The sequence below is a fragment of the Bubalus kerabau genome, chromosome 3, assembly GCF_029407905.1.
Source record: "Bubalus kerabau isolate K-KA32 ecotype Philippines breed swamp buffalo chromosome 3, PCC_UOA_SB_1v2, whole genome shotgun sequence".
NCBI lineage: Eukaryota > Metazoa > Chordata > Mammalia > Artiodactyla > Bovidae > Bubalus > Bubalus kerabau.
In genome coordinates this window covers 45,018,253-45,089,543 of record NC_073626.1, presented here as the reverse complement: position 1 = coordinate 45,089,543, position 71,291 = coordinate 45,018,253, and the positions used below count along the sequence as shown (strand labels likewise).

The window sequence follows — 71,291 nt, the reverse complement described above, 5'->3', positions numbered from 1 at the left end:
TATACAGCAGAAACCAACCCAACACTGCAAAACAACTGTACTCCAATAAAAATAAAGAAAAATTAAAAATGAGCAAAGAAAAGAAAGTTTAAAATAAAAATACATATTTATAGTAATCCAGAACTAAAACCCTAGATAATATCAATCCAGTGGTGGATAGGAGAAGCCAAAGGGAGATGAGTTGACATCCATCAGGTGGAGTCCAGTCAGGACGCAGAAACGCACCGCTGTTCCTAACAGTGAGAGCGGAACATAATCAGGGAATTGGTAGCCAGGTTGTAAAGAACTGGAAAGTCAAAAAGGGAAACACTACCATGACCCCAGGCCTTCTTTTTCCCAGCAGTGGAGTTGTGCCAGTAGCCACAGCTGACCCTGGTTTTCAGGGCTCCCGACATCCCCTGCCCTCCACTCTCCCCACTGCCCCCTAACTCCAACCTCACCTCGACTTCCCAAGAGTAACACCCCCCACTCAGAGCTCTCAGTTCCGCTCTGCAGGGCTCTGCCTCCAAATTTCTAGATTTCAATAATTTCCATCTCCTCAAATATTTTCAGAAATATTGGGGAACTATAAACACCACTTGTTTAAGAAATAATTAAGAAATTTTCACTGATTTTTTTAAGCAAGATAATAGCAGTGAAGCTATGTTTCCCCCTCAAAAGTCTTTATCTTTTAAAGATTCATACAGAAATATTTACAGTTGAAATAATATTATGTCTGTTATTTCTCTCAAAATAATATGACAGGAGGGATTGCTAAAGGAGATGCAGCTATAGATAAAGTAAGATAAGTAATCACTAATCACTAATTGATTATTATTACAAATGGATGATGCATAGGCATTTGTTGACATTTGAAATCTTCCACAATGAAGGGTATTTTAAAAAGCTTAAACACAATAGTATTTATATCATGAAAACACATACAAAAAAGTATGACTACCTAGTGCATTAGCATGGTTGCCATTGCTGGGAGTGGGGATAAAAGGAAATAAAAATGAATGAATGAAGCACAAGAGTCTAGCACAGACCAATGACCAAACTTTGCCATAAACTAAGGATTACAATTGGCTCAACTTTAGTACAATATAGAACAAAACAAAGTCTCAAGTCTTTAGACAGGCATTTTAGGTCTTCTAGATTTGGATTTGACCTACATTTAAAACATTTTTTATCATTCACCTTCAAAATCTAACATCCCGTCAAGATGGAATGTTCACTTGGATCACGAGCAGCCAGTTCTCTTACATGATGTAGTTCCTAATGCTCCTACTGCCTCCAACTCCGTGTCTGCGTCCCAGTCTCTACATAACACTTTGTCACTGGCCCTTCAAAGTCTAGCCCATATAACAGCGCCACTGATGCCTCGCCAGTGACCCTTTCTTTCAATGGAGAAAAATCTACATATAAACAAAAGAGAAACAAAAAACATAGCACTTTATCAGAATTTTGCTTAAATAATTATCCTGTTCTAATTTGTACTAGAGGGCTTGGGTTTTTTGTTTCTTTGTGTTTTAATTTACTGTAGCTCTAAAGATCCAGTTCTTCGCAGTGTAGTATCCTAGGAAACGTACCAGGTGTATTCATCTCTGTATCCCATGCTTAGCACTGTGTCTCGAATATTGCCAAGTGTCTCCTGAATGATCAGTGAGGGAAGAAGGCGGAAAGGGTGGTAGGGAAGAAAAGAAAGGTTGAAATGAATGAATGAACTGTGTTATCTCAGGGAAGAAAACTGATTTAAAAAAAAAAAAATCCAAACTCACTTAAAACTGTGGGAATGATTTTTTAGGAAAAAATGTCATCACTTTTGTAACTGTTGCTTCTCAGTTGTCCAGAGCTTCCTTTTTTTAAAAGCATGTGAGCACATGTATCAAATGGGATAAAAGAAAGAAAGATGCAAGGTAAACACTGAAAAACGTGTTCAGACGCCGTTTTGTTAGGACACTGTCCCAGTTTTATGCCTGAAACAAGGGCAGCAACATGGAAGGCAGATTTCAATCCATTGCATTTTGAGGTGAGGTGTGCTTCCCTGGACTTACCCTACCTCTCGAAGCTGATAGACTCAGCAAGAGGCAAAAACAGGCAGGAGGACAAAGAAAACTCAGTCTTCTTATGGGTGGTGGCATAGAGACCTGGGCAAGACTGAAGATGACAGAGGATAAGATGGTTGGACAGCATCACCGACTCGATGGACATGAGTTTGAGCAAGCTCCAGGAGTTGGTGATAGACAGGGAGGCCTGTTGTGCTGCAGTCCATGGGGTCGCAGAGTCGGACACGACTGAACTGAACTGATAGTCTGGAGCTATCATCCCCTACCTTATTTTTGGAGGTTTGTGACTTTGGACAAGTCATTCAACCTCCGATTCTCTGAGTTCTCTGATTTTACAATGGAGCATCAACTATTGTAGTCCCCATTGTTCTTGCTGACTGTCTTTTCTGAATTTTCTGGTAAATGACTTGATGCCTTCTAGGGGGAAAGGAGGCTGCTGCAGCGTTTCCTTGTTAAGAAGGAACCACCTGGACATTCTAAGGAGACTAGTCTCCGGAAGGAGGGTGGGCGAAAAGGAGGGATGCAGGCCCCAGGTGGCAATGAGGTAAGGAGGCACGGGCAGGAGCGCCCCTAAACGGCTTGGAGACCACCTGGCTTCCAGCAGAGCTGGGCGCAGGGGACGTCTCAGCCTCTGCACTGGGATGTCACCGAGATTCCGACGACTGCACGCTGCCAGTGACAGCATCCTGGGACTTTCCTCTCTCTGCAGACCTGGGAAGGCTCTGAAGGGCATCACTGATGCCGGAGGATGCAGAAGCCGGGGCCCAGACAGACCTGGAGAGAGAGCTGAGTCCGTCCGGGAGACAGGAGAGGGGCGGCTTCTAAGCCTGGTGTTTGGCACCTCTTCCAGGGCTCTAGAAACACTAGTGGAAATGTGAGGGGTGGGGCAGGGGCTGAGGTCAACCAGTCACATTCTGGGGCGAAGAATCATAACAAATTGGACATTAAAAATTAATATCACACTACATATAAAATTAATATTACAATTAATATTCACACACTGCTATCTATAAAATAGGTAACTAATAAGGACCTACTGTAAAGCACAGGAGAAACTGCTTAGTACTCTGTAGACCATACATGGGAAAAGAATCTTTAAAAAGAGTGGCTGTATGTATACGTATAACTGATTCATTTTCCTGTATACCTGAAACTAACACAAATTGTAATCAATTATACTCCAATACAATATTTTAATTAATGACATTTCATTTTATACCCCCGGTGGATGAAAGCAAGACTTGCTGCTGAAATCACCAGGTACATCATGCCATATTTTGTCAGTTCTAAGATGCCATTCGGAGAAGGCAATGGCACCCCACTCCAGTACTCTTGCCTGGAAAATCCCATGGACAGAGGAGCCTGGTGGGCTGCAGTCCATGGGGTCATGAAGAGTTGGACACAACTGAGCAACTTTCCTTTCACTTTTCACTTTCCTGCATTAGAGAAGGAAATGGCAACCCACTCCAGTGTTCTTGCCTGGAGAATCCCAGGGATGGGGGAGCCTCGTGGGTGCCGTCTACGGGGCTGCACAGAGTCGGACACAACTGAAGCGACTTAACAGTAGCAGCAAGATGCCATTACATTTGACCCTTGACTAAGGATGGGATTAGAGGCACTGACCCTCTTCACAGTTTCACAGTTGAGAACCCATGTATAACTTATAGTGAACTCTCCATACTATTTAAAAGAAGTAACTTTCAATAATCAGGTGATAATTCTTACTCAAAAGATAGGGCGAGACTACGTATTGTGGTTTTTTTTGGAAAAGCTTTCTAACTGCTTTATTTGACCATTAAAAGTTGCTAAAATTGTATCTATTTAGTCTCCAAGTAAATGTAGATGTACCCTAAACCAATTATTTAACTAACATTTTATTGGAAGCAAAACACTATAGGGTTATATAAATAAGAACTAAAAATGAGATGTAGCCCAGATACTGTAGACTATTAATATTAAAACAGATGTATTAGGACTTCCCTGGAGGTGCAGTAGATAGGAATCTGCTTGCCAATGCAGGGGACACAGGTTCAATCCCCTTTCCAGGAAGATCCCACAGGCCTCAGAGCAACTAAAGCCATACACCACAGCTGCAGAGCCCAAGCGCTGGATCTAATGCAGCCTGAGTGCCTAGAGCCTATGCTCAGACAGAAGAGGAGCCACATCAATAACAAACTCACACACGGCAACAGAGAGTAGCCCCTGCTTGCTGAACCTAGAGAAAGCCTGCACAAAGCAACGAAGACCCGGCACAGCCAAAAATAAATAAATAGAATAATTTTTTTTAATCATAAAAAAGATATATGAAATGGTGAGAAGATAATTGCTATTATATGTATAGAAGGAGTCAAACTTTGGTTAATTGGAGGATAGGAGGAAAACAGAACTCTTTTCACAAAACAATTGATATTTTATTATGGCTTATTCCAGGTAATATGAAAATAATAAAATAAGAGTTCCTTAAAATTTATGGTTATAGCAGATATAGAAATATTTCCTTATAGCTGCTATTTACTCTTAAAAGCTATACTATGCATATGTAATAAAAATAAATGCATTTCCTACTATTACTCATCACTTCCATCAAAGGTTAATAGTTATAGTATTCTAGAATCATCAGTATACAAGTTTTTCAGAATCAGTTTATAAATATCTTGTTTTAAATATCACTATCTCATAGGGGTTTTTCTGAGACCATCTCCCATCTTAACTATATCCTCCTCTCCTTATTCCTTGCCATAGCACTCTTTTACTGTCATGAAGGTGTTAGCTGCTCATTTGCGTCTAACTCTTAGTGACCCCAGGGACAACGGCTCCTCTGTTTGTGGAATACTCCAGGCATGAATACTGGAGTGGGTTGTCATTCCCTTCTCCAGGGGATCTTCCCAACCCACTGATCAAACTCGAGTCCCCCGCATTGCAGGCAGATTCTTTACTGTCTGAGCCACCAGGGAAGCCCATAATTTAAAGGTATGCATTAACTCATACATCTCTTAACACCACTTTCCTTCTACCCAACCTGGCTCTAAATGGAGAGAGAACTACCCTGCCTTTTGTTTACTTCTTTGTCCCAGCACCTAGCACAGTACAGGGCACCCAGTAGGCAATTAATAACTACTCATTCGATCTCTTTCTATTTCCCCACTACCCTAACCTTACTCCTTTTCCTGCCTCTTTCCCTTAAAAAAAAAAAAAAATTATTGAAATACAGTTGATTTACAACATTTTGTTTCAAATGTAGAGCAAAATAATTCAGAATATATTCTTTTTCAGATTCTTTGCACTGGAGTGGGTTGCCATTTCCTTCTCCATTTTCCCATATAGATTATTACAAATTATTGAGTAGAGTTCCATGTGCTATATAGTAGGTCCTTGTTGGTTATCTATCTTACATACAGTGGTGTCACTCCCAAATTCCTACTGTATCCCTCTTTCTCGTTTTAGCACTCAACACTTCTGAGCTCCTCCGTTAACCCCTGCAAAGTGTTCACAAACCTCTGGAACTAGGAGACCATCTCTGAGAAGCAGCAGTTAAAGAGAGCTGCCCTTAAGGATGGTGCCACCATCCCAAGACAGGAGAAGGAACACAGACACTCTCTAGAAATGCTACAGAACATGGGGATGGGATGGGGAAAAAAAGACCGCTGACTCCAACACCCACAGGGCCAACAGCTGACTCTGAAGGAGACCCCTGGGCCCCTTGCCTTTGATCCCCTTTGCCCTGGGAAAAAGCAGGGGTGTCCAGAGAGCTGAAGGGAGAAGCAAGGCGGTAAATACCTGGATTTGAATTTGAATTCTGCCGTTTACTTGATTAGTTCAGTTCAGTTCAGTCGCTCAGTCGTGTCCGACTCTTCGCAACCCCATGAATCACAGCACGCCAGGCCTCCCTGTCCATCACCAACCCCCGGAGTTCACTCAGACTCACGTCTGTCAAGTCAGTGATGCCATCCAGCCATCTCATCCTCTGTCGTCCCCTTCTCCTCCTGCCCCCAATCCCTCCTAGCATCAGAGTCTTTTCCAATGGGTCAACTCTTCGCATGAGGTGGCCATAGTACGGGAGTTTCAACTTTAGCATCATTCCTTCCAAAGAAATCCCAGGGCTGATCTCTTTCAGAATGGACCGGTTGGATCTCCTTGCAGTCCAAGGGACTCTCAAGAGTCTTTTCCAACACCACAGTTCAAAAGCATCAATTCTGTGGCGCTCAGCCTTCTTCACAGTCCAACTCTCACATCAATACATGACCACTGGAAAAACCATAGCCTTGACTAGATGGACCTTTGTTGGCAAAGTAATGTCTCTGCTTTTGAATATGCTATCTGGGTTGGTCATAACTTTCCTTACTTGATAGGTAACTTTTAAATATGCTTCAATCCTTAAAGATTGCTTTTTCCAACTGCCACGTGGAGTTCTTATTGCTGGGCCCCACATGACGGTCATGAGAATTAAATGAAAGGATGCTTAAGAGTTTGAACACAGTCACGCACACAAACTTTGGCCTCAGTGAATGCAGTACAGCCTCCATAATTATTGGATCCTGACCTTGAATTAGATGAATCGGCTTCTTTCATCTTTTCCAGTCTTATAGAATGAATCACCTACCTGGTATCTTCCCAATGAGATACCATATCTTAAATGTGCACAACTATAGCTTTGGTTTGTTTTTTTGTTAACAATAGACACTAATCAAAGAGATCATGTTCTGCTCCTCCTCTACCCTATTTGCAGCCAGAGTGAATACTGAGACACTGCAAGCTTTCTCACAAGGTAAAGGATGTCCATCTTACTCTCTGTGCTTGACATTGGCTTGGGAGGCCCCTCGAAAAACCTCAAATATAGTTTTAGAAATAAGATGGTAAATAGGCCCTTATCTTTTATTCATGCAGGCACTCCTCTTTTTATTACAGTTTGAAGATGTTGCATTTTTCACAAATTGAAGGTCTGTGGCAACCCCACATCAAGCAAGCCTATTCACGCCGTTTCTTCAATACCATTTGCTCACTTCACATCTCTGCATCTCATTTTTTTAAATTCTTTGAATAGCTTACACTACTTTATTACTATTCTGTTTATTATAATGATTCATGATCAGTGATCTTTGATGTTACTACTAAAACCTGCTTAAGGCTCAGATGGTGGTTACGTTTTTTTAGAAATAGAGTATTTTTTAACTTAAAACTTTACATTTTTTAAGACATAGCGCTGTTGCTCTTAATAGACTACAGCATAATGTAAATGTAACTTTTACATGCAGTGGGAAACCAAAATATTCATGTGACTCACTGTGTTGATATTTGCTTTATTGCGGTACTCTGAACCAGACACACTCCTAACCTCTCAGAGGTCTGCCTATAGTACCTGCAGAGAACCTTCTTCTGTAGAGAATTTTTTTGAGGCCCTTTCATGTATGTTATGCTGGCACCCCACTCCAGTACTCTTGCCTGGAAAATCCCATGGATGGAGGAGCCTGGTGGGCTGCAGTCCATGGGGTCGCTAAGAGTCGGGCACGACTGAGCGACTTCACTTTCACTTTTCACTTTCATGCATTGGAAAAGGAAATGGCAACCCACTCCAGTGCTCTTGCCTGGAGAATCCCAGGGATGGGGGAGCCTGGTGGGCTGCCGTCTATGGGGTCGCAGAGTCAGACACGACTGAAGCGACTTAGCAGCAGCAGCAGCAGCAGCATGCTGTTTAAACCTCACAATAGCTCAGTGGAACTGTTATCCACAATAGCTGGAACTGTTATCATCTGCAGTTTCTTTCCTTACTTTTTTTTTTTTTTAAGAAAAATTTTATTGGAGGATAATTGATTGACAGTATCGTGCTGGTTCCCGCCATCCATCAGCACGAATGGGCCACAGGTACACACGTGTCCCTTCCTCGGGACCCTCCCTCCCTGCCACCCCACCCCTCCAGGCTGCCACAGAGCACTGGGCGGAGCTGCTGCATCACACAGCACACTCCCATGGCTCCCTATTTTCCACGTGGTGAGGGATATGTCTCCACACTCCCCTCTCAGCTGATCCCACCCTCCCCTTCTCCCACTGTGTCCACAAGTCTGCTCACTGTGTCTGCATCTCCATCTGTATTTTCCCAGAGTTTGTCACTACTCGTTTCTGAGAGAATGAGCTTGTCGGTAAGGAACCTAAGACGCTGCTCCAGGCTCTCCCTGGTTTGTTTTTCTTTCTTTCTTTCGTCCCTTGTTCTTTCTTTCTAATTTTCACTGGAGTATAGTTGCTTTACAATGTTGTGTTAGTTTCCACTGTACAGCCAAGTGAATCTCTTCCCTTTCTCCTTTCTTTCATTTTTCCCTCAATTTTTTCCTTCTCTGCCTTTTCCTGATAACTCCTCATATTATCAATGGCACCCCACTGCAGTACTGTTGCCTGGAGAATCCCATGGACGGAGGAGACTGGTAGGCTGCAGTCCATGGGGTCGCTAAGAGTCGGACATGACTGAGCGACTTCACTTTCACTTTTCACTTTCATGCATTGGAGAAGGCAATGACAGCCCACTCCAGTGTTCTTGCCTGGAGAATCCCAGGGACGGGGGAGCCTGGTGGGCTGCCATCTATGGGGTCGCACAGAGTTGGACACAACTGAAGCGACTTAGCAGCAGCAGCGGCAGCCTCATATTATACACCAATTTTTATTCCCTTCCTCTGTGACTCTGGATTGCAATACTAAGGCGATTACTAAACTACAAGCCTCAGAGGAAACAAAACATAATAGTCTTTTTTTTTTTTTTTCCAACAGTCTTCTTTCTAAATACGGCTAAAAGAAACTCAGCTTTCATTAATCATGCAATAACATGTTACCTGAATTAACGTTAACAGACTTTAAAAAATTGAAGTAAATATTTGAAGGCTTACGTTGGCATTTCTTTTTACCTTTTAAATAAACTACCATATAATCATCTGAATATAAAACAGCCCCACAATGATATAAACTAGCCATAACTTGAAAACAAAAACTCAGAGACCTCAGAACATATTACCCTAGTTAAAATGGGGTGAACTGAATCTCCTTTTTACAACTATAAAATACAAATATGGATAAAAGAGAAAACTCTTGCTGGGGGGGTTCCATCTTGAAGAAGCACAATGTATGTTTGTTTCTTATGAGGGGAAAAAAAAAACCCAGGATTTATAAACAAACTTGGGCATAATATAATATGGATTGAATTATTTGTTTCTTACAAATGCGACATCTTCAAATGTACCAAATATCTGAAAAATGGAACTATTTGTACTTTTTCCCTCTGGTTTTACAGTTTAGGTGCCTCCAGCACCCAGGGAAAGGAACTTTCTTTCTTGTGCTCTCGGTGCAGCCAATGCCATTAATTCAAGGCAATGCCATTAATGATCATTTTCAACCCACGTAAATTAAAAAAAAAAACCTTGACCCATGTAATGTGTTGAGTCAATTTAATGAACTTCAAATCAAATATTCTGTAACGTTTTGACACTATTTTGACATACTTAAATCTCACCATAAATACTTTAGGTTTTAGAAACTGTTTAAATACTATGCTTCTAAGATCTAGAGATTCATAACAAACTATCAAAGGTAACTAAAGCATCTGTCTTTCAATAGCAATTACAATGATTATCTCATTTTGAAGAAATTTAAGAAGGAAACTATATGCTCTACCTGAAGGAAAAGGGAGGAAACAAACTCTACTTCAACTAAGAGAGTTCAGCCCTAGCAGGTATGTGCATGCTAAATTGCTTCAATCGTGTCCAACTCTTTGACCCCATGGACGGTAGCCCCTCAGGCTCTTCTGTCCATGGGATTCTCCATGCAAGAATACTGGAGTGGGTTGCCATGGCCTCCTCCAGGGGAGCTTCCCGACCCAGGGATCGAACCCACATCTGTAACATCTCCTAATACTGGCAGGCAGGTCTTTACCACTAGCACCACCCGGGAAGCCCAGGCAGGAGCAAAGGAACACTCTCTAGAGCTGGCAGCTTCTTTGGCCTGCAAAAGCACAGGACTGGTAGTTAAATCATTTGTAAAACTAACCACAAGAAGGTCTAGCATACACAAATCATCACAGTAACAATTACTGCTCTCTATTGCTTTCTTCAAAACGGCACCTAAAAATCATCACATCTATTCTCCTGTTTATTGTCTGTCTTCTCCATCTAGAAGGAAAGTTCATGAGAACAGAAATGTGGTCCTTCCCATTCATCCAAAGTCCCCAGTACCATGAACAGGACCTGCATAGAGTGAGTACCTAGTAAATATTTGTTAAATAACCAAGCACACATTTAATCCGACTGGCAGAACATTGCCTCCATGGTATAACTATGTATCATCTAAACATCCAAAAGTTCTTTGCAGCCCAGATCGACATTGGTACTCATTTCAGAGCTACTTTGTGGACATATTTAATTCATGTTCTTAAATATTAAAGGATATCTGTAAAAGATTTCTTAGGTATTTGTTTTGCACAGTGAAAAGAAGACAGCACCTAAATTTAACTTCAGTTGGAATCTTACCTTCAAGGACAAATTCTCACACCCGAGGTTTTAGCTCTTGCTATCACCCCTGCAACTTTTTTTTAAACCTTTTATTTTGTTTTGAAGTATAGCCAATTAACAATGCTGCGATAGTTTCAGATGAACAGCAAAGGTGACTCAGTCATACATAAACATACATCCATTCTCCCCCAAACGCCCCTCCCATCCAGGCTGCCGCAAAGCACTGAGCAGAGTTCCATGTGCCTTACTGTAGTTCCTTGTTGCTTATCCATTTAAATCTAGCCGTGGGGACACAGGTTTGACCCCTGGTCTTGGAGGATCCCACGTGCTACAAATACTGAGCCTGTTGCCTAGAGCAGGTGCCCCACAACAAGGGAGCACACCCCATTGAAAAGACACCGCAACGAGGGAGTAGCCCCCAACCACCGCGACCGCAGAAAGCCCACGTGCAGCAGTGAAGAGCCAGCGCAGCCAGAAATAGTTAATTCTCACCCTTGCATTTTACTTACGACTCAGAAAACCTACTGAATTTCCCCCAACACACACATCTGCAACTACAGGACCATGACCTGCCTGACCCTTCCCTGTACATGAAAATGGCTCGTGAGCTCTCACACAAGTTACATTTGGTTTTCCTCGGCAGGATAAAGGGCCTGGTCTATGTGCTTGAGAGACATCTCTGGACAGAGAAATTTATTTTCTATACCATGAGTTTTAGTGAATAGTACTGAAAAGGAGTGGCCTGTTTTATACTCATGGGTTTACTTTAAGGAGCATACTTATTGAATATTTTCCTTTAAAAAGAAATCATTTCTTGAGGGTCTTCTAGCAGTTTCCACAGTACGGTTATCTCTCATCCAGTCTTTCTCCCTATCTTCCTCCAGCAGCACATGACTTAAGCAATTCCTCAAATACCCAAAAGTCCTGGACAAAGAAATTAAAATACACAGAGAGAGAAAACAGAAATGTACAAAAACTAAAGACGTCAAGTTTAAGAGTTTCTTTTGTCTACTCTTGAGCCAGTAAAGATGATTATCTGGTTCTGAAAGTCTCTACCATATGAAATGAAGGCATCACTCTTGGGGCAAGAAAGGTCAAGAATGTTCTGTCAAAAGACCCAGGTTTAAGTGCAAGTCCTATCATTGAACGTTTCTCCAGCTCAGTCTCCCCATCTCTAAAAGGAAGTCATATTACAATTCTATAGGATTATATAATCTGGTGAAAAGGGGGGCTTACATATTAAGACAGCCTATGTTTGACGTCAGCCTGCAGGCGGGAGGTCAGGTGAGGGTACAGTTAGGACAGTCTTTGGGGAAAGATGGGCTGAATCTGGGCGGTCAAGCCATCACCTGATGGAGCGAGATGATGATGTCACCAGCTGCCCCTGGCCGGCGGCTTCTCTACGCAGAGAAGAAAGCTGTTTCCTGGACCAGCCTTCCTTTTGTATTTGTTCTTGAAAGACAATTGCTTGAGAACATTTTGGTTGTTTTTCTTCCCCTTCTTCTATTTACTTACTTTTATTTTTTTCCCTGTTGATTGGGGATATTTTGAAAAGGGAGGATAGGAGGAAGCTATCTGAAACTTCAAAGCTATCTTCCTTGAAATTAATTTTTATTGAGTATAGTTGATTTACAATGTTGCATCCATTTCTGCTGCACCAAATATACACAGTAGATTTTTATTAGTTATCTGTTTTGTATCTGGCAGTGCGTATGTATCAATCCCAATCTCCTACTCTATCCCTCCCCCTGCTGAACTTCAAGTCTTGAAGCACGGGGTTAGCGCAGAAACATTCGAGAGTCAACGTCCACTGGCGGGTGCTGGCAGAGCTGGAGCAGCGATGAGGTGTTCCCAGCCTGGCCTTAGGCTAGTGGTGCCACTTTGGGGCAACATAGGCAACCTCTCAGCCTCAGGATCCCCCTTGTAAAAGTGCCCAACTCCACAGGGGGTGATTGAAGAACCAAATGAGATATCAAACATATGTGAAAGCTACCCTGTCATACACAAATATGAGTAATTAGTAGTGCTTGTTCTTAGAACTAGTGGGGCATACAGAGAAAATGATGACTGAGCAGCTTAAATTTGTAAAACAAAGCAAGGCCATCTACTATAAGTTCTGTGAATCAGGAATCCACACAGTTAAGAACATTCAATAAAATGGTTGATGGGAAGCCCTGGTTGCAGGTTAGGTATATGAGACATGCTCATTCCCTCACCCCCTTAACGCCCCCCTTTCTTCTGTCAAAGCACTTGATAGGCCATAAAAGCCGATTCAAATGTGGGTATTACTGTTTACTCAGTTTTGTTTTTAGCAGTGTGAGGAATGAACTTGGACTTTGAAGGCAAACAGGCCTGGTATCAAACCCTGGTTTTGCTGTTTCCTTGCTGTTTCTAGGTGTGGCCTTTGAGGATGGAATAATCTGTGAGCCTCAGCCTCCTCTTCTGTGAAATGGGCTCTTACCTACAGAAGTTGTTCCCAAACTTTTTTATGACATTGAAAATTGAAACTGTTAGTCACTCGGTTGCTTCCAGCTCTTTGCAACCCCATGGACTGTAGCCCACCAGGCTCCTCTGTCCAAGGAATTCTCCAGGCAAGAACACTGGAGTGGGTCGCCATTCCCTTCTCCCGGGTGGGGGATGGGGAGAATCTTCCCGAACCAAGGATCAAACCTGGGTCTTCTGCATTGCAGACAGATTCTTTACCATCTGAGCCACCAGGCCACCTTGAAAAGGAGAATATTCTTACTGCAAAGGATGCTGCCACCCACAGTGAGATGTGAACAGACCAGAAGACTCTGGTCACCCAGATCAGGTCCTGCTTTATTTGGCTTTTGGGGGAGGAATAAATGTGAAGCAGGGAGGGGCTGCCCATCCCAAGTGATGCTTCATGACAACTCATTTTGTGAACTCACTGGCCCACGCTGCCACGAGCTGTGACCTGCCCTCCTTGACATCCTTACAACACCTCCACCCGCCACCACGCAGGCAGCTGCTGGGTAGCAAACCAATCTCCACTTTGTCCAGGCTTCTTCTTGGGGAGAAATATGGTAGAAGAAGCCCATGGAGGTTTGACGCAATCACCCTTCCCAAAAACACACTAGAAGAAATCATAAAACCTTAAAAATGAAACTGTCAGAGAGGCAACTTTCAGTGGCCACTGGAGGGCTTTGAATCCCAGTGTTTACAGGCTGTTGTTACTCAAAAGCCCAATATCTGTCGGCCTTTCCAGAAAAGAAGCATCCAGGGCTTTGGAAGATGCTTTGTGAACTCACTGGTCCTTGAATACAATAGTCCTGGTCCTCTGGAAATTCCTCCCCTGCCTTGGCTGATACAAAAGAAATAACCATTTCAAGAGCCTCTACCTAACATGTGTCAGACATTTTGCATGTTATTTTCAATCTTTACAATCAATCAGCAAACTATTGCCCAGGGTTAAAGGTGGGCAGAGCTGGGATTCCAATTCTCAAACTGAGATTTCTTCCAGAATGCTGTCAGGCTGCAACCAGCAGGCCTCAAAGTCCTGAAGGCCAACTTCGAAACCGAAGAAAGAGCCTAGAGTCAGCAACGGAGACATCAATGGTTTAATGAAGGGGGGAGCTCGTACATGGGAAGCAAGGTCCTGGAACAACACCCCGCCACGTGGCAGTCTTTGATGGGGGTGGGGGGTGGGAGTAGGAGGGGTATGTGTGCTGCAGCGGGCTACCAGTTATAGAGGAATTGGTGTCAGCTTGACTCATAGATTACCAGGGAAACAAGCAGAGAGGCACACCCCTCCACTGCCCTTCTGATAAACTATCATGATGGAGATGTCCTAATCTAAAGTTAGGACAATCACTAGCTGGGGAGGCAAGTATGTAGGAAGTCAGTCCTGTGAGTATGGTGTAGGTGGAGTAGGGGCTGGTGGAGCAGGGGTGGACAGGAAGCAAGAGAACAGCCATCCTGGGGACATCCTGGTGCTAGAAGAGGGGTTGAGACTCCACACTTCTGCTGCAAGGGGCAAGGGTTCGATTCCTGGTCACTAAGATCCCACATGCTGCACGGTGTGGCCAAAGGCTTTATTTAAAAAAAGAGAAAAATACCTTTGTATCTTGGGTGGCCAGATCACACATGTGCCATACTTCCTGTCTAGTAGGAACAGAGCTTTTAAGGGAGCTAATGAGTTTCCATTCTTTAAAATGGAATTTTCAAGAAATCTAGACAGGGGATTAAGAAGACTGCAGTTTAATGTTAATATTGGTACAGGTATATAACTCATCTCACACGAACAGAAAATAAGATGCTATGGGGAGTAGACCAGAGTTAGAGCAGTTAGAAGCCACAAGGAAACCAGAAACAGGATAAAAGTAAGGGCCCTACCCTCTCCCTCCTACTGTAAGTTCCATAAGGGCATTACAGACCAAGAATGTATTAGGCAGTTGTGCCTATTTGTGTTCATGGTAACTGCAAATAAAGATACTAACCTTTGTATATACTCAGTTTGTCTCAACTAACCATTCTGATGAACTTAGAAACCCTCGCAAAGATTTAAGGAAAAGCACCCATGCAATGCTCAGGATTAATCCTTATCCACGTAGACCACGGTTTCTCGCTGCTGACATTTTGAGCTGGATGATTGTGTGGGGCTGACCTGTGCACTTATAGGATAAGTTGCATTTTATTTTTTAAAAAACATTTATTTGGCTATTCCAGGTCTTCATTGTGGCATGCGAGAACTTTAGTTAGAGCATGTGGGATCTAAACCCCTGACCAGGGGTTGAAATTGGTCCCCCTGCATTGGGAGCATGAAGTCCTAGCCACTGGACCATCAAGAAGTCTCGGATAAGGTACATCTTAGATGAGTTGATTCTCCCCCACCAAAGGTACCTATTACATTTTAGCCTAAGTACCTCAATGAATGGCAGGGGTATTGTGTATGGAAAAATACCTTCAGGAAGAACAATTACATTATTCCTTTTTTTTTCCTGTTAGGAATTGATCTTATCAAAGCAAAATTGCTCAATATTTAGTACAATTGCCTTTTTCTGTATGTGTAATTATGGTTAGCACTTTTTCACATCACGTCATCCACAAATGATGGCTTGCTGTGTGACAAAGGTGAATTATCTGATGTCATTTAACCTAGAATGAAGTTTGCATTTATCTGTGTGAACCAGTGTAAGTGAAATGGGAAGAAAAGGGTGTAGACTAACATTACAGATATTTAAAAGGGTAAATACATGCTTAAAAGGCCTTACACTCCTTTTGACAATGGGCCTACTTTGACCACAACAATTATTCATTCCAGCTATTGTGAAATAGTTTATACTCCATGTGACAAGCACTGCTTTTTGGCTTTGTTTTTGGTTTTGATTTAAACTCAAGGTCCCATAATTTATAACAATAGTTAGAACATTTGGAATAAAAACCACTGGTTAACGTCAACCATCTCCAATTTCTGAAGGAAGGAAACCGATTTCCAGTAAGAGATCAGCTGACTGCTCACTCCTTCCCAGCTTCCTGGCTCTCTCATCCCCATGTTCCTCTTTCTTTCTTAGAGGCAAGGGCTCGTTTAGAGCTCACCACTGGAGATCATTCTCAGTAAGATCCGCTCTAATGAGGGGATACCCCAAACAAGAGTAGCCGTGCAGCAACCCTGAAGATGGGTAATAGGTAGATGACACTATGTTCTCCCTACTTTTGTGCTTATTTGGAAGTGTCCATCATAAAAAGCCGTGTTTCTTTAACTGCACTCCAGTCAAAGTGAGTCTACTGAACTGAGCTACCATGTTGCCCATCCCATACCTCTTCCCCAGCATCTCACAAGAAGATGATACTACTTTAAAAAAAAAAGAAAAAAATTAACTTCTTTACATGTGTTCTGGATTTCATCAAGTCATGTCTCCTGAGAGATAATTTTTTTCCTTTTTTAAAATGTATCTACCGCACAAGGGACCTTCGTTGTCACGTGCAGGATGCACAGGTGGGATCCAGTTCCCTGACTAGGGATCCAACTTGGACCCCCTGCATTAGGGGCACAGAGTGTTAACCACTTGGACCACCAGGGAAGTCCCTCTCCTGAGACGTCCTGCTTCTAAAGACATCCTTTTGTAACAGGAGGGAAAGGGGCAGGGCACAACTTTTGAAAGAATGACGTAGCCCAAGGACACAACATAAACTGATCAGAATCAAATGGGATCAAGCTGGCAGAGAAGACTAGACCTTAATCCTCAATCAGCAAGTGAAATGACTCACCCAGAGGCGCCATGACAGTTCCAAGGCACTGTCTAAAGACCAAGGAGAGGGCAGTGGCCCAAATCCTGAAAATCTCTGCCCCCTCCCAAAAATAGTTGGAATAGTTCTCCCACTCATTAGCATATGAAATTACCTGGCCTGTAAAAATTAACCATGACCCATTTCACAGCCGCATTCACCCTCTGAAATGGCCCACACTCTGTATGTGGTGTGTGCTTCTCACTGAATCTGAATAAACCCACTTCTTACCTATCACTTTGTCTCTCACTGAATTCTTTCTGCAATGAGACATCAAGAACCTGAGCTTCATTTGGTCCTAAAACCAGGTACCACAGGTTTTGGCTGGGTTTGAGTCCCAGCACATGGGTTCAAGTCCCAATCTGTGGTAAAAGGTTTCAGTTTCTCACGCCCACATCTTTAACCTCACCCCTGCTAACTCCTATCCACCTTCTTTACGCATCCATGCTTTCCCAGCTTAATAGAGGCCTTCCCTTTACTGAGCAGATCTTTTGTAACTCTACATGAAAAAGAACATGTTTATATATATATATATTTTTTTTAATTCATATAAACTAGGGGTTGGCTTTTAAAAACCAAGTTAAAAGGTTTTTTTCTTAAAATAACAATTGTGTATCTCAGCATCCTGTGTTAGAAATACTACACAATACGAAAAGATCTGCACTTTTTTCAACTACTTTAGTACTACTGACACCTGAGCTGTTTAGGTTGGAAAGGAAACCACATTTCCTCCAGATTCTCACTGAAACAGGTGAAGAGGGAGGAGATGGGTGGTCTCTGATGATAACACTGCTTTGCTTAGATCCACGCAGAAGGTTACCCCCTGAGCTAGGGTGAAGCCCGGTAGCTTCTTTTGGCTACTGTTCTTCTACCTTAAGGCTTAGGGGCCTTCTTCAACATAATCAATTCAAATGCTGAACACCACGCAGCTGTGGGGAAAAATCCTTTCCACATCATTTGCATCATGTACGCTGAAGTTAACAGCACTGTGTGTTTATTTTCTACCAATAATTAAAAAGGAAGAAAATCTCAAGTTCCTCAGTGGCAGACCTGAGGTCATTGGGGGAGAGGTGTGTCAAAACAGGAAGGCTGTGGTGGTATCAAGACCCAAGAAGAGTCCCACGGAAGGAAGCCCTCAGCTTCAGGCAGGATTCGAGGTGCAGCAGGAAGTGCACAGGCTTTGAAATTCACACTGCAGTTCAGCTCTGCATAGCAACGACCTGTTCACTGGATCTCTGCAGCCTCATCCAAGAACACGGAAACAACCAGGGCTGTTCCATAGACTTCCAGATCAAAGAGCTTGGTATAAAGCAGGCATAAAGAGTAAGATGTTGACGACAGAGGATGAGATGGTTAGATAGCATCACCGACTCGATGGACATGACTTGAGCAAGCTCCGGGAGTTGGTGATGGAAAGGGAGGCCTGGCATGCTGCAGTCCATAGGGTCACAAACAGTCCAACACGACTGAGCGACTGGACTGAGCTGAAGTGACACCACCCGAGAGACCATCTAGCGGATGCTCAGGCCAAACGGAGCAGTAAGGCCTGGACAGGTCACCTGCAAACGACTTGAGGCTTAGAGACCCCTAAGTACGGCCCTCTGCTTCCCGCATTGCCTCGCGCAAGGCCAGCTGCGGGTTCTCCGCGGAGCTGCTGACTCAAGGGAAACCCAGAGCGATCCGGCTCCAGGGAAACACTATATATTTTTTCTCTTTGCCCGGAGGCCGGAAAACCGAAGAGACTGCAAGGGTAGCGGCTACACCCGCAGCCCCCACCGCCTCCGGGGCGGGAGCGGCGGAGCGCACTCCGACCCCACGCAGGCTCTCCCAGGTTGACCCCGGGGACCGAGCCGGCACGAAGTGCTGAGTCACCGGGAGGCGGTGCCGCGCGCGGGGGCGGGCCGCGGTCACGTGCCGGGGGCCGGACCACAACAACGGCGCGGCGTGCAGCGCCCGCGCCGCCTCCCCGCGCGACCCGCCGGCCCTCGGAGCCTGCGCAGAGCGCCACCCCGCCGCGCCAGGCTCCGGCGCCCGGGTTTTCCCCGCGGCCCTGGGGGCGCGGCTTGCCGCTGGCCCTGGCGCCTGCAGGGCCGGATGCGGTGCTCGTAGAGTCACCGGGTTCTGGCCCAGTGGGTCTTTCTCTCTTCTGTAGAACTGACCCTGAATCCGCCTTTGGTGAAGGCTGATTGTGCAGGCTACAAGCGCCTTCTTTTCGTCCTAGCCATCGTTAAAGTCCTGAACGTTCTGTGTGGGGCTGTCCGCTGAGAACCCACTCCCAGAAGTCGAAACCCAACCGTGGTGCAATCTACGGAACAAACTCAAGGAAACCAAAAAATGCAAAACACTAATAGAGGGGAATGAGTGTTGTTAAATATGGCTTCCCTTGGCCTTTACAAGGCATCCTGGAGGTCAATTAATTTAAGTAATACAAGATAGTGAAAATATTACTGTTGCAACATGTAATCAAAATAAAACTACTAATGAGATATTTATGTCCTTCGTGTGTGTCCTTAAATCTGGTATGTGTCTTACCCTCACAACGCATCTCCAGTCCACTAGATTTTCTTTGGAAATGCTTGCTCTGTATTTAGAGTTTACAAAATTAACAGATGAAAAAGTGGATTTCACACTCCCAATCTGTTCCAAATTTACTTAGAAGTTTTCCAGTAGCCACATGGAACATCAATTTAAAAATTTCTATTTTAGTGAATTAAAATAAAAGTAAAATTCAGTTTCTCCAATTAGCCACATTTCAAGTGCTCAGCCACATGTGGCTAATGGCTATTGTACTGAACAATGCCAGGGTATGCATATGTGAGATTAGATTATTAGAATTACAAAATAATCCTTTGGATGCCTGGCTTGGATGAGAAACAGTGACCAATACTATCCCTTCCTCCCTATCCCCACACCACCTTCCTTCCATTTACACCAAGCACTTTTTTTAGAGCTAAAGATACAAGAGGCCTGAAATCAACTCTATCCCAGAGGAAGTCACTATCTAGCATGGAAATATTTTTTAAGCGATTCTAGCATGATGTGGAGAAGGCAATGGCACCCCACTCCAGTACTCTTGCCTGGAAAATCCCATGGACAGAGGAGCCTGATGGGCTGCAGTCCATGGGGTCGCTAAGAGTCGGACAGGACTGAGCGACTTCACTTTCACTTTTCACTTTCATGCATTGGAGAAGGAAATAGCAATCCACTCCAGTGTTCTTGCCTGGAGAATCCCAGGGACGGGGGAGCCTGGTGGGCTGCTGTCTATGGGGTCGCACAGAGTCGGACACGACTGAAGTGACTTAGCAGCAGCAGTAGCATCATGATGTAGAAACAGTGATATGTACAAATGCAACCCAAATACAGAGAAGAGTAACTGGGACCCAACGAATGAATAGGATTGTGTCAAATGGAGAATTCCAACCAAAGAAAAACAGCAGAAAGTCAGAACCACACAGGTCTTGTGATTGGTGGCGAGGGTACAAGGAAGATTGGGCTATGGACAAAGTAGAATGAGGCTTGATGTTTATCCCAGCTGTTGAAACAGATGATTGAAACATTATCTTCTGAGCTTCAAATATCCTCACGTCCCCACTCACACTACACACACACACACACACACACAAACACACACCTATGGACATTACAGCCAGACCTTGGGTTTCCATGTCCCCAGACCCTGAGATGGGCAAGTCCAATATGAAGGGTGGGGAGAAGAGACCCCTATGATCATTTATCCATTTGATAATCAGTAAGTGTTCAGTTCAGTTCAGTTCAGTTGCTCAGTCATCTCCCATTCTTTGTGACCCCACGGACTGCAGCATGCCAGGCCTCCCCGCCATCACCAACTCCCGGAGTTTACTCAAACTCATGTCCATTAAGTCGGTGATGCCATCCAACCATCTCATCCTCTGTTGTCCCCTTCTCCTCCCACCTTCAGTCTTTCCCAGCATCAGGGTCTTTTCAAATGAGTGAGTTCTTCGCATCAAGTGACCAAAGTATTGGAGTTTCAGCTTCAACATCAGTCCTTCCAATGAATATTCAGGACTGATTTCCTTTAGGATGGACTGGTTGGATCTCCTTGCAGTCCAAGGGACTCTCAAGAGTCTTCTCCAACACCACAGTTCAAAAGCATCAATTCTTCAGCACTCAGCTTTCTTTATAGTCCACTCTTACACCCATACGTGACTACTGGAAAAACCTTAGCTTTGACTAGGCGGACCTTTGTCAGCAAAGTAATGTCTCTGCTTTTTAATATGCTGTCTAGGTTGGTCATAACTTTTCTTGCAAGGAGCAAGCATCTTTTAATTTCATGGCTGCAGTCACCATCTGCAGTGATTTTGGAGCCCCCCAAAATAAAGTCCCTGTTTCCATTGTTTCCCCATCTATTTGCCATGAAGTGATGGGACCAGATGCCATGATCTTAGTTTTCTGAATATTGAGTTTTAAGTCAACTTTTTCACTCCCCTCTTTCACTTTCATCAAGAGGCTCTTTAGTTCTTCTTCACTTTCTGCCATAAGGGTGGTGTCATCTGCATATCTGAGGTTATTGATATTTCTCCTGGCAATCTTGATTCCAGCTAGTGCTTCATCGAGCCCAACATTTCTCATGATATACTCAACATACAAGTTAAATAAGCAGGGTGACAATATACAGCCTTGATGTACCCCTTTCAGGATTTGGAACCAGTCTGTTGTTCCATGTCCAGTTCTAACTGTTGCTTCTTGACCTGCATACAGGTTTCTCAGGAGGCAGGTCAGGCGGTCTGGTATTCCCATCTCTTGAAGACTTTTCCACAGTTTGTTGTGATCCACACAGTGCTCACTAAATGTTGCCTGTGGTGTAAGGGAAGCTGGCACAGTAAGTACACACTTTCTGGTCTCAATACGTGTATGATCTAGCTGCTGTCACTTTCAGCCTCATCTGTCATCTCATCGCTCTGTTAAAACATTATTTGAACAGTTATTTGGGGGCGAGGTACCTCGTTCCTTCCCTTTCCCAAGATCGCGCCAACTCAAGAAGTTTCTAATATCTTCCACCTCCATGGTAAGCTCACAGGAACAGCATTTTAATCGCTTGATGGGTGAATTACAACCCTTTGGTTGCAATGAATGGTTTCTGTGCCATCCCAAGAACCTATGTCATCAAATAGAGACTACACAAATACTTAATATGTCTTAAAGCCTATAGACAAATTTTATTGCCACACCATAAAGCTCTCACCCTGTTTTTATAAGTGTGAGGCCTTTCTCACCTAAAAAATAATCTGGTGGATTCTTCATTAGCTCGAATAATCAACTTTCTTCCCCAACTCAGTTTCTCTTTTCGGATTACAAAAAAAGGAATTTCACAGAGATTATTTGCCTAAAGCCAGGCGGACTGCGGCCTCCGCGGATGCTCCCCCTGGACTCCGCCCTAACCACGCCTCCGCACGCCTACCCCGGGCCCCTGAGTCTCCGCGGCGCTCGGCCCCGCCCCTCACCGGCCCCGCCTCTTTCCCCGCCCCTTCCGCAGCCTATAAAATCTGGAGCGGCCTCTCGCGCCCAGGAGCGGCCGGCCGGCGGACGGGAGGACTGGGCATGCTCGGCGGCGCAGGTTTTGGTCACAAGTAGGAAGGAGCTAGTGCACGACACCGGCAAAGAGAAGCGCCAGCCGCCGCCGCCTCGGAGCAGGAGCGGTGCGGGAGCCGGAGTGGGCGAGGGGTCGGGCGGAGGGCCAGCCAGCCAGCCCGGCCTCGGGGCCGCCGCTGCCGTCCGCGCGGTGCGCCCGACCCCTGGATAGGTCCCCGGGGCGGCGAGGACCCCGCGCTTGGGAGCCGGAGGGGACCGGACCCTCCCTCCCCGGCTGGGGCCCGAGGGCGCCTCCCCCCCGCCACACCCCACCCCGGGGCTGAGCCGCCGCCGCCTTCGGCGGGCAGCTGAGCGTCCGACCCGCGCCGCGCGCCCCGAGCCCGGAGCGGCCGCCGCCGGCCCCGAGGGCGGAGAGAGGGGGCGGCCATGGGGCTGCTGTCCCAGGGCTCGCCGCTGAGCTGGGAGGAGACCCAGCGCCACGCCGACCACGTGCGGCGGCACGGGATCCTCCAGTTCCTGCACATCTACCACGCCGTCAAGGACCGGCACAAGGACGTGCTCAAGTGGGGCGATGAGGTGAGCGCCCGGCCCCCCGCGCCCCTTTGTTCGGCGAGGCCCCGGCCCCCTCGGTCCGTGTCCTGCGCCGCGCTGCCCCGAGGGTGCCCCCGCGCCCGTGGGCGCCCGGCGCTGTCCAGGGCCCTGCCTGCTCGGAGCCTCTGGCCAGACTTCTCTCTCCCATTCATTCATTTGGAGTTCCTCTTCATTGAGCAAACGCGGAGCAGGCGCTGGGAAGGCGTGAGCGTGCCAGAGTGTGACACCGGGTGCCTGGAGGAGTTTTCAGGCTGGGGTGTCTGCCGCCGCCGCCTATTGACGGCGTCCCCGTCCCGTCTCAAAATGCCACTAATGTGAAAGGGACTAGGTTGGTTTCAGAAGGCCGGTTGCTTTTCGGGATCAGGTCTAAAGGATTTCACTTCCGCCCAGCCTCATCCAGGTACTTTTTAAAAGCCTCAGGCTTCTCATCAACCACCCCTCGACCACAACTTTATAGGTGTAAATTAAAACAAATTATGGGAACTCGGAGAGCTTCAAAATTAGGATTTGTTAGTGCCTTTCCATGGCCCAGATTTAGCCTGTAAACTTTCCGAATCCATGTGTGCGCTTCCAGGTGAAATGCCTCTAGATTCTCAGTGTTGAACCATTATTTATTGGAAGGATCTGGAAAGCACTGCCTGCTGTTAAGAGTCTTTTCTGCCAGAGCTTTCTGTGCCTTCCTTGGCTTCCTGTTTTTAAGAACCACTTGTATATACAATTCGAATCAAGTGACTTCTCCAAAGGTTCATCTGTTTTTCGTGTTTTACGGTCCATGGCTTGCTCAGGTGTAAATTATGTATCTTCTCGGCAGTGTTATCACTCTTGACCTAAGTGTCAGGGTGCTGCTCCGCCAGTGCCAGATCTGTCTCCTTGTAAAAAGTTTTTCTATGATCGGAAAATGCCTCTGCCTCTCAGTAGTTGAAGGAATTGTGCTCTTGTAAGCTAGAAAAGTAGCTTGACTTGTAACTCATATTTCTACTCTATGGTTTGCCATACTTTATTGGACAGAAGAGGGGTACAGTATGTATTTGGTGATAATTCTTCAGTTTTAGTCTAAAGCTCCTTGGTTTTGTTTTCAACAGCATCCGACATTTTATGTACTTGTATATTGTGTGTATTTATGATCTATTCTTGTGTTCCCTCTAGATTTTTTTTTCTCTCCCACATCTTCCTTTCCTTTTTCCCCATTAACAAACCAGTGTCCTTAGCAATGAGGACTGTTTAACAGAAACCACGGATTAGAAAAGTTATCTTAGATTTAAGAAATAACCCACTGACCATTTATTATTACTTTAAATCGTACTTCAGTCATGTCTGGGTAGAGTGTAGGATTTTCACAGAGAAATTCCTGCCTGCCAGTACTGATAGTCCAGCTGGGAAATGGGCAGCCTGACCCAAGGGTAAGACTTGAGATTGTGTAGACTTCTCAGGTGATGAAGAGAAAAGCCGCACTCTTCCTCCTCCTGGAATGGCACTGGACTGACACCTTAGTCTGCCCCAGGTTGGTCCTCTCTTCTCTCCTTGACCTGGGGCATTCAGATGCTGATTGTCCATTGTGGTACCTCTGCATTTCTGGGCAGAGAGGAGATGTGACTTGAGGGTTGCTGGGGTGGTGGCGGGGGGGTAGTGTGGGATCTCATACCTAAGTATTTGCTGGTGTTTGTGTAGCTCTGGCATTATGTAAAGGTCATCACTGTTATGTTACCAAAAATTACTTTTCAAACTGGAGATCATGGTCCATTAGTAGGTTGAGAAATAAATTTAGAAGATTTTAGGAATCTTGATTTTTTTAGTACAGATTTTTTTTGTCCAAAAGGATACATGACCCGATTCGAGGGTGGTTGAATCCACAGATGCTGAATGGAAGGCTAACTATGGGCCTTGAACATCTGTGGATTGTGGTGTTTGGTGGGTCCTGGAACCAGCCCCTCATGGATACTGAGGGATGACTGTGTATTCCTTTATGTATTGTGTGTGTTTTATGGTCTTTCCTCCTCCGCTAGATTTTTGTCTCTCCAAGACTGTAAAAAATGAAGAGTAGGATGAAGAGTACCGGTTTATCATACATAGCAAGGATATTATGTCAAACCTGAATAATTTGATTGTGTGGGGAGCGGTATGTTGGGTGCCTGTATTGCAGTAAATTATTACTCTGGTTGCAGCTAAGGAGTTTGGAAGTCAGGGTCCCACACTGATGATGGCAGACCTCTGTGTGAGGTGGGGTACCGAGAGCAGGACAGAAGTTAGCACTGATCCTTGCACTTGGTGGGAGCTCCCCGTCACAACCACTGAGTAACGTCTGCAGGCAGGGTCAGCCCACAATTGAGCTTGTCTGTATGCAGAAGCCTAGGCAACCACCAAGAATCAGGCCGGGCAGATAAAAGTGGGGAAGGGTGTGGTGGGGGCTGTGGCCCCGGAGATGCAGGTTGGCCCCACCAGACAGAAAGGGGTGTTTGGGACATGATACGTTGGGCTGTGTTGGTGTGATACCAAATTCTGCTCTTTCTGGAGGTTTTGGTGCTGTGCTTACAGGACCATGGACTTGGATTAAAAAAAAGATAAAAGGAGTCTAAACCCATGGTTGGAAGGAGAGCCTGCCATCTTGGAAATGCCTGGCGCTAGGGCAGAGTTTGGTGGTGTTTATCAGGAAGAACTTGCACTTGGAGCTGCCCTTGTGTTGTATTCCAAGGCCTGCCAATGGCCTGTGTGGTTGTGATGTGAGCCTCGGTTTTCTCCTTTGGAACAAGAGAGAGTTGCTGCTCTTTGAAATCCCCTTGGGCATAGCTCATCTTTAGACTGAAGAGAGAGAAGGCTGGCACCAGTCACTGGCCAAAGGGGTTGTATCGTGCAGGTGTATGTGCTGGCTTTTTGGAGCTCAGAAATGTTTTCCCGTGAGAACCTTACAAACAGGCAGACTCCCAGGTCAGCTTACAGCTGCAGGTTTCGCCTTGAATGTGGCAGGTCCCAGCCCCAGCCACCAGTGATCCCGCTGTTTCTGGAGGGAATCGAAGTTTTAACTCCCAGGTATAGAGAAGATGCTTCATGCAGGCCCAGGATGGGGGTCTGGGGAAGTTGAGATGGGTGTTCCTGGGGGCCCTGATGTCCGTTAAGTCTTCTTTTATGCAAAAAAAAAAAATAATAATAAGCACTTCTCTCTCCACAGCCCACACACGTTTAGGTACAGGTTTTGTTTATAACTTGGAGTATGCACGTTAAAAGACAAACCTAGGAAGTTTATAAAAGCTGCACATGTTGCAGTAAACACGACTCCAATATCCCTCTAGTGTCAGCTGCCTACCAGCCTTTTCAGCTACTTAGTGGCACAGGCATTATCAGAATTGAAATTTGTCTGACTCCAGGGACCTTTCTTAAACACATTATACCAGGTTTTGGATTATTTACAGTGTATGAGATTTCATCAAATTTCTTCAAACTCTCCTGGTTAGAGAGGTATCAGAAAAACGTTTTAAAGGGAGCATACGTTTTTCTGAGGTGGTTTGTTTTTTTTTTTGACCCAATATTATAGTGGCTTTCAAAGGAAAGAAGGTCAGTTGTCCTCTAATTAGCAGATATAAGTACATGTGAACTTTTAAGAGGAAAATACATCTTTAATATTTATGAGTGCGTTGGTATCATGCATAAAACCAGGAGAAGGATTTATAAAGGGCTGGCATATCACTCATTGAACTTCAAATTACTGTGTAGGTTGAGGATGCTTACATGACTAATTAGAAAATGCATAGCTTGTTAATAAGCTTATAATTTTATAGCAAAAATAACATCCTGAATTATAAATCTAGAATGGACAAAAGCATAGTCATTTGAGTCTAATTGAAGGTTCTGTGTAGCTTTGGACAAGTTGTTTAACCTCTCTTAACCTCAGTTTTGTCATCTATAAAATGGAGAGAGTAATTCCTTCCTTGTAGAGTTAGTAAGATTAAATGAGATAATGTTGGTGAAGTGGCTTACAAGTCAGTGCCCAGTCTTTTAAGTAAGACTCATAAATGGTAGCTTAAGATACGTGCTTGGAAATGTTTAAATATCCAAGATACCATTCATTTAAAATGTCTCATTTAAATAGCCATGGTCTTTGGGGAATGAGGCATTCCATTTTTGTAGGTTTTTAACTGAAATTTGCTGTTCACATATAATGGTGTTCCATTAGATTAGTTAGTCATGGTTTATTGTATTTCTTAACTGCATTTCAGAATTTAAATTGTATTCTTTCTTTATTTTTTTTTAATCTCAGTTTTTTAAATTAATTAATTAATTTATTTACTTTACAATATTGTATTGGTTTTGCCATACATTGACTTGACTCTGCCACGGGTGTACATGTGTTCCCCATCCTGAACCCACCTCCCTCCCCATCCCATCCCTCTGGGTCATCCCAGTGCACCAGCCCTGAGCACCCTGTCTCATGCATCGAACCTGAACTGGCGATTCATTTCACATATGATAATTTACGTGTTTCAGTGCCATTCTCCCATATCATCCCACCCTTGCCCTCTCCCACAGAGTCCAAAAAACTGTTCTATACATCTGTGTCTCTTTTGCTGTCTCACATACAGGGTTATCATTACCTTCTTTCTAAATTCCACATATATGCGATAGTATACTGTATTGGTGTTTTTCTTTCTGGCTTACACATTTGAATCAGTTCTAATGAGGTGGATGAAACTGGAGCCTATTATACAGAATGAAGTAAATTTTTTTTTTAATGCATTATTTGACACTGACTTCTTAGAATATGGTTTTGAGCATGAATTCCTCTGAGAGTCATGCAGAGTCCATCGGTCATCGTGTGTTCTGTGCACGTGAAGCGCAGTTGCTGCATCTTTCCCTCTCTCACCATCATCATGGACATTGACAGCCTTTACTGACATTCTAAAGCTCTGCAATGAAATCCAGGGAAAAGAGTGAAACATGGTTGGCGCCTTCTGGTGATTTTTATTTTCCCCCTGTAATTACCTTTCTCAACCAAGAGGTTCATTTTTGAAGATTAGAGAACCAGATCACTGACCCTGTGTGTACAGTTGAGGTTTTGAGCTGGATTTCAACTGCACTGGTCCACTTTATACATGGAATTTTTTTTTTTTTTTTTTTCAGTAAATATGTACTACATGATCCGGCCCATAAAGTTAACATGCAGATGTCAGGCTATGGGGAGAGTCGGCATCGCTGACCCCCTCCTGGTTCAAGGGTCAATTTCGTGTATGTTAGGAGCTGAGTTTGGGTGCTTCCTCTGGTGTCCATCTCACTTTGGGATTTTTTTCCCCCTTGTTCATTTTGTGTTGTATAGTTTTATGTGGACTTTCTTTTTAAACCAGTTTCATTGAATTATAATTTACATACAATAATGCACACCCATTTTAAATGTAGAGCTCAGAGACTTTTAAGAAGCCAGATATCTGCTACCGCAGTCAAAATTTTGAAATATGAAACATGTTTATTGTATATAACACTTGCATGCCCTCCAGAAGTTCCCTGTGCCCTTTGCAGACATGTGAGACTCACAACCCCTCAGGTGATTCTGCTGCTTCAGTGTGTCATTGGGAAGCTGCCCTAGAGAATCCCGGCCTTATCTAGATAAAGAAAAGCTGGCTGGTGCACTGGGACGACCCAGAGGGATGGAATGGGGAGGGAGGAGGGAGGAGGGTTCAGGATGGGGAACACATGTATACCTGTGGCGGATTCATTTTGATATTTGGCAAAACTAATACAGTTATGTAAAGTTTAAAAATAAAATAAAATTTAAAAAAAAAAAAAAAAGAAAAGAAAAGGGAAGTCATTCCAGGCGAGTGAGCAGTGTAATAAAGGAGAGAAGGTGAGCAGCTCTGTGCCTGGTGGTGGTGTCAGCGCAGTGAGCGGGCAGGATGAGCATGCAGAGGGCTTTGGATGCATAGAAGCTTTGCTGTACCTTAACGGCACGAGGAAAACACAATGGAAGGAAAGATTTATTCCTTCTGTACACCTGGTTCACCTCGAGGATGTTTCCAGACCTCTGAATGAGTTACTAACACCCCATCGTATCCCTGTTGAATTCCTCTCCAGGAAGAGGAATGTCCAGGATACCATTTCTAGTGGTACCCCTTCCAGAAATGTCTAGAAGTGGTGTTAGCAAATGTACTTAACAAGAACTCTGTGGGTAGCTTCATTTTGAAGGAGAAACCTCAGTAAAGTTCAGTGTAAGACCCCATATCTTAAGAAAAGATGGCAGAATATTATTTGAGCCTCTCGCACAGAATTTGTGTTTCTGAATGTATGTTTCGACCCCTGAGGCATTTGAGTATGCTGTTATATGGGGCATGGCTGCTGTTGCATTAACTGGATAGACCATATCCTAATGAGCTTGCTTATTCATATTCTCTGTTTATACATTTGACCAAATTAGGTGTATTTTAACAGCATTATTTAGATATAGTTGACATAAGCTGCACATATTTAGACTGTTCAGTTTACTAAGTCTTTATATATATATATATATATATAAAACGTGTGTGTATATATACACATACACCTGTGAAACCGTCACCACCATCAGCATAAAGAAGATGCATCGTCTCCAGAAATGTCCTCGTGTCCCTTCATAACTTGCTTTCCGTCCGCTTCTGTAGTCAGCCGCTGAGCTGCTTTCTGTCCCTGTAGCTCAACTTGCATTTCCTAGTTTTATATTTAGGAAATCACACAGCATGTACTTTTTGGTCTGGCTTCTGTTCTGAGACTCATTTGTGTTGTTGGATGTATCAGTGGCTCAGTCCTTTTCATTCCTGAGTAGTGTTCCACTGCGTGTATACACGACAATTTGTTTATCTTTTCACTGTTGGAATTGTATCCAGTTTTTAGCTACTACAAACAAAGCTATGAAAGTAAACATTCAAGTCTTTGTATGGGCTTATGCCTGCATCTATCTTGTTTATTATGTAGGAGGGATGGACGTTAACTCTTGAAGGAAACTACCAAACTCTTCCAGAGTGATTGTACCATTTTGCATTCCCATCATCAGAATGTGCTAGTTCCAGTTCAGCCACATTCTTGTCGCCACTTAATATTAGTCTCTTTAATTTTAGCCATTCTAATTGATGTGTGGTGGTATTGTATTGTATTTTTTATTTGCGTTTCTCTAAGACCACTGATGTTGAGTACCTTTCCATGTGCCTATTTGCCATCCGTATTTTTTTTTGGTGAAGTATGTTGAAATAATTTGTCTATTTGAGTTGTTTTCTTATTACTGCGTTTTGAGAGGTCTCTGTATTCTGGATGTCGGTCTTAGATGCTTTGCACATTTGTGTTCCCAGTCTATTTTCATTCTCTTAATTGTGTCTTTTGAGGAACAGAAGTTGTTGGTTTTGATGAAATCTAATTTGTCCTTTTTTTTTTTTTTTTTTAAGGATCGTGTTTTTGGTCTGGCATCAAGGAAATCTTTCCTTAGTTTTACATTTAGGCCTATGAGCCCTTTGGAGTTAATTTTTGTGTGTGATGCCGGGTATGGACTTTGGGGTTTGGTTGCTTTTGCACAGTGCTCTGGCACCGCCTGTGAAGAACCCTTTCTCTGCTGCTGAAGGCCTTTGCACGTTCTCACATTGTCGGTTGCCTGTGCTTGTGTGGTTTCATTTCTGGACTCTGCGCTGTTCGTTGATCTGTTGTTCTTTATGCCAATACCACACTCTTTTTTATTGCTATAATTTATAATAAGTTTTGATACCAAGTAGTGTTAATTCTCCAACTTTGCTCTTTTTCAACTTTTTTTGATTTTTTTCAGGTTCTTTGAATTTCCACATGAATTTAGCACAGCTTGGCAGTTCCTACCTAAAACGAACCCTGCGGGGATTTTGTCTGTGGTTGCATCAAATTTATTGATCATTTGGGGAGAACTGACATGTTAACAATGATGCTTCCAACCCAGGAACATCTTTCCACTTCTTTGTTTTTCTCTCAGCAGTGTTTTGTAGTTTTCAGTGGACAAGTCTTTCGTGTCTTTTGTCAGATTTATCACTGTTGCGTGTTTTTTATTATAAATTGCTTTGCTCTTTAAGTTACAATTTCTGATTGTTTGTTGCTAATATATTCAAATACAATGGATTTTGTGTATTTATATTGTATCCTGCAACCTTGCTAAAACTGTTTTTTGAACATACGGCGTACAGTTCTAGTAACTGTTTTAATGTTTTTGCTAATTCTATCTTTGTCATTTAAGATTCAATTGATTTTATTTTTTTTTCCTCTTTATTTTCAGTAGGTTCCTCTGCTTCTTTGCATGACTGATAATCTTTGGATGCCAGACGTCATGAATTTTACCTTCTTGGGTGCTTGATATTTGTATTTTCCTAAAAGCTTTGTTCTGAAATATTGTTATTTGGAGATGGTCTGATAGCTTAACCAGTAAAGAATCCACATGCAATGCAGGAGACGCGAGTTTAATCCCTGGGTCAGGAAGATCCCCTGGAGAAAGAAATGGCAACCCACTCCGGTATTCTTGCCTGAAAAATCCAATAGACAGAGGAGCCCGACGGGCCACAGTCCAAAGAGATGCAAAGAGTCGGACACAACTGAGTGACTAAGCACATTTGATCCTTTCAGGTCTTTCTTTTACAATTTGTTGGGTTGAGAAGTCTCAGCTTAGGGCCAATTATTCCCTTCTGCTGAGGCAAGGCCTTCAGGAGGACTTGCTGCAGTGCCTTGAACTAGGAGTCACTCCGTTCTGGCTTGTGGGAAGGCACCCTGTCCCAGCTTTGGGTCCTTGCCTCTCACGTGTGGGTCAGATCAGTGCCAAGTCCATAATATGGACCCTCTGCAGATCTCCGGGGTTGTTTGTGCAGCTCTCTTCTCTTTGGTCCTGTGACCTCTAGTTGACTTGGTTCCCTCAGACCTTCAGCTCTCCGTCTTAAATTCAGGGAGCCCCCTTCCCCGACAGGCTCTGCTTCACCTCCCTGCCCAGGGTCTAGTGCCTCTCTGCAGGCAGGAACCTGGGGCATTTGTAGGTCTCACTCACTCAAACATTTTCTTTGTATCACAGGTATACAATGGGAGGGTAAAATTGATCACTATTACTCCATCTTGATCAGAGGTGGAAGTCTTTGCTGCACCTCTTTTGTTTTTCCTTCAGCTTTGCTCTCCTTTGTCTATAAATTATCCAAAAGCTAGCCCTCGTGCTTACATCTCCAGCAACCTCAGTTCAGTTCAGTCACTCAGTCGTGCCTGACTCTATGTGACCCCATGAATCGCAGCATGCCAGGCCTCCCTGTCCATCACCATCTGCCGGAGTTCACTCACACTCATGTCCATCGAGTCGGTAATGCCATCCAGCCATCTCATCCTCTGTCGTCCCCTTCTCCTCCTGCCCCCAATCCCTCCCAGCATCAGGATCTTTTCCAATGAGTCAACTCTTCGCATGAGGTGGCCAACGTATTGGAGTTTCAGCCTCAGCATCAGTCCTTCCAAAGAACACCCAGGACTAATCTCCTTTAGGATGGACTGGTTGGATCTCCTTGCAGTCCAAGGGACTCGCAAGAGTCTTCTCCAGCATCACAGTTCAAAAGCATCAATTCTTCAGCACTCAGCCTTCTTCACAGTCCAGCTCTCACATCCATACATGACCACTGGAAAAACCATAGCCTTGGCTAGATGGACCTTTGTTGGCAAAGTAATATCTCTGCTTTTCAATTTGCTATCTAGGTTGGTCATAACTTTTCTTCCAAGGAGTAAGCATCTTTTAATTTCATGGCTGCAATCACCATCTGCAGTGATTTTGGAGCTCAAAAAAATAAAGTCTGCCACTGTTTCCACTGTTTCCCCATCTATTTGCCATGAAGTGATGGGACCAGATGACATGATCTTCGTTTTCTGAATGTTGAGCTTTAAGCCAACTTTTTCACTCTCCTCTTTCACTTTCATCAAGAGGCTTTTGAGTTCCTCTTCACTTTCTGCCTTAAGGGTGGTATCATATCTGAGGTTATTGATATTTCTCCCGGCAATCTTGATTCCAGCTTGTGCTTCTTCCAGCCCAGCGTTTCTCATGATGTACTCCGCATATAAGTTAAATAAGCAGGGTGACAATATACAGCCTTGACATACTCCTTTTCCTATTTGGAACCAGTCTGTTGTTCCATGTCCAGTTTTAACTGTTGCTTCCTGACCTGCGTGTATATAGATACAATTCAGAGGAGGAGGGCATGGCAACCCACTTTAGTATCCTTGCCTGGAGAATCCCATGGACAGAGGAGCCTGGTGGGCTGTGGTCCATAAGGTCACAAAGAGTCGGACATGACTAAAGCAACTGACCACAGCACATACAATTTAAAAAAAAAACCTTTTTGATCTCACTGCATGCTTTGTGGCTTCTTAGTTCCCTGACCAGGGATTGAACCTGTGCCCCCACATTGGAAGCAGGGGTCTTAACCACTGGGCCTCCAGGGAAGCCCCTACAATTATTATTTTTTTTTTTTTTATATAATTTATTGGGCTTCCCTGGTGGCTCAGTGGTAAAGAATCCGCCTGCCAGTGCAGGAAACACGAGTTCATTCCCTGATTTGGGAAGACCCCACATGCCTCAGAGCAGCTAAGCCCGTGCGCCACAACTCCTAAGCCTGTGCTCAGAGCACGCGCCACGGTTACTAAAGCCGGCGGGCCCGGGAGCCTGTGCTCCGCAGCAAGAGAAGACCCTGCAGTGGCCTGTGCTCCACAGCCAGCAAGGAGTCCCCACTCTCCAAAACTGGAGAAAGCCCTCAGGCAGCTGGACTCATCTCTAGTTGCGGTGCACGGGCGTCTCATTGCGGAGGCTTCTCTTGTCGCAGAGCATGGACTCCGGGGCAGAAGGGCTTAATAGTTGCCGCACGTGGGTCCGGTAGTGGCGGCTCCTGGGCTCCAGAGCGCAGGCTCAGTAGTTGTGGTGCAGGCTTAGTTGCTCTGTGGCCTGTGGGGTCTCCCCAGCCCAGGGATCTAATGCATGTCCCCTGCATTGGCGGGCAGATTCTTTACCACTGAGCCACCCGGGAAGCCCTACAATTTCTATCTTTTCAGCTATTTAGCTGTTTCAGAAAACAACTCCGCATAACTTACGAAAATCAGGAAATGTGTACAAGAGATGGTAGAATCCATTTCATTTCCTTATCCTGTTACCTTTTGGGGTTTTAGCATTTTTCAAACAGAACATATTTTACTGGCTCCTGGAAAAAGTAATCTAATTACAAACCCATTGATATTAGGTTTCTAGAAAGTTTTTATTTCCTACGTAAACCTCTTTGAGCTTCACAATGGTTCTATTTTAAAAAGCAAGATGATATTGCAGAATGTTTCTTTCAGAAAAGCTAAGACTTCAGCTTCACTTCAGTTCAGTTCATTCGCTCAGTCATGTCTGACTCTTTGCAACCCCATGAATCGCAGCACGCCAGGCCTCCCTGTCCATCACCAACTCCCGGAGTTCACTCAGACTCACGTCCATAGAGTCAGTGATGCCATCCAGCCATCTCATCCTCTGTCGTCCCCTTCTCCTCCTGCCCCTAATCCCTCCCAGCATCAGGGTCTTTTCCAATGAGCTTCACTTAACGTCTGGCAAAACACTAATGACTTTATTTCCGTGATGGATGACCTTTATATATTTGTCAAGTGACTGCTGTTTATTACGGACTTCCCGTGGTCGGTCATGGGCTTGAAGAGAGAAACCGAGGAAAGGGAGGCATTCTCTGCCCTGGAAGAGCTCCAGTGGCGTGCCGGCAGAGGGCGGTGGGGGCGCAGGGAGGAGGGAGAAGTTTGTTCTCTACGTGCAAATCCTGGGAGCCTTAGCGATGGGGGCGGGATGGGGGGCTTCTGGGAGGATCTCAGATGGAGGTGGCAAGGGGGCCAGGGATGGGCGTGTCCAGACGTGCAACTGTGAAATTCCTGAAGCTGAGGGTCTCTGCCATGGTGTGGGACCAGAGCAGGGCACGGGGGCGAGGGTAGAGGCTGAGGCTGTAGAAGGGCCCCTGTGATGGGCCATGCATTGTGCCAGGGTCTGACGATAGGAATGTCAGTCTAGGAATGGTGGTACATGGAGACGAATCCTGGGTCCCTTCAGAAGTGAACTGAAAGTCGCTCAGTCCTGTTCAACTCTTTGTGACCCCACGGACTATATAGTCCATGCAATTCTCCAGGCCAGAACACTGGAGTGGGTAGCCGTTCCGTTCTCCAGGGGATCTTCCCAACCCAGGGATAGAACCCCGGGTCTCCTGCACTGCAGGCAGATTCTTTACCAGCTGAGCCACCAGGGAAGCCCAGGTCCCTTTGGAGGGGGTGGGAAAATTGCCTGGGAAGGTAACTGGAGGCTGGGAGCTCCCACTGCAGAGGGCGCCTCGTTGCTGCGGAAGGGGAAAGAGTGTCGCCTGGGATGGGGGCCGGGGGGCTGGTTCCTGGGGAACTGCTTGGGCCTTCTGGGTTGGGACCCTCCAGGTGAAGGAGCCCCATGCTGGTACAGCAGAGATACTGGGCAGAGGAAGCCGGAGCAACGTCTGGGCGGGCAGTGTGTGTGATGGGGCGGCCGTGGGCCTGCAGATAGGGCTAAAACTGAGGAGGGCGAGGTGCCTGACCCAGAGAGGAAGCCTGGCCAGCGCCCCTGAACCCCGCTGACCCCCACTAGGGACCCGGACGTGTGTGGGACCCCAAGAAGGACCACAGGGGCGGTGGGTCACTGGGGGCAGGGAGGGCGGCAGGCTTTCAAGGGGATCTGGGGACGGGAAAGGAAGTGAGCCCAAATTGGCCGTTAGGCAGGGACTGGAGGCTTTGGCAGAGACCGATCCTGAACATATTAAGAACTTGGGAAAAGAGCAAGAATTGGTTTCCTGCCAAGATAAATGGCACAAAGCCCATGCGTGTTTTCACAGCTTGTAGGGTCCTTGAAATCTCGATTATGAGTCTCAGAGAGAAACAGAATTGAGCTCGGAAAGCATATGCATTTTGGTCACTGAACTTAGTAGCCAAGGGGATTGTATACTGAAACTGATCGTAAAGGATTGAGTAGTTCAGAACAATGACCCTGAATCGCCACCTCTTAAAGGCTGAGTTTCTCAGATATTGTTTGAGAAATTAAGGAATCATAAGCATTAGACGTCCAGCCAAAAGAACACATCTTCTGTAGGCATCCAGAAAGCGTGGTTACCTGTGTCGGTATATTTTTGGAGCGTTCCTAAGGCCACGGCTACACTCTGTTTGGAGAGCTCTCAGTGTTCGTAGATGTTTGTGTCTGCTACAGTCAGGATTTAGTAATTAAACTTATTTCCACAACAAGATTACAAAAGAACCCCCAAACCAGATGTTCGTAATTATGTAGATTTTCACACAAACCCACTGTCTTGTCTCCCATGCCCCAGGCCCGTTTTTCAGTCTTGTGGATTCAGTTAACTTCTTTCTGAACTGTGTGTTGAAGAAGCAGGGTTTTAAAACAAACCCGGAGGCCAGAGCCTCCTCGAACGTTTACATTTTTTTTAATTTGAAAAAGGTTTTTGTTTGAAAGAATATGCTGAGCCCTGGAAGCCTCAGAGCAACCTAGAGAGGTTATTTGGGAGCACTGCCCTCATTTCCCGCTCAAGCGTTCACGTGTTTACACAAGTTGGGCGCTTGGAAGGCGTACGGTCCAGCACAGCCTGCAGCACCGGCCTGCGGAGCTGCCGCGGCCCAGGCCACTCTGGCTGGGTGAGAGGGACCCAGCGGTCAGGAATTGCTGGCCTCAGAATGCAAACAGCCGCAGCTAGGAAGCAAGTATGTAGCACAGAGGGCATGCACTTTACTCCTGGAAGCGTGTCCCAAGCCTTCACCCAGAGATCACCCACTTCATACACTGTCCTGCATGCCGGTCATCTCCTTCCTCCGCTCAGGATAAACTACCAAAAACCAGTTGAAGAAGAAGTGAGAAACCAATGCCAAGAGCAGCTTGGAGAAGCAGATCTAGGCGTAGTAGCTGGTGCCTGCTTCCCAGGTCCTTGCTCTGTTATGACCCTCCTTAAAGAAATGAAATTGCCCGGAGTCTGAAGCCTTCATAAATGGGAGTGTGTTTAGTGTCTTCCTGTTGTAGCACAAGAGGACATAATCAGCTTTAGGAAGATTTCCACTGATGTATGCATTCAGTTTAAGAGATCATGTGCTAGAAGGGGTGAGCCTTGGGTAGCAAGACAATGGATTCGAAAAGAAACTCCCTTCCTGGCAATACAGAGTATGCAATGTCTGGCATTTGAGAGAACGAAAAAGAGATGGTCCTATACTGTGAGAATTTCTGAAAGAGTGTATCTACAGAAACAGTAGTTAAGAGCTGGAAGGGACACGGTTGTTCTTTTCCATATTTTCCAGAGATTAAAACATGTTCCTAATGTCCATGATTATAATATTTGTGAGGAGAGAGGGGAAATTGTGACTGCTCTGGCCAGGCTAACCACCTTCCACAACTTCACCAGGCCCAAGTGTGGGTGGAGCCCTTGGACGTGGGGCCAAGAGGGGTCCTGGTGTTGGGAGCCAGCCAAGGGTCCTCTGAAGAGTGGGCGCTTAACCAGAGCCCCTCCGGAACCAGCTTCCCAAAGGCCTGCGGCCAGAGCTTGCCAAGCAGATAGCAGAGGAGCTGTCCAGGCCCAGAGAAGCATCAAGGCCAGTGGTCACCTTGGTGTGGCCTGGGGGTGCGACTGGAGAGGAGGGGCTGGACTGGAGCAGCCGGGCGGCTGCGTGGCATGGGTGCTGCCTTCCTCTGAGTTTCAGACCTTGGCAGTGGTTGGGAGGGGAGTGACTTGATCTGTGCCTGCTTTCACAGTGCTAATGGGTGTTGTGCCAGAAGGCTTTACTTTTACTGAGACCCTGAGTACCAGATATAAATGCCATGGGAAACAGCGTTAGGGTGAAATTTTCATGATATTCTGCTCTATCTCGAGTCTTTTGGGTAATATTGATTACAGGCCATCATGCCCCCCTAAGAACACTTGCAAGACACCGTTCTGCCTCAATATGTGTGTCCCTGTGCTAAGACCTTAGAAAGTAATCACCAATAATACAGGAGGCTACATGGACTCGCTTCTGCTTTAGGCACTTGACAGGCATGATTCTTTGTAATCCTCACTAGTGACCCCCTGAGGTAGGCGTTATCCTCTTTTTATACAAGAAAAAAATATAGCCCTTCAGTTCAGTTCAGTTGCTCAGTCGTGTCCGACTCTTTGCAACCCCATGAATCACAGCATGCCAGGCCTCCCTGTCCATCACCAACTCCCAGAGTCCACCCAAACTCATGTGCATCGAGTCACTGATGCCATCCAGCCATCTCATCCTCTGTCGTCCCCTTCTCCTCCTGCTCCCAATCCCTCCCAACATCAGAGTCTTTTCCAATGAGTCAACTCTTCCCATGAGGTGGCCAAAGTACTGGAGTTTCAGCTTTAGCATCATTCCTTCCAAAGAAATCCCAGGGCTGATCTCTTTCAGAATGGACTGGTTGGAGCTCCTTGCAGTCCAAGGGACTCTCAAGAGTCTTCTCCAACACCATAGTTCAAAAGCATCAATTCTTCGGCACTCAGCTTTCTTCACAGTCCAACTCTCACATCCATACATGACCACAGGAAAAACCATAGCCTTGACTAGACGAACCTTTGTTGGCTAAGTAACTTAGATTTAAATGAGGCTCCAAGCCGAGAGGAGGCTGGAGGTGGAAGGGAAAGGAGTGGAGTGGGAGGTGAGTGACGGAGGAGTGGGCTCCTGTGATGAAGGCCTCGAGCCCCAGGTGCCGGCGGTGCGAGGTGCTGTTGGTTCCCAGGTGGCCGGTGATTCCCTCCCAGAGAAATGCCAGTGAGCTTTCAGGTCTGAAATATGGAGAAGGTGCAGTCACTTTCTCTGTCTGCAGGGTGGATGTTAACAGGTTTAGTGATGTGACTGCTGCCTTCTCAGCTAATCTTCTGCTGGGAGCCCAGCCCTGGGAAAAGCGCAGACACAGATGAGCCTCTCTGGGGATCAGGCTGACCACACCTGAAAGTTATGCCAAGGTGCGGACCTTGGACCCAGGCAGCAGGCCAGCGTCAGCACCCCAAATCAGGAGCTCTGATGTATCTGAGATTGTAACCTTTCCCCATGAATTCCAGGCTTGGTGGGAAGGGGCTTGGGTTGGCGCATCTCCGTCCCCCAGACCCCGTCTTCAGCGGGTCAGAGCTGCTGGTGGGGCCTGCCGCAGCGTTCAGGCACCGCCTCTGGGAGATGTGGTTATGAGAGACCCTCCCTGAGATGGAAGGACATTCGACTTGGCTCTGGAATCCTGGGGGCTTAGGGGGCCCTTCGAACACAGCAGTGACTTCGGAGCTGGACGTCCTGTTTCAACACCAGCTCTCAGTTTCCTTAGAGAGCATCACCCCTCCCTTTGTTGGGTGGGTTAACCTACCACCAGTTCCTGAGAACGAAACCCCTGAATTTCTCCTATCTCCACGGTGGTCCCTGAACTGGGGCCAAGTTCTGGGGCCAAGTTCTTCGCTAAGCACACTCACAGGGGCCGAGCTTGCTTTGTCCCTCTCTCGCCTGGAGCCCAGAGCCCACCCTCCTGAAGCTCAGAGTTCTCCTGCACCTTGTGGGAGTCCTCCAGGGCCCCTCACTCCTTAAATCCAATAAGTCACATGTGCCTACTGTCTACAATAAGGGAGAGGATGGTGTTTTTTTTCCCCTTGACTGAGAGGTATCGTCCCCTTTATGAGATTCATCAGTTTTCCCTTCCTGCCCTCTCCCCAGCTGTGCACTGCAGAGCAGTTGGTCCATGGCACCCTCTCCTGTCAGCCACTTGGTGACCAGGACCCTGTTCTCAGGAAAAAGCCAAGGAACTTACTTATCCTCAGAATCTGGAAGGTTCTAATCTGCAGGTGTTTTGAGATAAATAAGAACTACTTGTGTGCTTCCCCATGGCTCAGATCATAAACAGTCTGCCTGCAATGCAGGAGACCTGGGTTTGATCTGTGGGTTGGGACAATTCCCTGGAGGAGGGCATGGCAACCCACTCTAGTATTTTTGCCTGGTGAATCCCATAGACAGAGGAGCCTGGCAGGCTGCCGTTCATGGGGAAGTCGGACACAACTGAGCAACAAAGTCCAGCAGACAAGAACTATTTATATTTACAATATTGTTTCTTTAGGAGGAAGTGTCTTCTGGCTTAGGTTTCTAAGTTGCAGAGTGCCCCTGTTGATGGCCACAGCAAACATCCCCTTTGATAACTTCACAAAATCTGCTGTCTTTTCTGAGTTTAATTTGTAAGAGCAGGCCAGTTGGGTTCTGCTAGTTTGATTCAGAAATAAGGTAGGAGTGCCTTAGTCTGGCCTTTATTTCTTGTTCAGTCGCTCAGTCATATCTGACTCTTTGCAGCCCCATGGACTGCAGCATGCCAGGCTTCCCTGTCCTTCACCATCTCCCAGAGTTTGCTCAAACTCATGTCCACTGAGTCAATGATGCCATCCAACCATCAGAAAATTAAAACCATATGCCTGACATGTAGTGGCATGGTTAAAAAAAAAAATCAGCCCATGTCAGTTCAGAGGCCCAGAAGGTAGAGGTCTCACAGCATTTGTAGGACAAGAAAGAGCCAATCTGCATGCAGGATTCCCTTTGAACCAGCAGCAATGCATCAGTAAGTGTGTCCAAATGTAATTCCAGGAGGTGAGTTCTCCCAAGCTTAAGTCCAGAGCTGTGCAGTACCACTTGCTGCAGTAATCGAATTGTTTGCAATATCCAGTTAGGAACTTGGGAACTGAAATTTTTATTTAATTTTAAATCCAGGAAGTCACACCTGCCTAGTGTCTCCAATAAAGGAGAGAATCCCACCCCCCCCCACCCCCGCCATTTACTGAAAGGTCTGGTTGTCCCCTTTCTGAGATCCATCAGTTTTCCCTGCTCTCTCCTGAATCTTAAGTTTTTTCACCAAGGCCTCTTATCTTAATCTTGGCCTGGGAAGAATTTGTTTTGGTAGTGATTCAAGGAAGTAACTTTACTTAATCGTATAGGAAATTCGTCATTTTGCACAGTGTTATATTTGAGATTAACATTTTATAAATAAAGAGCCTCCTGCTTTGTTAGCTGAAGTCCAGGTCTAGGACACGCCGGCGGAAGGCCAGGCCAAGGTCACGTTATTTTGTGTAAACTTCCCTGGTGTGCACCCCGTGTCATCTGTGGTATGAAACGGCATTTCATAGTAGGGAAAAAGTCAAAATGTAACAGATATTCTAAGAGTTTGATGTAACTTTATTTATTTTTGGCCCGTGTGTGTTTTTTTTTTTTTTTTCTATTGAAGTATAGTTGATTTACCATGTTGTGTTTTGGATGTACAGCAGAGTGGTTCAGTTATATGTACATATATATACACGCATATATGTACAGACATACACACACATTCATATATGTATGTTTTCTTCAGATTCTTTTCCCTTAGAGGTTATCACAAAATACTGAGTTTAGTTCCCTGATGTAACTTTAGAGTGAGCTACTGAAACGTTTCCTTTTGGGGAAAATAGGACGGTTTTTAAAAGAACATCTCCACAGTTACAGTCTAAAATATCACCGTTTACAGGTGGTTCCTGGACTTGTGGCGGGTGTGCAGGTCCATCCGCCATTTCAAGCACGGCTGTTCAGATCTTGCCGCACAGGTCTCCGCTGTTTCACTGCAGGTGATTCGGAAACCAAGTAGCATCACCGTGGCAGGCACGTCCTTGGGTGCTCCAGGCTTGGGTGTCAAGCTCGATATGAAAATGGGTGCCATCCAGCTGGATGGTCAAAAGTGCTCAAAAACATCGGTCATTAATATTTGCTGTGTGAGGGAACCGTCTTCTGGGCAGAAGACGTGGTCTCTCGCTTTAAAGCAGTTTATGATCTAGAGGCAGGACTACGTGACATGGTCCCCTAGGGGGGTGCGCTCAGTTTATCTGTATCTCTGGGCAGCCAGCCAGGTGATTACACTGCAGTCAGGGTAGTTGTCAGGTGGGGGGCTGTATTTATGAGGACCTCCTCCTTTGCCTGGCCAGGAAGCCTTCTGATCCCCAAGGCGGAACCAGACCCTCCTGTTAGCACAGGCCCAGCTCTGACGGTCATCCTGAGCTGCTGCCCAGACCGTGTAGCTCCCTTGGGTTGTTGACTGTCATTCCAGGCCCCGCGTGAGCTGAGAGCAGGAGTCATGCGCCTGGCTCTGCACCGGCGTTGCTCCCAGCACTTGCCGAAGATAGGACTTGAGTCAAAGGACTTGCCGTGGGGGCTGTGGGACGCTGCGTTTCGGCACTCGTGGGTCATCGGCCACTTAGAGCCTGACCACAGGATGGCTTCAGGCTTGTTCAGGAGATCAGTGTAAGGAGAAAACCAGGTTTCTTAGAAACAACAGGTGGTTCCAGTAGGAATCAAGAGTACTACCCGCCTGGGCAGGTGAATGGGAGGAGCTGGCCCTAAATCCTGAATTGTGAATGTCAGTAAGGTGGCTGCAGCCCACTCCTCCTGGGCTAAGTCCCCCCACCCGGCCCTCCTCGGCCTGACCTCCTGGGCACAGGTGTATAGCGGTGGAGTCCTCCTCCCAGTGCCGGGGAAGCACTTAGGACCTCATTGTCCCCAAGGAGGTGGTGATGGGTTCCCTCTCTTGAGAGGTCAGGCACATGATCGGTTAGATACTTAGAGAGGTGGCCCAGGGACCTTTGTATAACTTTGTTTCAAAGAGATTTGAACATTCCTTTTTCTAATGTACACAGAAATTGACAGGAACTTTCTCAAAGTACTGTCTCCCTAAATAGGGAATTGCCTATGGCTGATTCTGAGTCTTAATAGATCTAGATTCTGAATCAAGCACTGTTTTCATCTCTGGGAAGCAGAAATTTACAACTTAATATTTTATAAAACGTCTCGTCTTTTCTCAAATCCTGAGCTTCCTGAAACCTTTACCTTCATGGTAGAGTATCAAAATGCCTTAAAAAAAAAAAAAAGAACATTTAAATTTTAAACTAGTTAGTGCTATTGAATGACTTGAATTCTAAAAATGTCAGCATTTTAATATTACGTTAGCAGTACTGTTAACTTGAGCTTTAGTGCCACAAGTATGTCACTGTCTGTGTTCGGCACTGGCTTACATCACCCTCAGTTAAAGTTCTTTATTTTTATTGGCCTAATTTCAGGTGAACACACAGCACCTCCTGCTTGCGCAGACCTGCGTTGAATGGCTGGACGGCTCCCGTGTCCAGGTCCTTCCTAGCAACCCTCTATCGTTAGTAAACCACGTAATAGTCTTTTTGAAGGTGCCTTTGTCTTTGATTCAGCAGCTCAGAAATATTAGTGACTTTTATCCTAGTGGGATAGCATTTAGTCTTTTAGCAATAGAAACTTAAAGGATTTTAACTTTATTTGTAGAAAAAACAGTGCGCATTTTAAGTAGAGCGTCTCAAAAACTACTTGGGCGTTTCTGTTGGGCCTGTTCTCCTTGCATTTAAAGAGACAACTGATGGGCACCAAATAGTAGTGCCTTAAATTATTTGCAGGGAGTTGTAATCTGTTCAGGGAACAGATGGCTATTTTTGCTCCTTGCAAATTATATGCTAATCGTGCAAATTTGAATTAGTCACTCTGTACCCATTTATAATGCTCCTTGGGTGTCTGCCTTTAGAGCCGTGTTGTGTGCCGTGCACGTAGAGAGACACTGCACCACGCCGGCATGGATGCTATTTGAAGTTAGCAGGCGGAGGCCAGTCCTTAGAATCATGTTGTGTGCAGAAGGGCCTCGATATCCTGTTTCGTTTTCCCTTTGATTTTGTCTTTTCCTCTCATCCTTTGTATGTAAATAGGAAGTTTAGGATGGGGACAAAAATCCAGAAATAATCAACTCCTTGTGGCTCTGGGTATTTTATATTGGGAATGCATTCTTCTAATGTGTCACTTTTTGTAACTGAACCAAACTCCCTTACAGTTCTAGATTGGCGCCTAAAGAACGAGTTGTTTATTCGAGGGCTTGTATGAACTAGATAGGAGAAGACAATGGCACCCCACTCCAGTACTCTTGCCTGGAAAATCCCATGGACAGAGGAGCCTGGTGGGCTGCAGTCCATGGGGTTGCAAAGAGTTGGACACGACTGAGCAACTTCACTTTCACTTTTCCCTTTCATGCATTGGAGAAGGGAAATGGCAACCCACTCCAGTGTTCTTGCCTGGAGAATCCCAGGGACCGGGGAGCCTGGTGGGCTGCCGTCTGGGTCACACAGAGTCGGACACGACTGAAGTGACTTAGCAGCAGCAGCAGCATGAACTAGAGTTGGAGATAAACGTAAATATATTGGGATGAAGGAAGGGGTAAATAAGTTAACAAAAAGCTGGGAGGTTAAAGAAGCCTTTTGAACCGTAATACAGAAACATGGAGGAGGTTGTAGGGGATAATTCAGAAAGCCTTAAATTTGAGTTTATAAAATGTTCAGGGAATTCTAGGCCTTCTAACTGAACTTAAATTTTATCCCCCAAATAAGTAAATTTTATCCAAAAGTTTCTCTTCTTCTTGTAAGTATTCTGTTTTTCTGTTTCACTTGCTTAATGAGATCGTGGGTGATTATTTTTTAATTATGCAGGGTTTGGTTTGTTAGCATTTTAAATGTCACCCATTTGGCTGATATTTAAAACTCAAACTGAGTTTGAGCTTTCTATTCTCTTGCCCTACCCGAACTTCTGGGCCAAGCGTGATTCTGAAAACAAGATTTCAATTATTTCAAAACCGGGAAACTAACAAAAGTAATTGCAATACAGGTTGTATAAATTGGTACCAACGTTCTTGCTCATTTTGATAAATAGACAGACAGTGGGAACCCAGTCATCAGGGGAGTATCTCTTCATCTCTGTTTCCGGAAGAAGCATGTTATCTCGTTAAGAAGATAACTTCACCCCAACAGATGGTGCAAGGCAGATGTGTTGGAACCAGTGATCGAAGGAGGAGGATTCCTTCTACGCGGGGCGGGGGGAGGTGGGGGGCTTAGAATGCAGCACAGAGCAACGGCAACCTGAGCTGGGCCTAAAGAGGCAAGCCAATCCATCAGTGTAGATCTCCACCCAGAACTGTGTGAGCTCCGCTTCTATGATGTAACATCAGGCCTACTTCATAAAGTGGAGGTATAATCCAGTCTGAGAGATTTGCAGCCAGTATTAGAACCTTTCCCTGCCTCACAGCTTACAACAGTTCTTTTAGAAAGCTTATCCCTATCCTTATCCAAGATTGAAATCCTCTGTGGTCCTAGCAACAAGTTGTGCTGGGCCTTCAGACCAGGCAGGCCGGGGTTCACATCGCTGCTGACACTGCCCTGGGCGGTCCGCTCAGCCTCTTTGTCCATCTGCAAAGTGGGTGATCGTGCCTCCGGGACGTGGTGGGTCAGACGAGGATCCAGGGGTTCTTAGCAGACCACTGCTCATTATGCTTGTTTAAAGGTGAAGTTGTTTCTCATACTTAGGATATTTTCATATCTCCCCCCTGAGACCTAACAAAGTTTCCTGTTCCACCAGGCTTTAGCTTTTCAGGAGTCCTGAATCTGTAGGTGTTACCTGAAAACTTGTAAATGTTGGGAGCAATTCCAGATTCTGCCTCCTGCAGCTTCCTGGCATTTGAACATTGAGTGATTGTACAGGTGCAGATCTCACGTTTCTGGTTCATGTACGTAAATCAAGCCATCTTACTCATTTTTTTTGAACTAAAAAAATTTGTGATAGAGAACCAAGAGTAGGGACTTGAACTCATCAATAAGACAGCTGTCTTGATCCCCTCAGGCTGCTGTAACAGATACCACAGACTGGGTGGCTTAAGCAACAGACATTTATTTCTCACAGTTCTGGAGGTCAGACAGTCCAGGGTCAAAAATGCTGATAGTTTTGGTTCTGGGTGAGGGCCCTCTTCCTGGCTTACAGTCGGACGCCTTCTCGCTTTGTCCTCGCGTGGGGGAGAGAACTCATCTTCCTCATCTCTTCTTAGAGGGTCACAAGCCCCATCAGAGGGCCCCACTTTCCTGACCTAGGTACACCCCCACCCCCACAAGGCCTCACTTCTAAATGCAGTCACATCGGGGTGAAGGGCCTCAACATATGGTTGGGGGTGCGGGACACCAACATTCGGTCCATAACAGCAACTAATAAAAGTTAAAGTTTATTTTTTGTTGTCATTTAAGCCTGTTGTCAAGCTGTTTCCCTATGGTTACTAACATTTTTCCCTTTTGTATTTTTTAGCTGAAGGGCCAAATAGTCTCTTGAAAGTCTCTGATACGGATGTCTGACTCAGGCACCTTGCAAGGCTGGGGAGGCAGGTCCGTGTGAATTAGGCACAGACCAGAGCCCCCCTCCAGGGGGAGCAGCCCACCCCCGGCCCAGGCCTGCTGCTGGGTTTCCCAGCTTTGGTTTGTTTTTAAGGCTGGGATCAGGATTTACATGCAGAATGTCAGGTGGATAAGGCAGATAATGGGTGCCTTGTTGCTTGCCTCTTTTATGATAAGCCAGACAAAGTAATTCGGGAGAGCCGGCTGCCTCGTGGCACAGGTCTGGGGCCTTGTGCAAAGGGTGCTCTCACATGTTTCCCTGAACGATCCAGCTCCAATCTTTTCACTTACGTATGGACGCCGTGTGTCTTATTTTAACCGTAAATAGTGGTTCACAACCTTCAGGATTAAAACCAGCTCTCATGACTTACAGCACACAATTTCAGGGAAAACAAAAGCAGGTTCTATTTATACTCAGCCCAGAAAAGTCTTAACTTTGGTATTTCTCTCTCGATTTTTATCAGAATTCCACCAGGTATTGTTACAACTGCACCAGCGCACCTTGAATTGTAAATTCCTTGTAGGTTCAGGGTGGGGAAGTGGCCTCGATTTACTCTTGAAAAACCGAAACAAAGTTGCCAAGCGTCTTCCCTGGCGGTCCAATGGCAAAGCCTCCAAGCTCCCAAGCAGGGGGGCCAGGGTTCCATCCCTGGTCAGGGAACTAGATCCCACATGCCCCAACTAAACGTTCGCATGCGGCAACTAAAGATCCCGCCTGCCACAACTAAGACCCCGTGCAGCCAAATAACTTATAAATATTAAAAAGTAAAAGTAATGAAATGTATATTTTTAAAAAAGAAATTGCCAAAACTCTTACACTAACACTTCCATATCGATGTGTTTGATTATGATTTAACAGTCCACTAGCAGGGCTTACAGTGGGATGATTAAGTAACCTCCCAGTGAGGAAGTGTCATCTACCTTGATGAGTACGCCCAGGTAACCCCTTTCATAAATTTATAGTAAGCCCACTGAGGAAATACATTGTAAAACACGACTGCTTCTTGGAGCCACGATTTACAGAATCTTGTTTTCAAAACTTCTCTCTCGAAGTACCGTTTGTCAGAGTGGGCGTGTTGACCTTTCTAGAAGGGACTACGTAAAACAGGAGAAGACAGACTTGAGTGAGAGCTCTGGTCCTCCTGCCAGACTACTGTTGGCCGCTCTCTCCAGGTTTCACGTCATACAAGCGCCATCGTGTAAGCCAGAGTGACTCCTAGCTCCCGTGACCCTTCCCAACCTCCCTGCTTCTCTCTCTCTCGAAGGTTGCATCAAACTCGAGTCTGGATGGAGGAATGTTCATCTTTCTCTCCTTTATTCTCAATAGGTGGAGTACATGTTGGTGTCTTTTGATCATGAAAAGAAAAAAGCCCAACTGGTCCTGTCTGGAGAAGAACTTCTTGAAACTCTGCAAGAAAAGGGGGAAAGGACGAACCCCAAGTAAGCTGATGGACTGGGGGCTTGTTTTTGAGTTTCTGAAACTGTTAGGACCACCGGAGTGACATCTTTCCTCCCACGTACAGGAGACCAGGGATCCCAGCAGTTTAGGGCTCAGGCTGTGGTTCCCAGTTGCCTGGGTTCAAATCCTGCTCCCTCTACTTAATAGCTGGGCACCCTTAGGTGAGGGGCTTAGCTTCTCTGTGCCTCAGTTTCCTCTTCTGTAAATCAGGGGTGCCTCTTAGGGTGCTGACACTCTAAATACATTAGTGAGCACTTGGAAGAGTAAATGCCACATCAAGTCTGTTTACTATTTAAATATTAAAAAAAAAAAAATTGGCAACGTGTTCCCAAGATCGCAAACCATGGTGCCAGAGAAAACTTGCAGATGGATTTTGTTTGGCTGGAAAGATGTTTTTTTAAAAATATTTCTTTATTTCAGTAGACAGAGGTGAAGGGGGCATGTTCATTTTTCTGCCCACTAAATTTGGGAGGCTGGGTTTGCGTTTGGAGCCCAGTGTTAAACTGAAGGAGACTTCAGCCCTCACACCCTTCCCCACAGAGTGGATGGGCTTGTTTGTCTTGAATAGTGCATGCCCTGCGTGCAGCTCAGTTATTTATAAATATTTTGGACCCAGCACTTGTAACCCTTACACAGTTAACACAGCTATGGAAGATTAACAGGCTCTGGGAACCGTAAAGCATTCTTGGCTTCTTGTATACCCAGTGTTTTGTAAATTTTTGGAAGCCGCTTTTTCAAAACTGAAAAGGGAGCAGCCTGCAGCAGAAGAATAAGAGGGACCCGAAACCTTTTCTCCTCTGCAGCCATCCGACCCTTTGGAGACCAGAATATGGGAGCTACATGATTGAGGGGACACCCGGGCAGCCGTATGGTGGGACCATGTCTGAATTCAACACAGTTGAGGACAACATGAGGAAACGGCGCAAAGAAGCCACATCTCTCCTGGGGGAAAACCAGGCCCTCTGCACAATCACTTCCTTTCCCAGGTTAGTCCCTGTGTCAACGCGCGCAGCTGGCGTTTCAGAGCGTCCGGTGTCCAGAGAGCAGCTCACAACCTAGCACTTGACCCCGCCGCTCTCATACTGTGGACGGTTTATCCTCGTCACGCTGCATCTGATAGAATCTGTAACGTCAGAGCTGCAGGCCGAGTCACATGCTGGCCTCTGGTGGTGGTGGTGGTGGTGGTGGGGCTGGGGGACTGCGGAAGGACCCAAGGGCTGCACACTCCCCAGGCCAAGGGGAGGGAGCATTGTATAAGGAACGGCACACGTTGCCCCCTAGATCAGATCAGCGGGTCGGCTTCAATGCTCCTGGGACGGGCGATGCACACAAAGAACACGGGAGCCGTCGGGTCGTGTTTGGATCACGCTGAAACAAGTTAGGATTTCTCGTCAAATCTGCTTATGGCTAAAAGTTCACAAGAGTGAATGTAAAGTCAGTGGAATTCTGTCCTTGGCTTAGAATGAGGTACATAAATATCACACGGTTTTATGTAGGACCTGTACGCAAGAATGCAGTTCTACCAAATCGTAAATCTGGTTATCTCTGCGAGAGATCTCTCAGGTCATGGCAAAGTATGCTTACCTCCCCAAAGTTCAGAAGCGCTTTGAGGATTGGTATCCAAAGCCTGGAACACGCTGAACTATTTTTATACCTTTTTTTCTTTTCCTGATAAATGTCCACTGTGAACACAGGCATTCAGAAGTCACACCACCAGTCTTAGGACACTTAAAGGGAATTTTCTTTTTTAAAATCTCCATGGTCACATCGAAATAATCAAGGCCTTAATTGAAGCACCTCATCAAATATTTTAGAGAAGTATCTTTTTCTCACATTATGAAGGGAGGAAGGTTGAGCGAGGAATACGTTTTATTCTAAAAATCTAATTTTTTTTTTAAAGTTTATCTTTTATGATAGGGTATTTTTGGATTTGTAAGCAAAACAAGAGTAATAATTATTGGTTTGTAAAAGCCTCATCTTAAATGCACAGTTAAGTGATAAGGAAAGTTTTGTTTGGGGATCAAGAGGGAGAAGAAGACAGCTTTTTTCAGAGTGAACAGGGCAACTGCAGGGTGGCCCTGTGACCCCGTGCTCATGTGACTGTTGACACGTCAATTACTCAGGCTGACGCAACTGGAAGTGCAGTTCCTCGGGCCCTGTGGCCTTGTTCCGCCTGCCGGTGCTCGCCAGGCGGGGCAGGTGGAGGGCGTCCCCACCCCTGGAGGCGCGGTCAGATGGTCGTCTAGAGGGAAGGCTCTGCTGGGCGTGCAGGTCTGAGTTCCGGCCGCCCACTTCCCGCCCAGCGCACTGGCGCTCACCTCCCCGCTCCGGCCCGATCCTGGTCAGTGGACAGTCCCCAGGTCTTAGTCTGTCACTCTCTGCAAGGGCTTCTCCTAAGGCTTCAGGCTCATGGTGGATAACGCAGGCTACTGCAGGAACCCCTCCCAAGACCCCATCACATCTGGGACTGTTCCAGATATGATGGGCAAGTTCACTGTTCTTCACAAGGTGGTTGCGAGCAACTGGTTTTATTAAAGCTGAGACTGAAAGTAAAGAAGGCACCAGCTAGTTTTGGCTCCTAGGCCATAAATTCCCCACCCTGGAGCTGCACACCCCCAGCAGCCACTCTTCCTCTCCTGGTGTTGCTCTGTGAGTCCCATGCCCGCCCCCAGCACACTCAGCAGTGACCTTAAACTTGGGAGAGCTGGTGGGGTCACTGCCCGCGATGTGGAATTTGAGCTTTACGTTTAGGGATGAACGCGGAGCTTTGTTTCTGCATTGGAATTAAAGCACTTCTTAAGTCAAGTGAGATAATAGGGTTGGATTTCAGCCTCCGGGGGAAACCTGGGGGCGAACGGGGTCACCTGTGGGGGACCTACCTGATCCGGAGGGATTCGGGAGGTACTGGGCAGAGGCAGGAAACAGGAGGCCCTTCCCAGGGCACCCACACTGCCAGGAGTGAGGGTGTGCAGGGCTGACAGCCAGTGCAGGACCACACCTCAGACAGAAGCTCCTGGGGGAGACAGCTGAGGCGGCTGCCACATGTGCCCTGCAGACCCTGGGTGGACAGAGGATTCTGATAAATCAGCCCAAGGCTGCGATCACAAGAGAAAAGCTTGGTGAGCAAGACAGGTTGCAACGGGCTGGTTGCAAGGGTCCCGGGGTTGGCAGAACACCTGGACCCCCCCCTGAAAACGGCTGTGTTGCACTTGCAAGTTTTTAATCCTTGGAGACACATTCTATCTCTTTAGTTCTTCAATTTGTTGTAGATTAGGCTGCCCTGGGTTCACGCTGCCCGAGTTCAAACCCAACCCGGTGGAAGGAGGAGCTTCCAAGTCCCTTTTCTTTCCCGATGAAGCCATCAACAAGCACCCGCGCTTCAGGTGAGTGCCCGTGACTCAGCGCCCGGCCCCTGCCCTGGGGGTGCATCGTCCCCCCGGGACCCTCTTGTGCGGTTCCTGAACTCCGCAGAAGCCAGCAGGTAGCAGCCGCACCAGCTCACACCCTCCATCCCGGCTGCACCAGCTCACACCCTCCGTCCCCCGCGGCTGCACGGCCCTTGCCGCTTGTTTCCAGGCTGGATCTGCCCGTTTTCCTAGTCATCCTAAAGTTGTTCACTTAGCTGCAAACTCATTTCAACCCCAGGTCATTTCAATTCCTGTTTGGAGAAGCTTTCTTGTCGTTATTTTTATCTTTTACCTCCGGTGTCTGTGATCTCCTCACCCCGCTCGTGTACCTTGACTATAAGGTAACATATGTCCAATGCCTGTGTGTGTAATAGGCACGCGCTACATTCTGCTCTGTAGTTTTGATTCCAGGGTTTCAGGTTGCTTTAGGGCCCACACTGGTCTGATCTCAGCTTTGTACCTTTGGGTCTCCCCTGTCATCGTGAACCCGGGCTCCTGACCTAGAGTTAGGAACCTGTGACAGCTCAGTGTTCGTTCCTGTAACACGTCTGCACACCCGCTACGCATGGAGTCTTTGGGGAAGAGGAAGACGCAGAAGCTTAGTTTCCAACATTAGGGTTAGGGTGTGCCAAGGAGGAGATGGTCAGCTGTAAGAAAAGGTAGATTATGTCCAAAGATGGCAGCACCCGACAGAGGAGGGTGCTTCTGCCCGAGGGGGTCAAAGCAGGCCTCCCGAGAGTGGTAGCGTCATGCCGGGCGGACAGCAGCCCTGCCTGGTGAAACCATAATGCGAGGCACACACGTCATTTTAATAGTGATTTAGTAGCCACGTTAAAAAAGTAAAAAAAAAAGTGAATGACATTTTAGCTATATCCAACTCAAGGGCTTCCCTGGTGGCTCAGACGGTAAGGACTTTGCCTGTAAGGCGGGAGACCTAGGCTTGACTCTGGGTCCAGAAGGTCCCCTGGAGAAGGGCATGGCTACCCATTCCAGCATTCTTGCCTGGAGAATCCCATGGACAGAGGAGCCGGTGGGCTACAGTCCATGGGGTCGCAAAAAGTTGGACACGGTTGAGTGACTAATGACACACACACATCCAACTTGCAATCAGTATTTTTAAATTAAATCTGCTGTGTGTTTGCCCTCAGAGGACGTCTCTTTTAGGACTGGCCGCATGTTCGGCGTTCACAGCGTGCCTGGGGGCTTCTGGATCAGATGGTAGGCCGTGAGATGGTGTTAAGCTGCGGGTTGGATGGGGACAGTGATGAGGTACGGGGTCCCGTGAGGCACAGGGAACGTAAGGACCTCAACTTGGCTCAGGTTTTGGACTTAACATGGAAAACGTTAGAAGCATAGCGTGAGGCCAGACCACGGCAGACCTTGAACACTTGAGCTTGGTTTGGGGAGTCACCCGGAGCCGGGAATGGGGGTTTGCACAGGAGAGAGGGTGACGTCCTCAGGCAGGAGCCCGCGGGCGAGGCTGCAGGACCCCTCAGTCTCGGTGCATGTGATTTTTCTGTAGGGCTGCTTTAGGGGACTTGTCTGAGGGAGAAGCCGTCCCGCGTAGCGCTGTTATCAAATTCTTTTAACGCACAAGGGTTTTTGGGCAGCCCGCTCTGGACGTTTGTTGTCTGTTTCAGCACGCTCACCAGGAACATCCGGCACCGGAGGGGCGAGAAAGTGGTCATCAACGTGCCCAGTGAGTCTGTGGGCGGGAGGGGGCAGCCCCTGCCCCGCTGTTGACGCTGACTCTCTCTCACTCCCTGCTCTCTCCTCTTTCTCTCTCTGTTTTTATTACTGCAGTCTTTAAGGACAAGAACACCCCAGCTCCATTTATAGAGACTTTCCCTGAGGACGAGGAGGCCACGACAGCCTCTAAGCCCGACCACATTTACATGGACGCCATGGGCTTCGGGATGGGCAACTGCTGCCTGCAGGTACCGTGCAAAGACCCAGAGAGGTGCTTCCGCCTCCACTGCTCTCCATTACCTTCTTTTCTTGAGGTGTGCGCGTTTCGCCTTTAAAATGTTCATCAGGTTGAAATATTTCTGTAACTAGTAACATCTTTCTGAAAACCACTGGTTATGTCAGTAAACTCATTGGAAGGTATCTCTGAACAGAATTTGCAAAATCTTGAGTTCACTGCAAAGACACAGTTGCTCGTGAACTTAAAATGTGGAATGTTCCAGGGCCACTGTCTCAGTTCTTTCTGTGCCTACTTTTTGCTGCCATCTAGCGATGGTTTAGCTTTGAGATTGTAAACACTGCTCAGATCTGTTTCTGAAAATGAACCCTGGATGCACCCCAGTGAGTTTGTGGTCCAAGGGAAGGGTTGTTTGGACTTTAAACTTCTATCTTCCTGCAAGGCTGTAGAGTGGTATAAAAAGAATCAATATTTAACAGCCCCGGTTTGCCTTGCCCCTGGCTGTTTCACAGGACATAGAATAGCCTCGCTTTTAATGACATGATTATACTGCCCTCCCCACCCCACCCCCAGTGTAATCTGATTGCTGGTGCCTCCGCCAGCGATGCTTCCCCATCCCATAGACGATCTGTGGGGGGACCCCTGCCAGCCTGCACCCAGGCTTCAGCTGTCATCTCTCGGGTACTTGGCTAACTCCTTTCCCTTCTGGCCTCAGTTTTCTCAACACTTGAAAGAAGAGTTTTTATTAAGGCCCCTTCTAAGTCTGACTCAGCTCATACTCTTGTTGTTTTTATTAACAGCAATACTGGTTTCAATCTTGAGTTTGTTTAAAATCATGTTGGGACCTTCCTGGTGGTCCAGGAAAAGACCACCTTAAGGTTAAAGACCAGGTTAAGAATTCGCCTGCCAGTGCAGGGGGACACAGGTTTGATCCCAGCCCGGGAAGATTCCGCATGCCTCAGGGCAGCTGAGCCTGTGCGCCTCGAGCCCATGCTCCACAACACGAGAAGCCGCTGCAGTGAAAAGCCGACGCACAGCAGCAAAGGCCCAGAGCAGCCAAAAATAAGTAAATACAAATTTAAAAAAATAAAATGTTAGGAGTAGGAGTGGCTCAAAACTAGATATTTCAAACTGAAAATCTCCGATAAAAGGGGGGGCCTTGAGATTTTTTTCCAGTTCCAATCACTTGACTGGCTGGAGCACCGTGAAGCCTGACCCCACGTGGGGCGGCTCTACTGTGCACACACGGCTGGTGACCCTGTGCCCACCGCCTCAGGCAGCTCCGCACAGAGGCACGCCTTCCTGCACTTGGATCTCGGATGTGTTCATTTTTCCAACTATGTATAATCAGAATTGAACGTGAGAGTCAGATGTATCCATGCTAAGTGTGTTTAACCGTGGCCGAGGATCCCATTCCCCCTACTTTCCCCGACTTACTGATGTAAGTGGTATAAAGCGGGGCTGCCAAACCTAGGCCATGAGTTTCCTTCCAGCTGGGCACACTGCATAAAAAAGGAGACCTTTTGACTTTTAACTGCCTATCTGCTTACCTATCTTAATTACAAATATTTCTGAAGAGAGCCATTAAACTCTAGAACTTAATAGTGCGTGGTTTTAAAATTGTAGCAGTGCTATTGGGATGCCAGTTGCCTTTTTTTCATCAGTTTACCATTAAACCAAGGTGTTTTGCTGCAGACTGCACTGTCGCCCCATTCCAGAGGGATCATTCTTTCCCTTGATACAGTGTTTATACAAACAAATGTGTCCTAATGGCAGGTAGTTTGCATTTTTATTGCTTGTAGATACAGTTTTCCATCCAGTTTAAGCTTTGTCATGGGTTTAGGGTTGTTTTCTTTTTCTGAATGGTGTATACAGCCACCCCACTTTCAATACTACTCTTAAAAGTAAAATGAGACAGATTCCACCAATCTCCACAGAAGTCTCTCTGTTATCTTTTAAGTGGAACCCTAGAAACGACCCATTACAGGAAAGCAGGACAAAATGATTTCAAAGTATTGTTTTAAGGCTTTTGAGCAACTCACTATACAGAACAAAATGAATTTTAACCATATTCAAATTTTTGACTCTCGGGGGACTTTTCAGGAATCATTTAATAAGTTCATACATGTTATGATAGGCTCCCTTCCTCCCCCCACCCCCAAGAAAATTCTATGATTTCAACACTGGGTACTAGACAAATTTTAGGTATTTAGTTTTCTAAACTCAATTTTCCTTCTTTTTTTCCCCCTCCTCATTTTCCTGAGGGGAAATTGCTTCTCTTCTTTATATGATACTTTGAAAGGATACCAGAAGGCAAAACCATTCATATATTTATACCTTTTTAAGGTGTTAAGAATTCTTTTTTCCTTTCCCATCATTAGGGCAGTGATGCCCTGTTTGGTTTGGCTGTGGCTCTCTCAGTCCTGGGGTAAGGAAGCTAGCTCTTAAATGTACTTAACATAACTAAGCTGTAAGCTGTATCACTGCTGTAACTTGGTTACTGAATTCCAGCTGCCAGTTTTCTTAAGCATATTTTTCTAGGGTTGACTTTTCCAGAATTTGCCTGTAAATGTAGTGTGTACTAGACCGTCTAAGAGACACCAATCAAAAAACTAGAAGAAAGCATGCTTACAGGGTCCCTCGGTCACTCCCGTGGCTCGGTAAGCCCGTCGTGTGCTGGTGCCGCAGCTCCTCACCTGCCCAAGGATCACCCGGGCCCGGCCCAGGCCTGCTGTCTCTGGTCTGTGCCCGCCGGTCTCCGGGCCCGCTGTGGCTCTTCTGTGCCTCCTCCACCAGCCTGCAGTTCTTCCTGGGCAGTCGAAGTGTTTTAAACTGCCTTCTCTTCCTGCCTTCTCTACAGTCCTGCCCCCTTCCAAGCTATTACCCACGGTGCCACAGTGGGGAGCTTTGAAGCCCATTATTCGCATCTCCAGATTCTCCTTTTGTACCAAAGTGTATACACGCCCGCAGCCAACCGCACATGCCAGCCATAGAGGAGAAGTGCCTGGCTGAGCTTCACTGTTATAGGTCCTGTTTTTCTCTCCTGACTTCCTAATCTTACTTAACATCAGAACAGGGTTATTTATATCCCATGCAAACATGATTAAAGCCATATTCTAGACAAGTTCATCCAAGACAGCTTTTAAAACTGGCTTCACTGATGGGATCATTGGAATGACCTCACGTGCCATGAGCAACGACCTTCCTTCTCGGACTGGCTCCTTGGGGAGGATGGTGATGACTTTGTATTATTCTTTAATAATCTGTGATTCTTAAACAGGTAACGTTCCAAGCCTGCAGCATATCCGAGGCCAGATACCTTTACGATCAGTTGGCTACCATCTGCCCAATTGTCGTAAGTAGAAATCACACCTAATTTTAACTACTCTTTTGTATCAGATAAAGACTGCATGTGCAAAATTTGCTGACCGTGTGCTATTTAAGTCCAGTTAAGACTTCATTTAGACCTGAACTAACACAACTAGTATGCAGACAGAGAGCTCACGGATAAGCGTCTAAGCTGAAGAGTTTAGCAGTGCTTTAGGTAGTGAGGCATTTATGTGTTAAATGTCAAGTTCAAGCCTAGCTGTTTTCCTTCTCTCATCCCGCCTGCCCTCACCATCTAGAGAGGATGATTCAAGGAAGCAGAGGCCAGGGCTGGCGTCAGTCCCGCCGTCCTTCCCCAGAGCAGGCAGGCGCAGTGCCTGTGGTAGGGCCCGCAGGGGTGGCACACGCTGGTGCTTCTAGACCGGGGGTAACTGCACAGAGCCTTCTTCAGCATGTTGGTGACACTTTGACCTTGCAGGTGCTGACTTCTGTTTGTTCCTAGATGGCTTTGAGTGCTGCGTCGCCTTTTTACCGAGGCTATGTGTCAGACATTGATTGTCGCTGGGGCGTGATTTCTGCGTCTGTAGATGATAGAACTCGGGAGGAGAGAGGACTGGAGGTGGGCACGCTTTTCCTTACCAGCCTTTTGAATCCGGCAGGTGACGTGGGGGTCTTGTCGCCACTCACAGTGTTGAAGTCTCCCTTAAACCGTTTTCATCCTGAGTGGGTTAGTCACACACAGGAAGAAGCTGACAGCTTATCAGCCTGTCTTTGGCTTTACGGTGTGTTTGGGGTGAGAATATGGGAAATGTGATTTGGTTGGGGGTGGGGGCGGTGCCAAGTTAATTTCCATCATTTGTTGAAATCTGTGTTTGTTTTGCCCTCTAAAATTGATAGAACAGTTTTTCTTTATTTTGGAAGTCAGTGCTGATGGCTGTTTTTACCAGAAAGCTTTTTGGCGCTACCTGAGTGCTTTGTCTATGGTGCTTTCTCTGCTGGGGAAAGCGCAATCTGTTGTCAGATTCCTTGGCCCCTCGTAAAGGGTGAGTTTTGCCTAAGAAGGGTAGGTTTGTGCCTCTTGTTTGTATGTTGAACTCTGACCCTGCATCTCTCCAACCAAGAGTGCATCAGAACCGCCTATAGAGCTCTTTAAAAATAGTTACCCAGCCCTGCCCACCCCCAGACCCAGTGAGTAAAGAAAGTCCAGAACTGAGATGCAGACGTGCATATTAGTAAAGAGTCCTCACAGGTGATGCTCACGTTCTTGACCAGGGCTGCGCTACTGCTGCTCTGGTCTTTATATAATTGTTCATAAATTGTTGACCATACTAAGTACAAATAAGCTTTAAAGTAGACATTTTAATGGTTTTTTAATGGTTTAAACCAAATTTTTTGGTTTACATTATGAAAGTGAAAGTGTTAGTGGCTTAGTCATGTCTGGCTGTCTGTAGCCCCATGGACTATATAATATATAAGCCCACTAGGCTCCTCTGCCTGGGATTTTCCAGGAAAGAATACATGGTGGGTTTATATTTTTGCTCCCAACATGGGTGTTTTCCAGTCTTAATAATAATGGTGATCCACTTGTTAAAAAAAAAAAAAGAAACGTGTATATATATTTAATTGAGATCTGAGAACAGATTAAATTGTCTCCAATTTTTTTTTTTTTTTAAATTCTAATACTTTTCAGGGTTAACAGATATTTTTCAGGATCTCATGTTCAGGTTGGACAGTTTTATGTAATTATTTATAAAGTATATAACCTTTTAATATAATTACTTGGGGTTTTAGTTTATTTCCACATCACTTTATATGGCATTCATTTGTATTTTTTCAATTTTAGCCACTGAAGAACAACCACTATAGGATCAGTAAGTCCCGATACGATTCGATAGACAGTTACTTATCTGAGTGCGGTGAGAAATACAATGACATTGACCTGACAAAAGACAAAGAAATCTACGAACAGCTGTTGCAGGAAGGTAAGCCTCCATTCCCCTTGTCTAGATTTGACTGTAAGCCTTTAGTTCTTCAAAACTCTCTTAAACTCCTTTGCTTACTCCCATCTGGCTTCTATTTTTAATGTGAGATCTCTTAACTTTTCTTACGAGGCTGTTTGCCCTAAAGTTTCAAGTCCCAGATACTTGTGAGAGCTTAACTTTTAGCAAAAAGAGCTGACTTTGGAGGTGTGCCCCTCAGATCCCCATGGGCGTCGTTTAAGGGGCGAACACAACTCCAACACTCCCCTCGGGTCTGCAGGATAAACTCGGGGCGGCACAAGAATCCTGCACAGTCCAGCGTCTCCTAAGCTCCTAGCTGCCTTTCTTCAACCCCCCGAGCTGTCTGCCGTCCCCGGGGCGTGGAGAGCAGCTCTGGAGTGAGCCTGGTGTGACCTCTCCGCAGGCCTCGACCACCTGCTGGCCCAGCACGTGGCGCATCTCTTCATCAGAGACCCGCTGACTCTGTTTGAAGAGAAAATCCACCTGGATGATGCCAACGAGTCCGACCACTTTGAGGTATCTGCAACAAATGTTTTAAAAAATAAAGAACACGACTGCTACGTTCAGAGTCGCTGACATGTCACCTCACTTCTGTTAAATGCTCGCTGTTCAGTTTCCTTTGCAGGTCGAAGGGTATAGACAGTAAATAGTCTGCTTCACATGTTAAATATGAAATCATGTTAGTATCTTCTTGGATATGTGGAAAACTGGTTTTATTCTCTGCTTTTTGATTGCAGAATATTCAGTCCACAAATTGGCAGACAATGCGATTCAAGCCTCCTCCTCCAAACTCTGACATTGGGTGGAGAGTGGAATTCCGGCCCATGGAGGTACGTGGCCTGCGGGCAGGAACCGACTCCGTCGAACCTATTCCCACCTGACCGCCACCCACCCACCTGTACCCTCCCCAGAGGCTCGGGTTACCCAGACAGCAGCACAGATTGTGTGTGTGTGTGCGCGCGCACGCGCGACATGTGAGCCCAGCGGCTCAGGAGGACTGCTTTCCGGGAGTAGCCTTTGGGCAGAGGTTTCCGGCCCCAGGTGGGGGCTCAGGAGGTCCCCGGGAACGCTGTGACCCGCGGGGCCCCTCGGGGAGGCACCACTGGCACCGTGGGTCCCTGACATCTTGGCCCCACGTCCAGGTTCAGCTGACGGACTTTGAGAACTCCGCATATGTGGTTTTCGTGGTGCTGCTCACCAGGGTGATCCTGTCCTACAAACTGGACTTTCTCATCCCGCTGTCCAAGGTAAGGATGGTGTTCAGCGTCGGGCTGGCTGTGGGTGTCTGGATTATCATCCAGTGCGCCTTTCTGTATGATACTTGTTTCAGCTCTGAGCTCACTTAGCCCTGTTCCTCCTTAGGAAGAGTGCTCCTCTCCCACCCTGTTTTTTTTCCTTTCAAACCAAAGCTTATACTATAGATTTGAGGACCGTTTTGGTGGAGACACCTGAAAAAAAAGTGCTGATGGTAGCTCCTTACTCGGCCCGTTTGAAGGACATTAAGAGTTTCATTTGAATAACTGCTCATTTCCAGACTTCCGATTTAAGACGGTGGGAGGGGGTGCCCCCAGTGTGTTTCATCCTGTCAGCTCCCAGGCCAGTCACAACCTTCGCGGGAGGAAGGGACGCATGACTACTCAGTGCAGGGAGGGGGCGGCTCAGAGGCGCTGAGCTGGGGAGGTTTCTGGAGAATGCGGATGTCAGGGCACCATCGGAAAAACAGATCTGAATCCGCTTTAGCCCAACTAAAACCAAGATGGAGCTTTCTGGAAGCCGTTCAAGGCCTTGAAATAGCTCCAGGCTGCGAGGCTGCAACGCTGCAGACCCTGGGGCCATAGCCAAGCGAGCACGGAGGCCTTGGTCTCCCGGCTGGAGGGTCTCGGCACGGAGAGGGGCTGGGAGAGGCTGCCGGGCAGAGTGGGGGTCTGCGGGGCTCAGGGCCAGAGCAGAGACAGCGGGACACGCTGCTTGTCCCTGCGAGCATGGAAGGAGGACAAGAGCCACCGGGCCAGCACCTGCCCCCGATGCCCCCTTCCTCTGTGGGGGCCACTCCCGCCAGCGTGCACACATGCGCCCTGAAGAAGTCTGGCGGTCAGGCTGACCCTGCCTGCCCACTGCGCCTAGGCCCAGGGTGACCTGCAGGACTCTGCAGGCCCCTCTTAGCCTTGTGGGGCACCCCCTGGGGAGATCAGCCCATGTCACGGGTCCCTGAGAGCTGCCAGTCTAAGCCTTTGCTTATGAATGTAAATACACTTGACCCTTGGACAACACAGGCCTTAGGGACTCTGACCCTCACACAGTCAGAAAACTACATGTAACTTACAGTCGGTTCCTCCGTGTCAGAGAATTCGAGCAGCAGCAGATCATGGAGTACTGTGATGTTTACTGCTGGAGAGCATCTTCATCTAGGGGGACACGCATTGTTCCAGGGTCAGGTATAGATATCTGAAAGGCAGGAGAAACTTGAAAACTTTCAATAGCCTTAAAGAGAAGAGCCCATGGGCCCCCAGAGTGTGTTATCCTCAATAGAACACGGTTAATTTGGAAACTGGAAAGAATATTTTAAGAAAATTCTCACTAATGCCCTTGAAGAAATTCTAGAGAAGAGTCGCATCTTAAATAAACAAGCCCTGTGGATCAAAGAACATTTGGAGAGCAGAGGAGTTCTCAGAAACAAAGGACGTGGTGGCCACACTTTTAACACTCAGTATACTCCCCAGTAAGCAGATGTGGTTGAAGGTCAAAGTCACTGATTTCGGGAACCAAACTGAGTTCATCCCTGTAGGACAGCAGAGAAACAGAACTCATGGGAAAAGCAGGAGAGAAATTCTTTGAAAAGTTCAGTGTTTGTCTGTAGTCTACACAAAAGAGATGTGAGATACAATAAAGAAAATAAATGAATATAATTTTCCTTGAGTAAGAGTCCATTAAAGATGAGACAGAAATAGGTAAAGAAGAACCGAAATCTAGGAAGAATCTCAAAGTAAAGATCAGTTGTCCAGAAAGGAGAGGAAATTAGGCTACCTAGCTTTCTGCCAAAAAGAAGAAAAATCAGTTGGTCTCATTTCTCATCTGCAATTTTAAATGCTGGAAGAGATGGAGAGAAGTCTCCAGAATCCTGAAGGTGAAGAACTAGAACCGTGGATGTCTCTGGCAGCCAAGCTAGTCTTTAAATTCCAAGTGATTATAACAAAAAAGATGAAGTTAGGGCTCAAAGTCAGCCAGAAATCTTACCTAGCAAGGGGTCAGTGGAAGGAGGGGAATAGTAGATGTTTCTTAATGGCTGACATCTGGAGAAAGAATTTCAAAACTGCTTGTCCGTCTAGTCAAGGCTATAGTTTTTCCAGTAGTCCTGTATAGATGTGAGAATTAGACTAGAAAGAAAGCTGAGCGCCGAAGAATTGATGCTTTTGAACTGTGGTGTTGAAGACTCTGGTCCCTTGGACTGCAAGGATATCCAACCTGTCCATCCTAAAGGAGATCAGTCCTGGGTGTTCATTGAAAGGACTGATGCTGAAGTTGAAACTCCAATACTTTGGCCACCTGATGCAAAGAGCTGACTCATTGGAAAAGACCCTGATGCTGGGAAAGATTGAGGGTGGAAGGAGAAGGGGACGACAGAGGATGAGATGGTTGGATGGCATCACCAACTCAATGGACATGAGTTTGAGTAATCTCCAGGAGTTGGTGATGGACAGGGAAGCCTGGCGTGCTGCGGTTCATGGGGTTGCAAAGAGTCGGACACGACTGAGCGACTGAACTGAACTGAACTGTCTGAAAATAAGAAGAAACACTTAATGCTTAGAAATAGGATTTGTGGCCTCTAATCTCCTGGCTAAAGGGGGTGGGGAAAGAACAAAGAAAACTTTGGAGCCACAGCAATGGGTCTCGGGCCCTGGGCATGGTAAGACAGTATGCCCAAGAGAGCACACAATGGGGAAAATAAGATGAAGACAAATTTGAATAGACTATGTTCTCCTATTCAAATGCTGAAAGCGGTGATCTAAAATGGCAGTGCAGTTTGCATAAGATACACCTAAAACACGGACAGATATAGACAGTAAAGAGCTCCATAATGACCTTTTAAAAAGTATACAGGAATGGCAAAGTTGTAACAGAGAAATGTGAGAAAGTCTTAAATGAGATACGGAAAGCAAGTTTATCCACTTGCTCATCCAGGATCATTAGAGCCATGATTCTTTTTTTTTTTTTTTTCATCTTCCAGAAAGCATAGCTTCTCAAGAGCATAAGCGAATTTAAGGGCACTCTCGTGCAGTGGGTAAGATACTGGTCCAGGTGAACGCTCAGTTCGCTTGCACCACTTACCTGCCTTTTCACCTGGACGGTCAGTGTCCTCTCGGCACCTCGGTGTGCAGGTGTAGAGTGGGGCTGCACGGGCTGTCCTGAGGCCCCGTCGGGACGGTGGAGTAGACCACTCACAAGAGCGCCCGTCCCGTTACTCAGTAGCTGAAGGCCGCACAGTCAGAGGAAGGGAAAAGCACAGCGGAGGCAAACAGCATGGCTAAGAAGCCGGGCTGTGTTGTCTGTGTCGCAGACCTCATACCACACACGCCTTTTGAATGCCCTGCGGAAGAATATCAAAAATTAATCGAGGAAAATTTTCATTTCTTAAAACTAGACAGCGTACAATAAGTCACATTTCCACCAAAACTCATCCAGAAAATGTTCAGGAAAAATTTAACTGTTGGAAATTTTAAATTGTTTTCCTAATAGGTTCTAGGGAGAAGGCAATGGCACCCCACTCCAGTACTCTTGCCTGGAAAATCCCATGGACGGAGGAGCCTGGTAGGCTGCAGTCCATGAGGTCGCTAGGAGTCGGGACACGACTAAGCGACTTTACTTTCACTTTTCACTTACATGCATTGGATAAGGAAATGGCAACCCACTCCAGTGTTCTTGCCTGGAGAATCCCAGGGACGGGGGAGCCTGGTGGGCTGCCGTCTATGGGGTCGCACAGAGTTGGACACGACTGAAGCTACTTAGCAGCAGCAGCAATAGGTTCTAGATTAAATCAAAATTAGAACTGTAGATTGTATAGGAAAATGATGCTGGCAAAGCTGGTCTCAAGGGAAAACCGTAGCTTTAAATGCTTTAACAGAAAGATTAAAAATAAACCCAAGTAGTCAAATTCAGAATTTAAAGAGCAGTAGTAAAAAATAGACTGAAAAAGGAATTTATAAAAGCAGAAATTACAACCGTTGATCTTTGTGACTTATTGACAAGACTAAGAAAAAGACAAGTGTTGATTAGGATTGAAGCCAGACGTATGAGGATTATTTGAACATGTTCCTAGAACTATTTATATTAATCCAAAGGTCATATGTACCTTTTAAAAAAAATAAATAACTGTAGGAATTAATGGGTGCAAAGCTGATCCAGGACTTTGTCTCAGCCATCCCTTCCAGTGTGACCTCTGACTTGTGTCCGTTTTGTATATTAGAGTGTCCCCCAAGATTTCGTTATGTTGATCGAAATAAATGAATTGGAGCTGGGGGCTCCTGAGGGAGTGGGCAGAGCCCCAGGCAGGCAGGCAGCGTTGGCGACCTGCCCACTGCCAGGTGGTCGGGTGAGGCAGCAAAGCCCTGGGGGCAGGGAGGACAGAGGGCCCCCCACCCCGCAAGGCAGCAGGGCCTCTGCACTTCCCTTTGCACCTCCGGCTGTGAGCCTGGATGGCTCCGTGCCTCCCCAGCACCATACATTCCCCCCAGGTTTTCCCAGGCAGCCTCCACACGTGTAAGTTTCACATGGATTTCTAAGGTGCGTGTCTCTTCAAGTTGCCCCATTATTGAAAAGCCCATCCCAGACTGGGGTTGACGGACACGACTGCACGTGACCGTGCCGCCTTTCTGGCCCCAGCCAGCATTGGGGATGGGAGCATTCGTCTCAGGTGGGTGCCCACCGCAGAGGCCAGCGGCCCCACCCATGTGGGAGCAGGAGTGTCCCCGACTTTGGGAACATTTTGACATGGCTGCGATGGTTTTCCTCCTTAGGTTGATGAGAACATGAAGGTTGCCCAGAAGCGAGACGCCGTCCTGCAGGAACTGTTTTATTTCAGAAAAGACATTTGCAAAGGTACCGCCTTTTCTTGCATTTCTGGGGTCCCCGGAGGCTGCACCGGTGGCTAATGCGCCCTGCGCCCCTCCAGCAGGTGGCAACGCCGTGGTGGACGGCTGCGGCAAGGCCGCGGGCAGGGCGGAGCCAGCGGCCGAGGAGTACGCGCTCATGACCATCGACACCATCATCAACGGCAAGGTAGGGCCTGCCTTGGCCTGTGCCCCGCCTGCCTGCCCAGAGCCCCCCCCAGAGCGCCCCTGCCTGACCGCGCCCTGCTCCGTGCCCCTGCCTGACCGCGCCCTGCTCCTCGCAGGAAGGCGTGTTCCCTGGGCTGATCCCCATCCTGAACTCCTACCTGGAGAGCATGGAGGTGGACGTGGACACCAGGTGCAGCATTCTGAACTACCTGAAGCTCATCAAGAAGAGGGCGTCCGGTACGGCAGCCTTGGCTTTCCTTTGTTTTTTAAAAAAAGAATCTCTTAACATAGGCTTAACATCTTAACATAGGAATCTCTTAACATAACTCAGAACCTCAGAGTCTTAAAATACTCAGTTTTTAAAGCGGTCTTTTATTAGAGTATACAGCATCCTAATCACTGCACTTTTCCGGGTAGTACCATCTCTGCGGTTACATACACCTTGTTGTCTTTCGCAGTCACCTTTGAATCAGCAGCGCTTTTTCTCTTACTGGTTCATAAACTAGTGTTGAGTCTTTAACCCGATGGCGTTTTAGACGATGAAATACCGCATGTGGATAGTTTGTCATTATTGCCCAACTGTGTGTGCTCTGCAGCACCCCGGACTCTCTATATGAGTCTAAGCCAGCTCCAAGGTGAGTCACCTGAGCACACAGCTTGGACTCGGGCCCTCTAGCCTGCCTCCCTGTAGGGGCGCCCGGGGACCCCTGCTTTCCCAGCTTTGAGATCCCGGTGGCCAGGGAAGAGGACAGCAGCTTGTGTGTTTCGCTTGAGGCTTCTGTAAGGTTTCCAGAGCCAAGAGGATGACCCCCCTAGTGCTGTCTCTGCGGGTTTCTCTCCGAGTGCATCTACTCACTGTTCTGTGTCCCTCTTGGATCAGGTCACTCTGGGGAACACAGAGCCCCCGTCCAGGGCAGTCTCTGACACCGATACGGGCAGGTCTGGCTGGATGGGAGGACACAGACTGGTCAACGTGTGTTGGCTCCTGTGTCTTAGGGCAGGCGGTGTCCCCGTATGGGTGGCACCTGACAGGTCTCACAGCAGCAGGGCATGTGTGTTCTTGCGGCCTGCCTGCAGCATGAAACCCTTCCCAGGAGGAGTTCTTCAGACGAGGTGAAAAACATCTTGTTCCCAGCCCCTGTCCTGTGGCTCGGCCCAAACGCCACTCTTGATTCTTCTTCAGGGTTGTGTTGTCCAGCCACTAAATGTCAGCTTTCTAAAGATAAAAGCCAAACCCAACAAATAAAAAAATACTACCAAGTTGTCATTAAAAAAAAAAATTATTTTCCCCCCTCCAGGAGAATTAATGACAGTTGCCAAATGGATGAGGGAGTTTATCGCAAAGCATCCCGACTACAAGCAGGACAGTGTAATAACTGACCAGATGAACTATAGCCTTCTTCTAAAGTGTAATCAAATCGCAAACGAATCATGTGAGTGCCCAGAGTTACTCGGACCAGCGTTTAGGAAAGTCAGGTACAGTGGAAGTAAAACCGACTCTTCCACCTAGACGCCCTGCAGGACGAGAAGCCCTTCCCCGCGTACCCGAAGAACTGACGGCTGGACCAGCTGTGTGCATTGTGTGAGGAGCAGGTGGTAATGGTGCGCCGCACTGGCAGAGGTGGGATTAAGCAGACCTAGAGTTTATACAGTGTACATGTACATAGTAAAGTATTTTTATGATTAACAATGTATTTTAATAACATTGTATCTAAGGTTCTCATGAGCTGGCTTGTACATTTTTCAATTCTGACTCTGGAGCAACTGCTGTCTGAAGCAGTTTTGTAAATGTAACTTACCAGTAACTGTACTATATCTGCATTCCAGAGTTCAAAATGTTTACTGTAAATTTTGGCTTTTTTTTTTTTTTAAGGCTTTAACCTGGTACCTGATTCACTGAAAATTCTGTCACTTTACCTTGAAAACAGATTGTCCTGCTCATTTTCTTTGCATCATCTCCTTTGGCATATATGTAAAATCAATTTTGAATCCACCAAAGTGCTTCAAGGGGAAGCTTGGGGTTCTGGCGCCTTATCTGTGACAATTCTCTCCTAATTTGAATAGCTAATCCCTTGGTAACCCTGTCCCAGGCTTTCCCTACTAAAACAAAACCCACTGAACTGATGGTACTTTTTATCCACGTTTGCTAATTTTGGTGTTAAGTTTAAAGACAACTCTGGAAGAAGAAAGACTCTGAGTTCACATGTAGTGATTATTGGGTTGTTTTTTTTTTTTAAGAACAAAAATGGGGAGAATCGTTTTTCTCCTTGTACATAACAAAACTAATATCAAAAATGCCACCAGCTCTTCTCTTGTGGCCCCTGTTTTTTTTCTGATTGCTGCTGTCTACTTAAATTTTCAAATCAAATGCAGCTGCTGAAGTTTTTGTTTTGTTACTTTTCCTCTGGTTTCCAATAAGCATATTACAGACATTCTTCAAAAAGCCATTCATTCTAGATTTTACCCAAGGAATATTCTGCATAGCTGTTCTGCAAAAATCATGATATGCACTAAGTTTTGTGAATCAGGACCCTAAATGTTTAATTGTAAATAATTTAAGTTGCACACAATTGTTAGAGCTTTTTTGTTGACGTTTTTCTCTGATTAATTAAATGTCTTAACTACTTCTGAAATAACTATGTATAGTAGATTATGCAAACCTTTACAGGCATAAATATTTAAACTGTCATGTTCATTTTAAGAAATTGCCATAAAGCTTCAGCTAAGCCTGTTCATGTATAAATATTAGAGTTTGTGCTATATTTCTTACATGCATTTTGGAGGATAAAAGAATGCCTGTTTTTCCTTTGCAATTTGCTTATGTAAATTCAGGTTGTAAAAAGGCAATAAAACGTTTGTGGTATGAGGAAATAAAAGAATGGAATTGGCATTGTGAAAGCTCTCGAAAGTGAGTTCTGCAACTAATTGGATGGTGGTGGATTGTTTTTTTAATTAGCCCAAGTACGCCAGAAAATGATTTCTTCATCATGCTCCATCCTCAGCTCTCTAGAAAGAAGCACAGCGATGAGAACAGATGCCTGACCTCCCTGTGGGGAGGGGAGCAGTGACCGCCGGACATGAATTTTCCCTTTATTCCAAACCGTCACCGTGCTGAGTCAGTGATCACGTGGTGAATTACATGCAAGTAACTCAGGTGCTGTGTGCACAGTGGTGAAGCCACTCAGACTGGATCAGCAGGCCCGGCAGACAGCCGTTGCCCACACATCCCTCACCTACCCCAGCCCCTAGTTCATCTGGCCCGTCCGCTTTTCTCAGCTTCGCCTGCTGGTCTGCTTTTACCTATCTGAATGATCCCAGGGCAGGATCACTGTCAAACGAATCTGCACACACGTCTGAGGTGCAGCTCTGGCTCGGTGGGCCTGGGATGGGGGCCCATAGGCAACGCTACTGCTGCTGGTCTGTGGACCATGTCGAGTAACAAGGACTTAGATCACTCCTGTGCCTCAGACACACATCCGTTCTAAGTCTCAGCTGATACTGATCTTTCATGTGTATATGAGAATCAAATAGCAGCACCGTGCTTCTGTCCAAGACAAAGCATCACCTTTTCCTCCTGAACACAGCTGAGGGTTCAGGCTTTGGGAGCAAAACAATAAACAGTGAGATAAGCAAAGAGTGCTTTGTCCTTGGTGGAAATAGCATTGGCTGAACCCAGACACTCACTCAGAACACAACTGGCCCTTTCTTGACCCATCAAGTCTCCTGGATTTACAAGAGGTTTCCAAACAAACAAAACCTGTGAAGGAGGCTTCCCTGGTGGCTCAGTGGCGACGAATCCGCCTGCCGGTGCAGGAGACATGGGTTTTTTGATCCCTGATCCAGGAAGATCCCACATGCCACAGGACAGCTAAGCCCGAGAGCCACACAGCCCTCGGGCCACGACTGAACTCACCACCCTAGGGCCCGTGCTCTGCAGCAAGAGACTCCACCACTGTGAGAAGCCTGCACCACCATTAGGGAGTAGCCCCCGCTTGCCACAAGTAGAGAAAAGCTTGTGCAGCACTGGAGACCCAGCACTGGAAAAGAACACAGAAAAGTTTACAAACAAACCCCTGGCAGGCTTGTGTTGCTAACACCCCAAGCTTCTGAGGCAGGGGGCTTAAGTTCGATCCCTGGTCAGGGAACTAAGATCCATGTGCATCATGGCCCGGCCTGGCCCCAGGATGCTTCTGCCTGCCGCCTGGCCCCTGGCTGTTGGTGAGCGTTTGTCTCAGTGGAGGGAGCTGGCCTGGGCCACCTCCTTCTGAACTAGCACCTACACAAAAAGTGCAAAGTGTGGAAATCCAGGATGAGGCCACATCTCAGGAGGTTCCTTGGGGACCCTGCAGAGAGAAAATGTAACAGCATCCTTCAAGCCCTGGTGGTGTCAGATGTGGAGGAAGGGACCTTGGTTATGGGCCTGGGATTCCAGGGCGTCAAGGTTCCCTGCTGGGGAAGGGGCCCTTCTCAGAACTGGACATGGGCTGGTTAACAGGCCTGGGATTCCAGGGCGTCAAGGTTCCCTGCTGGGGAAGGGGCCCTTCTCAGAACTGGACATGGGCTGGTTAACGGCAGGGTTCCTAGGGGTGCTGCTAACAAACTTTCCATTTAGATTAAGGCTCCCTGCTCCTGCATTCCCTGAAGATAAGCCACTGAGATCTACCAGCTGCTCTCTCCTCTTTATGCTTTTGTGTAAATATTTAACATTCCCTGTAAGTGCTTCTGAACATATAGGCCAAGTGATATTTAGGAAAGTGTAAATTAAAAGGGAACCAATGTCTGGACTGGACGTGAGGAGGCCTTAGCAGGTGACCTTGGCTGGGAAAGATGCACTCCTCAGACTAAGTCGACACACGAGCAAGTTCTGTTCATGTTCTGACCACGTTCGTAAGTCCAACAAAGTTAGTCTAGCACAATCGGCTCTATAGTACTGTACAGTAATAGGTTTATAATACTTCTCACACAAATAATACCTGAAAAAACAAACACAAAAGATATAACATTTTTAATCTTACAGTACAGTTCTTTGAAAAGTACAGCAGTAGAGGACAACAGCTGGCATGCATACAGGGCCTGGCATCAAGTGAGCAGGCAGGAAGAGTTACTGACAAAGAGGGAGAGAAAGTGGGAGACGGCAGAGCTGAAGGGTCAACAATAGGAGACAGGACGAGCTGCAATTTCAGTAAAGCCTGACCATGATGGAAGGCAGGTTTGCATCTTTGAAAGTTCAAAACTTAAAGGTGTGTACATAGGGGACTTGCTCTATTTGCGTTATGGTATTATTTGTATTTACGGTAAGTGGAGGCGGAAATTGGCTGGCTAGTCCCTAAAGCCCCTTTCATTCTTAACATTTTGTGAAATGAAACACTACAAAGTATGTGCATGCATGCTACGTCACTTCAGTCATGTCTGACACTGTGCAACCCTATGGACTGTAGCCTTCCAGACTCCTCTGTCCGTGGAATTCTCCAGGCAGGAATGCTCGAGTGGGTTGCCATGCTCTCCTCTAAGAGGTCTTCCCAACCCAGGGATCGAACTTGTACCTCTTACATCTCCTGCATTGGCAGGGGGGTTCTTTACCACTAGCACCACCTGGGAAGCCCATGAAGTATGGAAGATGCAGTAAGAGCAATAGTGCCTCCAGACTTCATTTCAAACCACATTACAAAGCTGTGGTCATCAGCATGGAATTAGTATAAAAACTGACCAATGGAACACAATAGAGAGCCCAGAAATAAATTCACATATATTTGGTCAGTTCGGTTCAGTCGCTCAGTTGTGTCTGACTCTTTGTGACCCCATGGACTGCAGTACACCAGGCTTCCCTGTCCATCACCAACTCCCAGAGCTTGCTTAAACTCATGTCCATTGAGTCGGTGATGCCATCCAACCATCTCATCCTCTGTCATCCCCTTCTCCTCCCGCCTTCAATCTTTCCCAGCATCAGGGTCTTTCCAGTGAGTCAGTTCTTCACATCAGGTGGCCAAAGTATTGGAGCTTCAGCTTCAGCATCACTCCTTCCAATGAATATTCAGGACTGATTTCCTTTAGGATTGACTGGTTTGATCTCCTTGCAGTCCAAGGGACTCGCAAGAGTCTTCTCCGACACCATAGCTCAAAAGCATCAATTCTTCAACACTCAGCTTTCTTTATGGTCCAACTCTCATATCCATACATGACTACTGGAAAAAACATAGCTGTGACTATACGGACCTTTGTCAGCAAAGTAATGTCTCTGCTTTTTAATATGCTGTCTAGGTTGGTCATCGCTTTTCTTCCAAGGAGCAAGCGTCTTTTAATTTCATGGCTGCAGTCAATTAGTTTAAAACAAAAGAGCCAATACACGATGAGGAAAGGACAGTCTCTTCAGTAAATGGTGTAAGGAGAACTGGACAGCCACATGCAAAAGAATGAAATGAGACAACTATCAATAATAACACCATACACAAAAATTAACTCAAAATGGGTTGAAGATTGAATGCAAGACCTGAAACCACAGACTCCTAGAAGTCAACGTAGGTGTTAAGCTTCTCGATACAGGTCTTGATGACTTTTTAAAATCTGACCCCAAAAGCAATAAAAATAAACAAGTAGAACTACATCAAAGTAAAAAATTCTTGCACAGCAAAGGAAACCTACCAAAAATGCAACCTACCGAATGGGAGAAAATACTTGCAAATCATGTATCTGATAAAGGGG

At 46.3% G+C, this 71,291-nt stretch overlaps 1 protein-coding gene across 3 annotated transcripts; it reads left to right on the top strand.

Annotated features, from left to right (window-relative positions):
- Window positions 1-22,339: 22,339 nt before the first annotated feature.
- GCLC (glutamate-cysteine ligase catalytic subunit) lies at window positions 22,340-67,490 on the top strand. Of its 3 annotated transcripts, none has more exons than XM_055571758.1 (16): window positions 22,340-22,924; window positions 47,531-47,643; window positions 48,466-48,648; window positions 50,932-51,045; window positions 52,710-52,768; window positions 52,873-53,006; window positions 56,274-56,348; window positions 56,823-56,939; window positions 58,164-58,302; window positions 58,724-58,836; window positions 59,058-59,150; window positions 59,463-59,567; window positions 64,332-64,413; window positions 64,490-64,593; window positions 64,709-64,829; window positions 65,891-67,490. In XM_055571758.1, exons 1-16 carry the CDS (start codon window positions 22,775-22,777, stop codon window positions 66,100-66,102), a joined length of 1,914 nt encoding a protein of 637 aa, XP_055427733.1. In that variant the 5' UTR covers window positions 22,340-22,774; the 3' UTR covers window positions 66,103-67,490. The 3 variants fall into 3 exon arrangements, with proteins under 3 accessions (XP_055427733.1, XP_055427734.1, XP_055427731.1); XM_055571756.1 differs by having other exon boundaries at window positions 22,341-22,924; window positions 64,487-64,593; XM_055571759.1 differs by lacking the exon at window positions 56,823-56,939 and having other exon boundaries at window positions 64,487-64,593.
- Window positions 67,491-71,291: the final 3,801 nt, after the last annotated feature.

Excerpts from the sequence above, each read along its gene's own strand:
- GCLC (XM_055571756.1), top strand. The coding sequence starts at position 22,775 with ATGGGGCTGCTGTCCCAGGGCTCGCCGCTGAGCTGGGAGGAGACCCAG. Across the intron at positions 56,349-56,822 it reads CTACCATCTGCCCAATTGTC|ATGGCTTTGAGTGCTGCGTC; the intron begins GTAAGTAGAAAT and ends GTTTGTTCCTAG. Across the intron at positions 64,830-65,890 it reads CATCAAGAAGAGGGCGTCCG|GAGAATTAATGACAGTTGCC; the intron begins GTACGGCAGCCT and ends TCCCCCCTCCAG.